The sequence below is a fragment of the Salvia hispanica genome, chromosome 4, assembly GCF_029641045.1.
Source record: "Salvia hispanica isolate PSC_SH4W2 chromosome 4, Shi_PSC_v1, whole genome shotgun sequence".
Lineage (NCBI taxonomy): Eukaryota > Viridiplantae > Streptophyta > Magnoliopsida > Lamiales > Lamiaceae > Salvia > Salvia hispanica.
In genome coordinates, this window is record NC_142695.1 from 13726402 (window position 1) to 13797500 (window position 71099).

Consider the following 71099-nt stretch of genomic DNA (forward strand, 5'->3'; position numbering starts at 1 on the left):
AATTATCAAATTTATCATAATTAAATGTTTTACATTTTATAAATATAACTAATTTTGACCATTACTTATTGGATTGATCGCATTTTTATTTTATCGGTAGCAACCCGATTAACCCGTTGGACTAGCACGAAACCCGAGCTTTCAGGATTAGCGTTGAACTTTTATAACCCGGAAAAATACAACCCGATTGACCCAAAACCCGATAAAATTAGTCTGAAACTCGTTGGGTTGTCCCGATTTACATTCCTAATCACACCCATCTCGACGAAGACGCACTATATATCTAAAAACATCTTGATACAACTCACTTGTGTGTAAAATTACACTTTGTACATTTTCTAATGATTATTATCTATATAAGAGTTGACAATATTTTGCTTGTGAGATCCAAGCTTATTATTAATGGCCTTTTAATGCTCTAGGAAATAATTTTTTATAAATAAAACATCAAACAAAACAATTTAATAACTAGCACAAAAGATCTTCTAAGGTCATAAATAAAACAGGCGTTATTTTGTTATAACGGTAGAAAAGTAAATTTAATTATTATTGAACCGAAAATTAAAAATAAATTAATATTTTTTATTAAATCAATTTTTGGCTGTACATACTTTTGTCACGGAAAATTACTGTAAAAAACAAGAATTGGCACTTTCAATCATAGTGATTGTAAATGGAAAATTGAGATTTGTATATAGAAGTGTATAACAGAATTCACAATTTAGCCATCTAGTAGGTTGGCTTGAACCCATTTACATCAGACAAAAGAAGAAGAAAAAAGTTATAAATGAAATGAATGTGGATGGAACAAATAATTTCTAAAGGTACAAATGTTTATGCAGGCAGTACAATCCTCGTTGAGATATCCAGAGATGTCGCGGAATGCTGCGTGCTAAAATGCTCCCCAATTAGCCCCGCCGCCCATCTCCTCAAAATTCTCAACAATGTCGCCGCCTTCCTCCGCGCTCTCCCCGTCCCCGTCCCCATTATCTCCCACACCACCCTCTCAATCCCGCTTATCGCCGCCAGCTCCGCCACCATCTCCGATCCCCCTTTCCGGCACATGTTCACCAGCGTCGCCGCCGCGCTCTCCCTCGCCCTATCCGATCCGTCTCTCAGCACCGCCGTGAGCTTCTTCATCATCTCCCCGTGATACGCCGCCGAGATCGCCATCACTCCGCCGCGCTTCACCACCAATTCGAGCACCGCCACCGCCTCCTCCACCATCGTCTCCATAACCTCCCCAACCATTTCCACCACCCCTCCCTCCACCAGCTTCGCCACCGCCTCCCTGTCCCCCGCCAGATTCAAAATCGCCACCATGGCATCCCTCCTGGGCCCCGTGGGCCCCTCCTTCGCCAAATCGAGCAACGCCTTCACGACACGTGTTTTTTTCCCCAGCTTCTTCCGGAACCCTTGCACCCCCGTGAGGCTGAACACGGTTGCCGCGGCATTCCCCTTCGCCTCCCACGTGGCGCCGGATCTCAGCACCTCGATTACGCCGTTAAGTACGCCGTCCGTCTCCATTATCCTCGCCTTGTTCGCTTCCAGAATCGACATGTTTAGAATCGTCGTAACGGCGTTTATCTGTAGGCTAGGGTTGTCGGAGCTTAAAAATTTGACCAGCAGCGGCAGAGCTCCGGCGTCGGCGATGCAATTCCGGCAGTCGGAGTCCGTCTTCGCCAGCACGCGAAGCTCGTGGACTAATCGGTCGATGACGATCACATCCGCCGTTTGCGATGACGCCGTCAGTTTGTTGACGAGGAAGGAAACGGTCATCTTAATCGCTTCCAACGCCGTCTTGTTCTTCAAACCCGCGCCGTTAGCCTTGACGTTGACCTCCGTTGACTCGAAGGGGATCCTCTGCTCGCGGCACCACATTGATATCAAGCTCTTCAGCGCCAGATTGGGGATGAGCTGCGTGTGGGTCAGGGTCTGACCTGTCTTCGGACACGTGGCGTGACCCGATTCGATCCACAGGATTATCGACGTGCGGTCGTATGTCTGTCCCGTGGAGACCACCACAGGATCGCGCATCAAATCGAGGGTGATAGGGCACCGGAAGTCCGCCGGGATATTCCCCTCCGCCGCCGATTTCTGCCGCCTCGTTTCGATTCGCGGCGTCGAGGCGCCGTGGAGCACGCATTTCGCGTAGCGCACGAGTCCGATCAGCGCGATTACCTCCGCCTTCGATTTCTCGTCGTCTTGATTCTGGACTTCGTCTTCCAGATTCTCGATTTCGTTGCTGCAGCTAGCCGAGTCGCGCAAATTCAACCGCTCGAAAATCTGCCGTAGCTCGGAGTGGTCAGGAGCGATTTCTCGTTTGATATTCTCCATTATTTTCAGAACCTCCGCTCTTAGGTTTTCATCGACGGGATCTGCGGCGGTTTCCGAACACTGCTTCTTAATCAAATCGAGCAATTCACAAACATCTTCACTCAAATTGAGATCTCGCGCGGGGAAGATATCAAGCAGCGTCGATAATTCAACGATCAAATGATGGAACGAGCTCGAAATCGACGGAATTTGCATCAAAAGCCACATCCTGCTACAGGTGGAACAGTCTTCCAATAGCATCTTAATTCTCTGCAAAACTATGTGCAATTCTTCATAGCACATAGCCGCGGAAGGCGGAGAAACAGTCATCGGATTCCGCACAAGCTCCTCAAAAAGCACCGAAATCAGCCTCGATTTTCTGATAACAGAAGCAGAAATTCTCCTGAGAAGAATCCCCAGCGGCCGCAGCGAAGAAACATCTTGCGATAGAACGAGCAGCGACTCCAGAAGCTTTTGATCGGACAAATTGGGCGACACAAACGCTCCTAGCGACGGCCGCCGTTTCCTCACCGGAAAAGCATCGTCCGACACCGCCATAAATCAATTAAATAGTAAAAAAAATCTAGGATGGAATAATCGTTTTATTGAAGATGAGAATTGCAGAAACGGAATATGGTGAAGACTTGTGGTGGAATCAAAAGAAGAATGGAAGAAATGAGCTGTGAAATGTGAAAGTGGACCAAACTAAGATGCTTCTGCTAAAGTTTATTTTCAAAGGAAAAAGAAACGTAAAAAACGGCACCAACTAATTAATGGTTTATAATAATAATCAAATTAGGTAGTCAGCTGAATAATTATCTCTGTGGATTCGGTATTAATTAACTCATGAAAAGAATTAGTGTTATTATAATTGAGACGAAACGTTTGGCACGACTGTAATTAACCACATCACAGCAAGGCTTACAGCTTACTTATGATAAAACGCGCAAGTTTGAAGAAATCAAAATGATCTGCCCACATAGATTGATAGATAAATTTTAAAAACAATATCCCCTTAGTCATTTTATTTTTTGTCATTATTTTGGAAAAATCGAACTAGTATTAAATAGTTAAAATAAGAAGAGAGTAAAATAAAAAAAATAATAATATAGATAAAAGTTTTATCTACTGTACTTTTTTACTTACTTACTTTTTTCTTCAAGTTAATTATTTATAATTATTTTTTCAAAACAAGTGTAGAAAATGAAATGAAATGACTTTCCTACTATAGAACAGAGCCTCCTATAGAACGGAGGGAGTACTAATTAAGTGTATTTGATACTCCCTTCATCTCATTTTAGAAGTCTCAGTTGAGTTCGGCACGAGTTTTAAGAAATATAAAGAAAAGTTGGTGAAAAAAGATAGTGGAATGTGGGTCTTACTTTTTTATATTAGTTTTATAATAAAATGTGAGTGAAAAAAGGTTAGTGGATTGTGGGGCCTAATACCATTTATGGAATATTTCAACCGGGACTCCTAAAATGGGACATCCAAAAATGGTAAACCGGGACTCCTAAAGTGGGACGGAGGGAGTAGATTACATATGCTTGTCTTATAAAAGCATTCCCTCTGTCCCATAATAGATGTCACATTTTTCTTTTTAGTTTGTCTCACAAAAGATATCACATTTCCTTTTTTGGAAAAAGTTTCTTCTCACAGTAATATAAATACATTATTTTCTCTTTCCACTTAACACACAAAACAAGATCTCCTAAAATCTCTTGCTAATCCCCAAGTGTGACATCTACTATGAGACGGAGGGAGTAATAAGAAGTACTCCCTCTGTCCGCGGATAGGAATCCCGTTTTATTTCATTTTGGTCCGTCCGCGAATAAGAGTCCCGGTTCGTAATTGCTATAAATGGTAAAGAGGCTCACATTCCACTAACCCACTCCACTCAGATATCATTTAAAACCAATATATTCAAGTGAGACTCATATTCCACTAACTTTCTTCCATCCACTTTTCTTAAAATTTCTTAAAAACCATGCCGGATAAGAATGAGACTCATATTCGCAGACGGAGGAAGTATTACTACATATAACAAAACTTTTGAAAATAACATAAAAAACAGAAAAATTGATAACGCAAAAAATATGCTTCAACATAATAGTATATTAGGAGTATTTTATTATGTTTTTCAAATTTTAATAAGAAAATTGTTACTCACTCCGTCTATAAAAAATAGACTCATTTTGCCATTTTGGGACGTCCACAAAGAATAGTCCCATTTTTAAAAATGGAAAATTTATCTCTCATATTTTTCCCACTTTTTCTTCCCTCTCTCATACTTTACTCACTTTTTCTTCCCTCTCTCATACTTTACTCACTTTTTCTTCATATCTCTCTTATTTTACCTACTTTTTCTCCTCCTCTCTCTTACTTTACCAATTCTAAATTAAAACTCGTGTCATACACAAAGTGATCTATTTTTTGTGGACGGAGAGAGTATAATTTTTTATATTTTTTTATATACTTTCTCCGTCCATCCCACTATAATTGGGTCGTCCAACTATAAGTGAGACATCTCCATTTATTTCAAAAAAAACAACATTCTATCTCTCTCTTACTTTATCTTATCTCCTATTTTTTCTCATAACTTTTTTTCTCACTCATACTTTATTCTCTCTTCATACCACTACCTAAAAATCTTTGTCCAAAGAAAATGTGTCATAAATGATTTCATTGTTTTATATTTTAAAATATTTAATAGAAAAACATGAAAGAATAATACAAAAGAAAAAGAAAAAACTAAAACTAAAACTTAAAATATCAATTAAGTAAAAAAAATTATTTGAAAAAACACATTAGTACTATATCAACCTATCAAATTATTTTATAATTAGATAATATCAATTAAGTAAAAACAATTATTTGAAAAAACACATTAGTACTATATCAACCTATCAAATTATTTTATAATTAGATATAATAATTTAGTTATACAGTGTGTTAATTAATGCTACTAAAATAATAAATTTATAATCTAAATTAATGATTTTTTTAAATAAGTGTTAAACTACATAGAAATTTTTTTGATTTTCCTTTATGAGTTTGATGCGTGATTCAAATTTATCACTGACTAATAAACGGGAGTGGATCCCCTGCTGTGGTGGGAAACACAGCAGGGGATGCTGTGGAGAAAACGACGACGTACTTCACATTTTCAACAGCCGCTTTGTTTTATCAATTAAGCCTACATTACATTTGCTTAATGTTGGTTTAAACGATGACGTTTTGTCTCAATTTGCTAAATCCATAGTAATCCAAATTTAAGTGATTTATGTTGAACAATGAATTTATTTAATAACGAGTAATAAGTATTCTACATTTTGTGGATTATTTATTTTACTAATTAAAATTTCGTAATTTTTAAATCATTTGCATGCTCATTTAAGTTTCACGTATTTACTACTCCATCTGTCCCAACTCAAATGATTGATTGTTTTTTTTGTCATTATTTTGTGAAGATGATGATAAAATAGTTAAAGTAAGAGAGAGAATAGAAGAGAGTCGTATTTACATTATTCTCTTATACTTTACATTCTCTTCTTTTTAAATATTTATTATCATTTTTTCTGAATATGTGCTCAATCACTTAAGATGAGACAGAGGGAGTATAATATTATGATAAATGTAATATTAATAAATTATTATTTAAAATTATTCTTGAAACTATTTTTTAGTGCAAGTATTAGTTAAGAATTTAAGATATAATTGTCATTTAGAATCATAACTTTCAATGTTGTTCTTTTAAAATATAAAATTATAGTAACTTTTTTTTTCAATTGTCACAAAATATCCAAAACAAAATTAATACTCCTTTGGTTTTATCATAAGCGAGTCACATTCCTTTTTGGGATGTCCACTATAAGTGAACCATTTCGATTCTACGTAAAAGAAAGTCATCTCCCTTATTTTATTTCTCCTTGCGTTCCATCATAAACGAGTCAATTCCTTTTGGTATGTCCAACAATAACGGAGTCATCTCCATTTTAAATAAAAAAAATCATCTGTATTATTTTATTTCCTATCTACTGGATTCTTTTCCCACCTACTTTATTGTAGTATTCGAGTTTCAAGGCTATGAAATCGGCCAAAATTCAATAAAAAAAAAGTTAAATGATTATTCCTAAATTTAAATATAAAATGAATTTTCAAATTTGATAAAGTTTTAGTAGAAAAATAATTTTACAATTGAAATTAATAAACTCCCTATTGCAATCAATAAATGCTAATAATGATTTCAAATAATAATCTATTGATATACAATTATACATTAAGTAAAATCACTATTCAACCAACAAAATATTACTAAAATCGTTGATCAAATAAATAATGGGTATGGGATACTACCACCACGCTACCAAATACCAATCTACCGTGACAAATGTAAACTAAATTTATAAAACAAGCAAATGTAGGCTTAATTGATAAAACAAAGCTGTTGTTGAAAATGTGAAATACGTCGTCGTTTTCTCCAAAGCACCCCCCGCTGTGTTTCCCACCACGGGATCCACTCCCCTAATAAACATGCATTTAGATAAAGATATTTAATTTGATTTAATTTCATAACTAGATATATATCCATTTGATATGCTATTAGGGTAAATTAGTTACAATAAAAGTGTATTATAGCACAAAATATTATGTCTCAAAATCTCTATCCATTTTAATTTATATCTCTACCCATTTTAATTTATTTCAGCTAATTTACAATTATCTGTCATTATTATGTCACAACATTATGGAAGTATGTATTTGACCCATCTCTAATAAATGTGTTTGTACGGTGGATATGATAAATATTGGAGATGAGTTGTACGTAGGTGGATAACATCAATTCTGGTTGGCAAATGGCATCGACTAGTTCGCGGAATTAATATTATCAAATCAGTAAAATATGAGAGAATAAATTATTATAAAAGTTTGGTATCTAGTTGTTTCTTTATTTACTGAATTATTACAAACTGGTCCTTGTTCTTATCCTGGTTGGTGGTTTATTGTAATCCTTTATTTTAAAATACTACTTATGTGTATTATTTACTAAAGTATGCGTATGACAAGGTCTACTTTTCGGCGGCTGAATTTGAAAGAATATTGGGCTATTTATTTAATTTTATAATTGTTTGTGATACAACCAACAGAAAAGTATAAAATTATTTCAGAGTTGTATAGGGTGATATGTAAATTACATAGAAAACAAACTATACTAAATACTACTACTATGTAGCATGTGGAATTAATTCGATTTTTTTTATATATTGGGACTTGTTATTTTCTCGAGTATATCGTAGGAGTATGAATCTAGCATTTTAGTCCGAACATTTGAATTTGTTTTCCTCATTTGGTTAGCAACGAAGGACTAGTGAAAGTTAATCATTAATTGAAAACATATAAATTTATATTAAATGAGTTGTATTATTGTTGGTTGGATTCAACAATGTTCTAAACAACATGTTTGCTCGCATACAATCAAGTACTGCAAAGTATTGATTTAATTTTTTTTTAAAACTATGCCTTTTTGTTCCACTTATGACTCCATCAACAGACATCTGGTGCCTAAATTCTTTGAATTGGTCCAAAATGTTATTTGCTAGGAGTATCATATAAATTTTAATTTTGATAATTCGTTCTCCTTACCATTTCAAATTTTGATGGCATATGCACAATCGATGTTCCATGAAAATGAAACAGTCTATTCATCATATTCTATTATTCACCATCTTCATGTGCTTTTATGATGTTATCAACAGAGTAAATGAAAGTTAAAAATAAACTTGAATTTATATTTTATCAATGTAAATAGGATCGATATAAAAAATACTTCCTCCTCCGTACCGCTTTAGCAGTCCCATTGACTTTTCTGCACTCATTTTGTAAAAATGATAATAAATAATTAAAATGGAGAAATAATAAAGTAAAAAAGAGCATAATATAGAGAAGAGTCTTATCTACATTATTCTCTTATTTATATTATTTCTCCACTTTAACTATTTATTATCATTTTTACAAAACAAGTGCAGAAAAGTAAATGGAACTGCTAAAGCGGGACGGAGGGAGTACTATACTAATTAAGAAGCATACTCAATCTCGAATATAATATAGTGATTGAATTCCCAATTGACAAACTCTGAACTAGTCACATGAAGTCGACGGAAGTGATCTAGTCCAATGAAGGAGTAGTTGATTTTTCCATCAAGAAAAAGAACTTTATATTCAATGGACTTCATATAATTTTTCCTTTGCCACATTTTATCCTTGTGCTATAATTTTTCTTTATTTCTAGGCCTCACTTATTGTTTTGAGCCTAAACTCCTCAATTAGATTGTAAAAATGGACAGCCCGTTGCAGAGTTTATTCTTCAGAAAATAGTCATATTACTATTAATTAGAAGCCAAATTCTTAGCAAAGACTTTGACTTTAAAATTTTGGGGTTATTTACCTTACTAACAACCACTGAATACGGGACATGAAGTAATAGTGGGTTGCTTCTCTTCCATTTAATACAACTAAATTAGTACAACGCTTCTCTTACAAGTTATAGAGAGGATATATAAAGATTCATAATTAATCATATTCACTTTTATACCGGGGTGGCAAATCATGTGGATTGGGTTGAATTGGGTCAACCTGATAACGACCCAACCCAATAAGACCTAATACGAACACGACCTGCAAAGGAAACTGCAAATCCGAACACGAACCCAACCTGCTACCCTCAAACCTGAACCCGACCCGAACCTGACCCATTAACAACACGATATAATATGGGTTGACACGACACGATAATGACCTGAACTCAATATTACACGATTAAACATAATTTTAAACTTGATTTACATGATAAAAATCAATTTTCCATGATTTAACCAAATCTGTGGCAGTAGCTTGAAAACAGATTTAGAAAGTAAACATTAATTTTGTGTTTAAATTTGGAAGAAATTAAGCAGATTTTCATTTTTCGTCTATTTAATTTAATGAATCTTAATCCTTCCTTGCAAGAGGAATTAAGCCTAAGGGATGAATTGCGGCAAGAACTACAGCAACTTGCACATCAAAAGAAAGCTCGTGAGCCGAGGCATTGGTGCGACGATGCAGTGCCCTATGAGTAAGGCTTCAGCATCCCAACACGCATTGTTTGCATATGATATATTTGGCTTTGCAGATTGGAGTTGAGTATGTTACTATATTCAGAGCATTCGCAATGGTGCTTAGGCCAGCCATAGGCCAGCAATAGGCCAGTCATTCTCTCCCCTGCCACGTCAGCAACACTAAAAAATTCACCTGCCACATCAGATTTAGGCCAGCCATAGGCCAGCCGCATTAAAAATAATTCAAAATATACTACATTTACGGAATTAAAATTACGATTAAATTGCGGAATTAAATTTACGACACATATACGGGAAAATTCATTAATTGCTTTTAAAAAAGTTACATAGATAAAAAAAAAATTCGGACTTCCACACACGAGCCACCGCCCCACTCTACTCCTCACTAATTTATTAAAAAAATACATAAAAAATGTTAGTATGCCTTGAATTTGTGTTAGTTTGCCGCTAGCCGAACGGGGGATGTTGCTCTTGTACAGAAATTTAGAGATAGAGAAAATCGCGTTCATATAGTTTTTCAAAAATTAAAAAAAAGAATTAAATTTTTTTAAAAAAAAGAATTAAAAAAAATTTTTAAAAAAGAATTAAAAAAAAAAACAAAATTTGGCGCTGGCCGATCGCTGGCCGATCGGGCCGCCACAATGGCGGCCAGCGCATCGGCCAGCGCCGAGCGATCGGCCAGCCCACGTCGATCGGCTCGCCGATTTCGCTCTCGCCGACTGCAATGGTTCGGCTAGCCGATCGGCCAGCGCGACGAATCGGCTAGCCGGTCGCTAGCCGACCATTGCGGATGCTCTCATAGTGATGTCTTTAAATACTTGCTTTTTGCGATGTGGGAAATGGAAAGAATATGACAAATGGCAATCCATATTTGAGAAGAAGTTGTTGTCTTCATTAGGCCTTTGGATAAACACTTATTAGGACACTAAAGAAGGTATCCAATCCATGGTACAATACTTCACAAATACAATCATCAATTTTCGAAACTCCTTTCTAGGATCTCATGTCTGATCCTTCCCTTTGAAGGTTCGCTTTTGCTTATGTGAAATCGATTAATCATTTGACGCGATCTAGTTTTTCCTATTTATTCAATTATATTGGATCAATTTTGTTTCAGAATTATCATTTTGTGAATTTTTACCCAAAATAAGATCATCCGTACAGTTTATTTTTTGTTAGCTTATTGTGATTTTTTATAATTGTGCTAAACACCTACATGCCACCTACTCGGTTAGGGCATCCACAATGGGACGCCCTAAGCAACGCCCTATGCACCGCCACGTCAGCATTTTATCCTCCTCCTATTCCACCTGCAGTGGGGCGGACTATAGCCCGCCCTAAGCGACGCCCTAAGCATTTTTCTATTATTTGAATATTTAAATACTTCAAATTTTGGAAAACTAACTTCATTTCATTAAAATTCAAACATTACAATACGAAATAAAAAAACTACAATTTCTCAACGGCGGCGGTTGCGGGTCCAAACTTCTTCAATCATGTCGGTCATGAGCTGAGTATGGTCTTGTTGGTTGCGCATTGAGGCCTGTCGCTGTAGAACCGCACCGAAGCCAGTCGGTGATCCTCGAGTGACCGGCGAGGTTGTCGTGCTGGAGCTAAATCCGGCTTCATCATCCACCCAATTGGTGACATGGCCACATTCTTGTTCGACTATCATGTTATGCATGATGATGCACGCATATATGACGTCGGCGATGACGTCCTTGTACCAGAAACGCGCCGGACCTTTCACGATTGCCCACCGCGATTGGAGCACCCCAAAAGCCCGCTCCACATCCTTCCGCGCGGACTCCTGCTTTGCCGCAAACAAGACTCTCCTCTCACTAATTGGGCAGCTGATCGTCTTCAAAAAAACAGGCCACCTAGGGTATATGTCATCGGCCAAGTAGTACCCCATATGATGTGTAAGGCCGTTGGCAGTGAACTGAATGGCCGGACCGCGACCCCTGCACTGATCGGTGAATAGGGTGGACGTGTTGAGGACGTTGATGTCGTTGTTCAACCCGACTACACCAAAGTAGGCATGCCAGATCCAGAGGCGGTGGTCAGCGACGGCTTCTAGGATCATCGTCGGGTGGCTGCCCTTGTAGCCGCTAGTAAATTGGCCTCTCCAGGCCGTCGGGCAGTTCTTCCACTGCCAGTGCATACAGTCGATGCTCCCTAGCATCCCAGGGAAGCCGTGCACCGTCTCGTGCATCCGCATCAGGCTCTGGCAATCGTCAGCAGTCGGGCGTCGCAAATATGTGTCGCCAAAAGCCTCCACAACTAACTTACAAAAAGTCTTGAGACATTCGCGGCCAGTTGTATCCCCGACCTGAAGGTACTCGTCGAACATATCCGTTGTTGTACCGTAGGCCAACTGGCGGATCGAAACCGTGCACTTCTGCAACGGCGTAAGTCCGGGTCTGCCGATCTCGTCTTCCCGATACTGGAAGTACTCATCACGGCCCTCCAACGTGTGCACAATGCGAAGAAAAAGATCTCGGCTCATTCTAAAACGGCGGTGAAAAACATTCGGGCCCCACCTTGGATTCTCGGCAAAATAATCTGCGAACAGACGTTCGTGCGCTACGTCGTGCTCGCGGGGGACAAACGTCCGACGTCGTATTGGGCGAGGGACTCGCGCCTCCGCCTCCGCCTGCTCCCGCTGCATTTGTGCCAAGCATTCCGCCTTGGCTTCATTTACGGCATCGAACAAGGCTCGAGTCAAGGCCCGTCTACAGCCATCCGATGTACTCAAATCGTAGTCATCGGGATTCATTTTTGAGTCGATGAGAGAGAATAATTGAAGAGAAATTGAAGAGATGTGAAATTGAAGTGTGTGAAATGGTAGTGAATAGTAGAGTTTAAATAAGAAAATTTTTTTGAAAAAATTCAAAAAAAAATCGGAAACGCGTGCCCATCATCCGCGACCCATCGTCCGCGTCGTCCACAGTGGCGGACGATGCGACGGACGATGGGTATCCTCCGCGCATCGTCCACGGACGATCTATCGGGCGCGGACGATGGTTAACGCATCGTCCGCCCCATTGCGGATGCCCTTAGTTATTTCCTCCTCTACCCCTCCCATTAAGAAATACGGAGTACATATTTTTTGCACATGGAGTCATGGTCTGGGTGGCAAAATGGGTAACAGGTAACGAGTAATTCCCATTCGACCCGATACCCCACGATAACGGGAAATGAAGCAGGATTGGGTAGTGTGTTTTAGAGTTTTGCGACGGGTATATCCATTAAAACCCCGTTAATACCCGATATTATTAGCATTAGCCATATGCCATTTTTTTATACTTTATATTAAAGTTAAATTATTGTTGTGAGACTCATTGAGAATAAATATATATGGCTAATGCAAAATAAGTCACTAAAATTAATAGAGTAAATTAGTAAACATTGTTGGCTATAAGGTTTTCAAATTTTTTATTTTAGTTAATTAACATATATTTATTTCCCTATAAATCATTTAATACTCCTCTAACCCTCTCTTCAATTTAATTCCATCCCTTCAACGATCTTCTATCCGCCGCCACAGGCCTACGCCTCCAGCCGCCAGAGTTTAGGTAAGTCAGTAAGTGTATAATTTCTTTTCTTTTCTCCATTCTATGTACAACACACATAACACACACATATATATTAATCTATCTCATGCATGATGATGTGCATCAATAGATAGATTTTCTCCATCAACACGTTACACAATTATGAATATTACGTAGTTATTATTTCAAAGCTTATGATGTGGATTCACGGTTGTATGTAAATTTTATTTTATAAGAGTATATTATATATGTCCAGCACACACACATATTTTATAATTCAGGTTGTATGTAATTTTATGTACAACACACGCACATATATTGGGTATAGGTGCCCACAATATCGGGTACGGGATATCCGACACGGTATCGGATAATTCTGATATATTTTGGAACGGATTTTGGAACAACGAATTTGGCTGAAATCGAATACGGATATCCTATTTGTCGGGGCGGATAACTGCGGGTAACCAATTTCACCACCCCTAAGCTTAATGCTAGTCTTAAAAATAAATTAATAGTATTATTTTGTGTAAATAAACTATTTTATTTTAAAAGATTATAATAAAAATAATAATATAAAATAAATGTGAAAAGCCTAACTCAGACCCAAGTCACCCAACTACCCACCCCCTTATTTTGTGAAATCTAACCACCCCACCCTATCGCTTATGGACCTCCATGCTGACGCCTTTGGCTCTCCACAGACTTGCCAGCAAATACTACATGGTGAGAGATATGCTATAACAAACACTAGGGGAGTGTTATATTGCTAACTCAATGCTTAATTGCTAACTACAACTCAATAATAGCCATTAGATATTCAAATTAAAGGCCTAGATCATTAACCACAAAATGTCAATACGATCGATAAAAAACGTCAATAAGGCTATAGGATTAATTCCAATAAAAATCAATAGGGGTATTAATGTCAAGTTAGTTATAACTAACTTTTAAAAGAAATCCCAAAACTTTAAATTCATATAACATATATCAAATTAAAGATAATTTTATAAGGATTCCAACGATATACTACATGCATATGTTCCGACGTCAAAATTTGAAAAAAAAAATTAGAATTTTCGTATTTTTCGTACACAAGCTAATGTCAATACAGCTAAGATAATATGTCAATATAAAGCATATACAATGTCAATCCTAAATTTGTGTTGACATTCTCAAAGCATTGTGTTGATATTTTCGAAACACTATATTGACATTTTCATCCAAAATCCTAATTTGACGTTTTTTTTTAAATTTTTTTCGATTTAATTAATAAAAACGAAAATTACACGTGGCAAATTGTAGACCACACGTATTTTAAAATCATGTGGCCTTAAATTAATTGTAGTTAGCAATTAAATGATAAGTTAGCAATTGATCACTCCCCACACTATATATTACTTGTGTATGTAATTAAGACATGAGATATAATTCAAAATAAATCAATATGTAAATGATGATTAGGTTGTGAACTCTTAAATTACTAATCCCACATCTCCTATTTTCAAATAGTGTTCTCCTTCAACATCATCATTTACCTATTGATTTAGTTTTAGTTATATCCCATATTTTAACTAAATTTAGATATGAACAAATAACAATAATGTTGAAGAAGAACACTATATGGAAATAGAACACTATATGGAAATAGGAGATGTGAGATATTAGTAGTAATTTAAGAGTCACATCCTAATCATCATTTACATGTTAATTTATTTTGAATTATATTCCATATTTTAACGGTTAGATATATTGTTTTAATCACGATGGAAATCATAATCTAATGAGAGGCTCACAATTTAATTACGATGGTAGTATAACATTGGATAAACCTGAATATCAAATAATTTATTTCAAAAAATGCTTTATGACAATTAATTTATAATCAATTTTTATATTTGAAGATAGAAACTGCCGGATAAATTTAAAATTGTGCTTACCGAAATTTAATGAGTTCAAGTGAAAGATAATTTAATAGTTTTTCTTATTGCAAATACCTCCCTCATCCAAAATTATTATTCAAAATTTTCCAAAACTCGTCTTTTATATATGTATAGATAGATAGATGTTCTCCTCCCAGGAGTGTCGAAACGGGTACCCGCGGGTACCCAAATCCGATTTTGCGGGTACCCGTATCTGAAAACTTCAATTTTATACTACCCAATCCCGACCCGTATAGTTAAACGGGTAACCCATACCCGCATCGGGTATCCCAAACCCGCAGTTGCGGGTATCCAAACTCGTAGGCATAATTTGAATTGTGTATTATGGAGTATTATTCAATGGTATTATGCTTTTTAGTTTTCGCTTATCATTAATGCTAGTCATCTAATACAATAATTTTATGTATATGGTTTGAAATTCTGGAATGAATTTTGGGATCGTTGCTAGTTGCTACACTATGATTTTAGATTTGTAGTTTTTTTACTTTGTTGTATTTGCATAATTTTTAACTATGCACAAATATGGTAATTTCTCATCTCTTAAATATAATATGATTACGTATGAAATATAATGCAAATCCAAATTTCAAATAAGCAAATATGATAGAAACATCAAGCATGTCCAAAATTAGATCACCATTCAAAAGTTTAATATAAAATAAAAAATAATTCACTTTTATAAAAAGTCCAATATAAATAACTTCAACTAAAAGTGTAAATATTTTAAATCTCTAATCTAAAGATACTAAACTAATAAAAATGTTACTTTCACCAAATAATTGAAAATAAAGTGTATTGAAACTAATTAACTAAAACAAAATATTTGAAAACCTTAATCTTAAAAATAACGGGTATTATCGGGTCTAGCGGGTATACCCGCGCGGGTAGCGGGTATACCCATATCCGCAAAAATTTAAAACAAACTATCCGATCCCGCCCCGTTTCCCATTGTCGTCGGGTAGTGGATACCCGCTACCCGGCGGATAGCGGGTCGGGTTGAGGGTTTCCCGATACCTGCTACCCGTTTCGACACCCCTAGTCCCTCCATCCCCCTCAAAATGTCCACATTCTTGAATGATATACAATTTTACGAGGAATTGTTGGATAGAGAGAAAAAAATAGTTGAATATTTTAATGATAAGAGAGGAATTTATTCTCAAACAAATAAAAAATGGGTATCTTGAGTGAGCCAAAAAAAAAAGATAAACATTTTGAATGGGACGGAGGAAATAATAAATAGGAATATGTACATAGTAAACATCCAAATTTCATATTTATAGGCCCAAAAAATAACCATGAGACTCTTCAAAATCTTCCACATTCTCCACTTGGAATAAAATTAAAATTATGATTAACGGCGGATTGCCTTTTTTCATATTACCGATTACTCTCCTCCATCTCTAAAGAGTATCAATATTTGGTTTGTCACATGTTTTAGCATTATTGTCCCGTATCCTATCGTAATGTCCTATTGTAAGTGAATTATTTTATTTTTGGCGCGAGATTTTATGTAATACTCTCTCTGTCATATTAAAAGTTAAATATTTTTCTTTTTGGATTATCCCATTAAAGATGAAACGTTTGTTAAAATAGAAAGAACACTTCGTGTACTTTTTCATCTTTTTTACTTTATTTTCTAATCAGTAACTTACAAAACAATAATACATAAAAGTTCGTGGCGAAAAAATGTGTCTTTTGGGATGCGACTATCTCAAAAAGAAAAATAGTACTATATGCTTAAAGATGGAAAGGAGGAAATAATTTTTAACTTAAAATGCCAATTTTATAAATATTCTCAAAACTTTTCTTTTATGTATGTGTATAATTCTAAACATCAGCTTAATTTCTGCTCTTTCAGAGACGCGCACTCAGCTCCTTCCACCCTGGTTTTCCAATTGAAAAAGGTATCTGAATTTGTAGATTGATTCGTTTTCTGCTATTTTTGTTGGGCTGTGTGAAAGATTCTTTTTTTCAGGTACTGTTTATCAGATCCATTCACGGTTTATGATTCTGGGATTTTCCCTTTTTATATGTGTGGCGTATGGGAATTTAGGCTTCTTGAATTGAATAATTGTATGTATGTGTTGGATATGTAGAATAAACGCACACCAAAGATTATATTTTTAAGCTTTGATCTTGTTGAATCTCTAATAGCCTGGTGGAAAATCGTTATATAATTCTACAAAATTGTTTTCATGTTGTAGAATTCTCAACTTTCCTGAAGAGGCCATATATTTTATGAATTCTGATCATAAACTTTGTGATTATTTCAAGTTAGAGCTACCACATTCATTCCTATCTAAGGTTAATTATACTTGAATTTAGGGTTCTTGGGGAATGCTGAAAGATGTGTTTTTCGGCGAGACAGTCTTTCTCCGGCTTTAATGAGGTGCAAGCTCTATCCGAGCTGCCCTTCTTTGTCTTCGATGAGATCGGCCAGTTAAGTCCTCTTTCCATCTATATCTTATATGAGAAGACAAAGCTAGTTAGGCATTGTTATGAACTTATGATGATGTTTGTGAAGACGAAGACGAAGACGGTTGAGTTGATGCTTTCTTGAAGTTTAGTTTGTAAAGTAGGTCTTGAGTCGAATGGATAGTAAAGGAGGTGTCTTGATGCAAAGGTATGAGTTTGGAAGTTGCTCGGGCAAGGTACCTTTGCGAAGGTCTACCACGCGAGAGATATCAACAACAGTGAAAGTGTGGCCATTAAAGTGATTGACAAAGAGAAGATTGTCAAGGTTGGGATGGTTGAACAGATCAAGAGAGAGATTTCTGTGATGAAACTTGTTAGGCATCCGAATGTTGTGCAGCTTTAAGAGGTTATGGCCACCAAGGGGAAGATCTATTTCGTAATGGAGTATGTAAGAGGAGGCGAGCTTTTCAACAAGGTGACAAAGGGGAAGATGAAAGAGGACGCTGCGAGGAAACTTTTTCAACAGCTGATCAATGCTGTTGATTTCTGCCATAGTAGGGGTGTTTATCACCGGGATCTGAAACCTGAGAACTTACTGCTGGATGAAAATGGGAACTTGAAAATCTCTGACTTTGGATTGAGGGCTCTAGTGGAAACAAGGCAACAAGACGGACTGCTTCACACAATGTGTGGAACACCTGCCTACGTTGCACCTGAGGTCATCAGCAGACGAGGATATGATGGTGCAAAGGCCGACATCTGGTCTTGTGGTGTGATCTTGTTTGTGTTGCTTCCGGTCATCTTCCATTCCAGGATTCAAACTTGATGGAGATGTACAGGAAAATTGGCAAGGCAGAGTTCAAGTCTCCGAACTGGATCCCACCTGATGCGCGTAGGCTGATTTCCAAGATTTTGTGTCCAAATCCGAACACAAGGATCTCCACATCCAAGATCATGGAGAATTCTTGGTTTCGTAAAGGTCTGAAATCAAGATCCTCGAAAAACGCCAACACGAAAGAAGCAATTCTTGATATAGACATGAAGAAGTCTGAACCCGTGAATCTGAATGCCTTTGAAATAATCTCCCTCTCAGCTGGCTTCGACCTCTCTGGCTTGTTCGAGGACGGTGAGCCGAAGAAAGAGATCAAGTTCACGTCCAACAAAACCGCCAAGATCATCACCTCGAAGCTAGAGGAAGTAGCCACGCGTCTGAAACTGAAGATGATGAAGAAGGATGGAGATCGAGGGAAGGGAGCAAAGGGGTGTTGTCCATTGATGCAGAGATCTATGAGGTTGCCCCGAACTTTCATTTAGTCGAGATGAAGAAGTCGAACGGAGATACATTGGAGTTTGAGAAGCTGGTGAAGAAAGAGATGAGACCATCTCTGAAGGATATTGTTTGGACATGGCAAGGGGAGGAGCCTCCACCACCACACCAAACTGGGGAAATAGAGGAGTTTCAGACATGTCAAGTTTCAGAAGCCTAGGTTTTATTTTTGATGCTTGTATTTTGAATTCCATCTGATTGTTACACATTTGTATCTTTATTCTAATTTTCGGATCTCACATTGTTATATCTAGGGATGTCAATTCAACTCGAAACCCGTGGGCCGGCCCGAAAACCCGGTAATATGAGCGGGTTAGGGCTATAATTTTATTACCTGAATACAAAACGGGCTAAATGGGTTGGCCCGAATGGTTTGGCGGGTTAAACGGGTTGGCCCGAACGGGTTGCGGGTCGACCTGATGGGTTGTGAGTTTTAATTATAAAATACTATTAAGTTTTAGGGGGTTTTATATTTTTGAATCCTCAATCTCATTCTATACAATCATTAGTCTTATTCAATCTTCATTCTACACTTTTTTCACTCGATCCCACAATATCAGCTTTCAAGTTCCATCTCAACTCATTATTGCACCGTCCCATCATCCGCCACTAGTGTCTTACCACTACCAAAGCCAAGATAAAATTAAGAACTAACCCATCAAAATCTTATATATTTATCATTTTAATAATGATTCATGTAAGATATGATTTTTAAATTTCATAAAGAATTAGTTACGAACAATGCCATAATAATGACACGAACACAAGCTTTAATTTATATTGTAGTTGATCAAGATGAAAGACTTCTTTTCAAGTATTATTGAAGAAAACTATGAAAATTTGAAAATTTTATATGATTTTAAACTAAAAAGAAAAAAGTATCTAAAATTAAAATCATTTTATAGAAGAAAATTTTGATACAAGAGATTATTTTCGAAAGCTTTTAGGCCCGAATAGCCCGATGGGTTAGCCCAAAATGCGACGGGTTAGGATTGAAAATTTATGACCCGAAAAATCTATAACCCGAATGGCCCGCACCCAAATAGCCCGGCGACCATAGTGGGCTGGCCCTAACCCGAACGGGTTAGCCCGATTGACATCCCTAGTTATATCTTATGGAGTTCATCTAGATTGAGATGGTTCATTTAATTTAGATATTTTTGCAATGTAAATCTCGTCAAGATCGAGCCAAAATTGGAAAAAAGAGTAACATAGGATCTTCTCAAGTAGAACTATAACCTTTGGTGATATATTTCACAACTAGACAATCAAAATTCAAACACCACCACGATCCCAATCCAAATATATTTCAAAATTCTATTACTAAGTATATACTGAAATTTTCTCACGATCCATATACATATGAATCAAGGTGATCAAGCTTATCCCTCTCTCTAAAAAAAAAAAACATGCACTGAATTATTATAGGGATTACTCCCTCCGTATAACGAAACAGGTCATATTTTTTTTTCATCCGTTCCACAGAAATAGAAATAGTTCATATCCATTTAGAATCTTTTATTCTCATCCTCTTTTACTTTATCACATAGACCCCACAATCTACTATACAATTTCAACTATTTTTTCTCCTTCTCTCTTACTTTACCAATTACACATTAAAACTCGTGTCAACCCCTAAATGAACTATTTCTATGGTACGGAGAAAGTATATAACAAGAAAAGCATATAAATGGAATTAATTATACCTGGAAACGCGGCATGCATATATGATCACAAGTAATTTTCTAAAATTAAAATCTCCCTTGTATAGAAAAGAAGGAAGATACAATTGGAATCCTGTATTATATAGATCTCCAGAAAAGAGGCTATTTGCCTCTTCACAACAGGAGGAAATCGAGTCCACAAGAGGCTATTTGTCTTTCATTGTTTCCTTCTTTTTCTTTTTTTCCTTTCCTATCTACTCATATGACCAAAGAGACTGTACATCCGGTGGTGAGTAGAGGCCTCCGATGTGAGGCCTATTCATAGGAGAGCTTCCAACATTTTCTCGTGAACCCGCCACTGTCCATTCTTTTCTGCAAACACAAACACCACAGCAAAATGAGACATTGCTCATTCAAACCATTTTACAAACACCGTCCAATTTATACAAATGAATTTGACAAGAACGATTTTACAGCCCTAATCAGTTTCTGTTAGGAACTAGAATAGGTGGCTATGGCACACGAGACTGCAATATCCAATCTTAAATCATATTCAAAATGAGAATTCTTAACAAGACCAATCATAGCTGGGGATTTTTTTGTAGCCCATAGTACATCATGGACATGTCGAGTTCTCATGCACTCGACAACTACAATCGAGAGCACCAGTAGAGAAGTATCAACTCAATTCCAATCCTACTCCAACTTCCATCATGACTCTGACCTATGAAAGACATCCCTAAAAGAAAAGAGGCATAATTAGGAGGGCCAAATTCTCCAAATGAGCAGGCAAAAGAAGAATGTAGTCTTTGGCCAAATATACTTTTGTTCACTAAAGAAGTACCCACTGTATAAAGTATTCCTAGAATAAGCTATTAACATTCCGACGAGTGTCTGATGCCGTAGTGTGGGCTAAAGAACAATTCCAAGCTAATGATCCAATTCAAATATACGAATAAACACACATTACTCCCAATATTAGACATGTGAAGTAAGAGACACATAGCAATATCTATTCAGATAATGTGTGGCACACATCCAGTAAATTTCTCTATAATTGACTATGCCATACCAGGAAACTGAAACCAAGAGAAAGGTATGCAATATAATTCAGCATATTATGCTTACCTAGTCCAACAACTAGAAGTAGACATGTCAAATTGATGGTTAGCAGGAGGTCCGCTAGTATTTCCATAAATTAGGCCATTCTGAACAATTTCCCCCATAGGCTTCATTGCCGCTTGATTATCAGAAGTTTGTCCAAATAAAGTTCTTGGCAACCACGGTCCATCAGAAATTCCAGGCCCAGATGTATTAATTGTTCCACCATTTTGAGAATTCCCAAATAGAACATGCTGGGGAGGATGAGGTCCGGAAGAGGCTTGTTCATCCTTCTTGAACAGTGAAGCCATTGTTTTATGTGGTACATGACGCATATTATCTTCCTTGTTCAACAAGTTCATCTCTGGATGCAAAAGCCAGTTGACAGGCCCACCAACCAAACCAAGACCATCCTGAACAAGAGGAGAGCTATTCCACATCTGCCAGGTGCCATTGCCATTTAAGCCATTAGAGCTATCCTCTGAAACACGTGACCGCGATAATGGAGACTCTATTGGCGATGGCTTGGTAACTTTGGAAGGTGCAGATTTAGTCTTCACCGCAGATGGTTTTTCCATTCCAGTATCGACAAAACCCAGATCCAGCTGAAAGCTATCGAGTGATTCAGAAACTGGTCCAAGCAAGGATATTGGATCTGGAACATAACAGGGGTCTTCAAAAACCTCTGTCTCCTCTAGCAGAAATTGATGTTGTTTATCTGCCCTTTTAGGTTGAATAGATTCGGAAGATAACGGAAGAACTGTACTGCTACTACTCGATTCAAAGGGAAATGATGGTAGACTAAATGGAGACTGCAGCCCAAAATCGATAGGATTGTCAACTGATTGTGTTGTGGAAGGGTTACCAGGAAAAGGGGTGTTCTGAACTTCTGCTTTATGATTCCCAGTTGGTCTGCTTATAACATTTGTGTTGGAGGGGGCACTAACAGGCGGTGAACGTGCAAATAGTTGCTGCCACGACTTTTTAGGGGCTGTACTTGGTTGGTGTTCAATGAGCACCTGTAGAAGAACCAATTGCATAAATGAGAATTTCATCTCAAACAATATGTCAACTAAATGATTAGACGCTGATAATGACTGCCTAACAATCTCTCTACAAGCTCACAATTTCAGTTTCCCATGTTGCATTTCAAACTACTCCCCCCGTCCCATAAAAATAGACATATCTATCTTTGGTAACCTTTTTTCTCTGTAGTGAGGTGGACCCCATTCTCCACTCGCGTTTTCTTACTATCTCTCACCTACTTTAACAGTTTCGCATTAAAACCCGTGTCATTTCAAGATGTGCTATTTTTATATGAGGGATAAGTATTAGACTAGGAACTGCAAATGAAATATCCCAGAACATCAAATAACTGATTAGTAGTAAAACTTTTGACAGATCATATATACTTTACAGAATGCAATTAGCGTTCAACAGCAGATCCCACCCATCAACTGAGCCCCCACCCCCCAAAAAAACACAGCAAACAAAAGAAAGAAAACATAACACGTGAAGCAACTTACCGGGCGGTTAGAACCCTTGTCATCTACATTTACAGTTGGTCTACCAGAAGCCTGGTCAGGCTGTGCCACTTCTTTTCTATATGCAACAGTTTGAGCATTTTCTAGCAATGGGCTTGGTTTCTGTTCTCTTGAAACAATTGGCATGTTCGTGTTCTTTCCAAAAAAACCACCCCCAGTAAATGCTCTAGAAGAAGATAAAAATGTGCCCCTCATGCGATCAAAATATCTTGTTCCAGCATTCCCTCGGTTATGATTGCCTGCAGCAGCACCCTTAAATCCATGCCCCAGTTCTGTACCATGAGCTTTCATACTTTCAGGTGTACTTCTCTGTTGGTCCCGTCTATCACTGTCACTCCTCTTGTTATTGTCACTTTCTTTGCCGACTCGCTTTTCCAACTCCTCAACATCTGAGTTGCTTTTACTTGATCCTCTGTCTTTCTCCTTCCTTCTTTCCTGGCGCTTTCTTTCAGATTCTTTTCTACTATCTCTTTCCTTAGCTCGGGGAGACCCCTTACTGCGATCTTTTTCAGCTTCCAGTTTCTCATCTCGTAATCTCCTCTGTTCTTCAACTAGCCTTGCGACCTCTTCGCGCTGCTTTCTTTCCTCCTCTTCCAGTAGTTCCCTCTCTAATCTAGCCTGCCTCTTCTCCTCAGCTTTTCTTCGAGCTTTCTCTCCTCTACTCTCCTGACCGTTCCCCCCATTTTCGCTTTGATTGTCCAGCATTCCTCTGCGTTCTGAATCAGATGATGTATCATCACCGGACGAACTAATCCTAAAAACCTTTCTCCAAATCCACATGATGCTCAGTAAAAAAGCAGTTAATATTTTGCAAGCAAAAAGAAAAACACGAGAATAAGATTTTTCTGCAAGACAATGATCATCATCCCCTCCAAATAAGCCACCACCAATGCCATTCCTCTTCCGATTGGACTTTCCGGCAAAAGGCCCAACAACCCAATTACTGTTCTCCAGCCAATCCTGCCCACATATCCACCCATTGTCTGACCAATTCTTCCCATTCAATATCTTCCCACCTTTGCCAACGAGATCCTTCAATATCCCTGAATTACCCATCCCTGGAGAGACAGGCAAATCCAGAACTGGCCTCTTAGAAATATGGCCACAATAAGAGCACATGAACTTGCTCCCACCAGGATTCTGATCCCGATACGCTGTCAAGCAATTCCTACACCTCCGGGTGGCAGTCTTCCTCAACTTCTGCCTTTCAATAGCCTCAAACCTTTTCCTTTCCCTAAGCCTATCATTCCTCCTGACCCTCCACGCTGACAACTGAGGCATGAGAACCTCATACCAGAAAAGTGTTACCAACAGCACTAACAAGCAAGCAAGCCTTGGCGACGTGATTTCAAATCGGAACGCAGGGGGCAAGAGCTGCGACAGAGCCCATAGCCCAATCAGTGGTATTACTAGCCATGGCAACATGGTAGCAATCCTCCGCGACCACTTCTGAATCACGCAAAGTATACACATTATCCTCCTCAACCCACGCCTCTCTTCCTTTCCCCAGTCTTCAACGCAATTAAAGAATATCAATCAATCAATCGCAACTTGAAATAATCCCCCAACTTCCCCAACCACTAACACAAAACCCTAGAAACTCAGAAATGCTTCAAATGCAACCGATTTCAGCAATTCCTCCAAACGCTAGCGACGCAATTTACGTGTAACCACCTAATTAAAAAATTAGCAGATAAACAATCATGTTTTCCAGAATTTCTATACCCTAAATGACACGAAACGAATAACAATCAATCAAAATTAAAAAAATCGAGAGAAAATCAACACAGCACGAGAAACGAACTACGGCGCGTACCAATGTTCCGGCCATCAGCAAAAAAAAAAGAGGTTGGCGGCGAACTTCTCAGGCGATGATTTGATGATTTTGGATGAGAGAGAAAATATTTGTCATAGAGATAAGAGAGAGAAACATTTTAGGGAAGGGAAAATACTCATCGTTTATATGCATGAGTCAGACCGGACATATTGAACCGGGTTATGAGAGGAGTGATTCTCTGCGCCCGAGTTTTTGCTTAACAAATTAAACATTGACTCACTTGCCTACTTAATTAGGAGTAAAATATTTCAAACTTAGGTTTTTATGAGTCTTCATTATTACCTCCAAATCTACAATCATTAATTATCACAAAATATAAATTCAGATTGGGTGAGTAAAATGCAAAATATGGTATATAATTTATAGAATAGGATGAGATTACCTTCGACTCTATAAATAATATACTGAATTCAGTCCATCTTAATTTCACCGGTAATAACATTTATTTAAGATTTAATGCACTAAATTAACAATTTTTATACATATATTGGACATTTTAGATATTTTATATTTAAAACAAATTTATAGTAATTAATTAAGTTAATACATTACAAATTTATCCTTTATTACTTATAATTTAAGAAAATTCAAATATATATAATGTAGGCATTTCAAACAATATTAAATGTAACGCCCCGCTTTTTTGAACCCTATTTTTTCGGATTATAAAATTTTGCATTAAATGCTTTTAATGCTATGGAGCATGTGGATTAATTGATGAGTGTTTTAATTGCATGATTTCTTTGTGACCTAATTGCGATTTGGAGTTAAGATTTATTTGAATAGTAAAAAATGTGGAAAATGTGACGTGGCTGTTGAATAGTCAAAGATGTGGAAAATATGACGTGGCCGTAGAAAGGTCAATGTGTTGAGAATATGAGGTGGAAGTAAAAATGGCGGATATTTGTGAAATGATTGTGTGAATTTTCAATGCGGGGTAATATATATATATCGGCGAATTATTTCCCAAGGGACGAGTGAGACTAAATAGGATTTTCATAAATATCCTACACATACTATTGGAATTTTCGACCCCTATTATTATTGGAGAAGGAATCCTATTTTTCTTGGATTTAATTATTTGCTTGGGATAATTATCCAAATTAAATCCAAAGTCCAATTATTCTCTAATTCCTCTATGGAATTTTCGAAACCACCTTATTGCATGGAGATTTTCGAAAATCTCCTATATATGGGAGAAGGAATTATCTTAATATATTATTTGATCCCTTATTTATTCTCTTCCATCAATAAATATAAATATTCTAGCATATCTTACCATATCTAAGAAGATCTTGTCATATCCTATTTAAATTAGGATTTTAATTTGATTCCTTGTGGAGGGATTCAAAAATCACACCACTTTCCACTATTATTGGGAGATTTATTATTTTATTCTGCTCCGTGATATTTTATTCTACTCCGTGAAATATCAAATTAAATCATAGGCTAATTAAATAGCCTAAGATTTCGAAAATCCCCTTATTTCTCCCATAATTCACGCCAACTCCTCCCACATATCTTCCCAAATCTTTAATTTATTTAATTAAAGATATTATTATATCTTGCACTCTATAAATACGTGAGAACCTCTATACCTAAAACCATAAATCACGTCTCTCTCTCTCTCAAATCACGTCTCCCACTTCTTCCACTCCTTCTTCAACTTGTTTTCTATTTTATTCAAGATCTCTTCATTCTCTACAAAGAATTGAAGTTGAAACTCAAGAATTGTTGATGAATCAAGGCTATTACTTTGTTCTATCGTTCGTTCTATCAAGAAAAGGTATTTTTACATCAATCTTTTCTCATCTAACCGATTAATCGGTGTTCTTGAACCCTCATGCATATAGATCGAGTGAAAAGGGGAAACCAATTGATGAATGGGATGCATATGTGTGTATGTGAATCGTGTGTGTGTGTGTGTGCATGCCTCGGTGTGCGTGCATGTGTGTTGTGTGTGCGCGTGTGATGTGTGTTGTAAAACACTCACGCGTGACATATTTTGATGATAGATCTGGAGTTGTAGTGCGAATAAAGAGTGATGTGATAATCATGTCTTGATTTTGAATGGTGATATTAAAACGAATTGATGGGAAAAGGGAAACGTTGAGAACATGCATGATTTTCGAATCAATGTTTGAAACTGATTTGTGATACACATAATTTAAAGGTGATAACTCGCGTTCTCGGCGTGATACTAAGGGGAAGAGAATACTTGCGATCTAAGCCGCCGAGGTGGGCTTTTCTTTTAAAATAAGGACATCGTCCTAAATCTGTATTGATGAGAATGAGATTTGTGTTATCATGCTATGATTTGTTTTGTCGTGCCTATCCCTTGTGGCTATGCCACTATTGATTTAATCGAATTCGGATCCTTGTAGAGCCGCAAACTCTACTTGCGTTAGTGTACACCAATGTTAGACCGTGTGCCAGCGTACGGGTTGGCCGGTCTAGTGACCTGGATTGCGGCCGCATTCCTCGTCATGTAGAATGAGGATATGGTAAATGTCGATGTGAAATATGGTTGCGCGGCCGTGATATTTGAATAAAGGAAATATTTTGGTGTCTCGGGCCTTTCTAAAGATAAAACCCCGATGGACACTTGAAATAGCATGATAACTATTATTTTGATAAAACTGTTTTCGCCATAAGTCCACTGAGTATGTTTATAGTACTCAGCCCTGCATGTGTTTTCCCTATGTGCAGGTTGAGCGGCGACGAGCGGTTGGCGGTGTTGAGCAAGTAAATTGAATAATATGATCGTTTTGAAACTCCGAGTGTAGTTGTGTCTTCATACATAGCTTCACCCTTCTCTTGGTTGCTTCCGCTGAAACATGAAACTTATTATTATTTGGTTGAGTATGAACTTATCCCTTTTGGTTTAGAATATTGAGACATGATGTGTTTTGGATTATATTAAACCCTTGTCTTTTGGAGCATAAATTATGATATCTATTCATCATTGGTTTTCTTGATTAAGCCGTTGTTTTGTTGCTTAAATAGTTCATTAAAACCCTAGCCTATGATCTTTGTTGCATTTAAGTCCGCCTAGTTAACGATCGCCGTATTTATTATACCCTAGAAGGGCGGATCGTTACATTAAACTTCTTCCTCCATTGCATCAAAACTAAAATTTCTTCCATTACAAAAAAGGTCTATGGCTAATGGGATTTGCATATTTTTGGTATCTGTTAAAAAATATATTACCAGTGGTATTTGTAAAAAGACTTAATTTTATTTGAGGTGCTTTTGCACTATTTTTAAAAAATTTAACCTTTTTAGTTTATGAGATATTAGGCTTTATATTTATTATTCTCTCTAATCACTTATTTCTCTTTTCACATTTTCTTCTCTTTCTCTTTATTTAATTTTTTGTTTCTCTCTCCCATTCTCCATTAATTTTAAACTAAATCAAGTTTGACAATAAATATTCAATACACACATCAAACTAAAAATAATAACAAAAGTTTTAACTATATAAATATAAAAAAATGAATTAAAATAAAACTTAAAAATATTTTGACATAATCGTTTTGGCAAGATTTATTAGTATTTACATAAAAATATATTTTTTCAAAAATTTAATAGCAAGAATAATTACGAACATTAATGCATCTTAGATATTAGGTACCATAAATGTGCAAACTACATTGTCCATGGATATACACCCCTTTAGTGTTATACACAAAACAAATCACAGTCATATGATAGATGGATTGGGTGGATATGATTTAAATCAACCGAGCTACGTTATTCGGCCATTTTTGCATATTATCAGGCAAAATCGGTATCACACAATAATGTGTAGCAGTTTCAAAACTGCAGTTCCGAGATTTCAGCGGGATTAATTTGAGCGGCGATTTCACAAACCACTCTTTCACTATCAACTCACTCTCTCTTCTCTCTCAGTTCTCTATGTGAAGCAAACCCTAACCTCCAAGCCATGAATCAAAACATATTAGATTCCATCGTAGAGAAATGAGAGAGAAGAGAGAGTGAGTTGATAGTGAAAGAGTGGTTTGTGAAATCGCCGCTCAAATTAATCCCGCTGAAATCTCGGAACTGCAGTTTTGAAACTGCTACACATTATTGTGTGATACCGATTTTGCCTGATAATATGCAAAAATGGCCGAATAACGTAGCTCGGTTGATTTAAATCATATCCATCCAATCCATCTATCATATGACTTTGATTTGTTTTGTGTATAACACTAAAGGGGTGTATATCCATGGACAATGTAGTTTGCACATTTATGGTACCTAATATCTAAGATGCATTAATGTTCGTAATTATTCTTGCTATTAAATTTTTGAAAAAATATATTTTTATGTAAATACTAATAAATCTTGCCAAAACGATTATGTCAAAATATTTTTAAGTTTTATTTTAATTCATTTTTTTATATTTATATAGTTAAAACTTTTGTTATTATTTTTAGTTTGATGTGTGTATTGAATATTTATTGTCAAACTTGATTTAGTTTAAAATTAATGGAGAATGGGAGAGAGAAACAAAAAGTTAAATAAAGAGAAAGAGAAGAAAATGTGAAAAGAGAAATAAGTGATTAGAGAGAATAATAAATATAAAGCCTAATATCTCATAAACTAAAAAGGTTAAATTTTTTAAAAATAGTGCAAAAGCACCTCAAATAAAATTAAGACTTTTTACAAATACCACTGGTAATATATTTTTTAACAGATACCAAAAATATGCAAATCCCATTAGCCATAGACCTTTTTTGTAATGGAAGAAATTTTAGTTTTGATGCAATGGAGGAAGAAATTTAATGTAACGATCTGCCCTTCTAGGGTATAATAAATACGGCGATCGTTAACTAGGCGGACTTAAATGCAACAAAGATCATAGGCTAGGGTTTTAATGAACTATTTAAGCAACAAAACAACGGCTTAATCAAGAAAACCAATGATGAATAGATATCATAATTTATGCTCCAAAAGACAAGGGTTTAATATAATCCAAAACACATCATGTCTCAATATTCTAAACCAAAAGGGATAAGTTCATACTCAACCAAATAATAATAAGTTTCATGTTTCAGCGGAAGCAACCAAGAGAAGGGTGAAGCTATGTATGAAGACACAACTACACTCGGAGTTTCAAAACGATCATATTATTCAATTTACTTGCTCAACACCGCCAACCGCTCGTCGCCGCTCAACCTGCACAAAGGGAAAACACATGCAGGGCTGAGTACTATAAACATACTCAGTGGACTTATGGCGAAAACAGTTTTATCAAAATAATAGTTATCATGCTATTTCAAGTGTCCATCGGGGTTTTATCTTTAGAAAGGCCCGAGACACCAAAATATTTCCTTTATTCAAATATCACGGCCGCGCAACCATATTTCACATCGACATTTACCATATCCTCATTCTACATGACGAGGAATGCGGCCGCAATCCAGGTCACTAGACCGGCCAACCCGTACGCTGGCACACGGTCTAACATTGGTGTACACTAACCCAAGTAGAGTTTGCGGCTCTACAAGGATCCGAATTCGATTAAATCAATAGTGGCATAGCCACAAGGGATAGGCACGACAAAACAAATCATAGCATGATAACACAAATCTCATTCTCATCAATACAGATTTAGGACGATGTCCTTATTTTAAAAGAAAAGCCCACCTCGGCGGCTTAGATCGCAAGTATTCTCTTCCCCTTAGTATCACGCCGAGAACGCGAGTTATCACCTTTAAATTATGTGTATCACAAATCAGTTTCAAACATTGATTCGAAAATCATGCATGTTCTCAACGTTTCCCTTTTCCCATCAATTCGTTTTAATATCACCATTCAAAATCAAGACATGATTATCACATCACTCTTTATTCGCACTACAACTCCAGATCTATCATCAAAATATGTCACGCGTGAGTGTTTTACAACACACATCACACGCGCACACACAACACACATGCACGCACACCGAGGCATGCACACACACACACACATGATTCACATACACACATATGCATCCCATTCATCAATTGGTTTCCCCTTTTCACTCGATCTATATGCATGAGGGTTCAAGAACACCGATTAATCGGTTAGATGAGAAAAGATTGATGTAAAAATACCTTTTCTTGATAGAACGAACGATAGAACAAAGTAATAGCCTTGATTCATCAACAATTCTTGAGTTTCAACTTCAATTCTTTGTAGAGAATGAAGAGATCTTGAATAAAATAGAAAACAAGTTGAAGAAGGAGTGGAAGAAGTGGGAGACGTGATTTGAGAGAGAGAGAGACGTGATTTATGGTTTTAGGTATAGAGGTTCTCACGTATTTATAGAGTGCAAGATATAATAATATCTTTAATTAAATAAATTAAAGATTTGGGAAGATATGTGGGAGGAGTTGGCGTGAATTATGGGAGAAATAAGGGGATTTTCGAAATCTTAGGCTATTTAATTAGCCTATGATTTAATTTGATATTTCACGGAGTAGAATAAAATATCACGGAGCAGAATAAAATAATAAATCTCCCAATAATAGTGGAAAGTGGTGTGATTTTTGAATCCCTCCACAAGGAATCAAATTAAAATCCTAATTTAAATAGGATATGACAAGATCTTCTTAGATATGGTAAGATATGCTAGAATATTTATATTTATTGATGGAAGAGAATAAATAAGGGATCAAATAATATATTAAGATAATTCCTTCTCCCATATATAGGAGATTTTCGAAAATCTCCATGCAATAAGGTGGTTTCGAAAATTCCATAGAGGAATTAGAGAATAATTGGACTTTGGATTTAATTTGGATAATTATCCCAAGCAAATAATTAAATCCAAGAAAAATAGGATTCCTTCTCCAATAATAATAGGGGTCGAAAATTCCAATAGTATGTGTAGGATATTTATGAAAATCCTATTTAGTCTCACTCGTCCCTTGGGAAATAATTCGCCGATATATATATATTACCCCGCATTGAAAATTCACACAATCATTTCACAAATATCCGCCATTTTTACTTCCACCTCATATTCTCAACACATTGACCTTTCTACGGCCACGTCATATTTTCCACATCTTTGACTATTCAACAGCCACGTCACATTTTCCACATTTTTTACTATTCAAATAAATCTTAACTCCAAATCGCAATTAGGTCACAAAGAAATCATGCAATTAAAACACTCATCAATTAATCCACATGCTCCATAGCATTAAAAGCATTTAATGCAAAATTTTATAATCCGAAAAAATAGGGTTCAAAAAAGCGGGGCGTTACATTTAATATTGTTTGAAATGCCTACATTATATATATTTGAATTTTCTTAAATTATAAGTAATAAAGGATAAATTTGTAATGTATTAACTTAATTAATTACTATAAATTTGTTTTAAATATAAAATATCTAAAATGTCCAATATATGTATAAAAATTGTTAATTTAGTGCATTAAATCTTAAATAAATGTTATTACCGGTGAAATTAAGATGGACTGAATTCAGTATATTATTTATAGAGTCGAAGGTAATCTCATCCTATTCTATAAATTATATACCATATTTTGCATTTTACTCACCCAATCTGAATTTATATTTTGTGATAATTAATGATTGTAGATTTGGAGGTAATAATGAAGACTCATAAAAACCTAAGTTTGAAATATTTTACTCCTAATTAAGTAGGCAAGTGAGTCAATGTTTAATTTGTTAAGCAAAAACTCGGGCGCAGAGAATCACTCCTCTCATAACCCGGTTCAATATGTCCGGTCTGACTCATGCATATAAACGATGAGTATTTTCCCTTCCCTAAAATGTTTCTCTCTCTTATCTCTATGACAAATATTTTCTCTCTCATCCAAAATCATCAAATCATCGCCTGAGAAGTTCGCCGCCAACCTCTTTTTTTTTTGCTGATGGCCGGAACATTGGTACGCGCCGTAGTTCGTTTCTCGTGCTGTGTTGATTTTCTCTCGATTTTTTTAATTTTGATTGATTGTTATTCGTTTCGTGTCATTTAGGGTATAGAAATTCTGGAAAACATGATTGTTTATCTGCTAATTTTTTAATTAGGTGGTTACACGTAAATTGCGTCGCTAGCGTTTGGAGGAATTGCTGAAATCGGTTGCATTTGAAGCATTTCTGAGTTTCTAGGGTTTTGTGTTAGTGGTTGGGGAAGTTGGGGGATTATTTCAAGTTGCGATTGATTGATTGATATTCTTTAATTGCGTTGAAGACTGGGGAAAGGAAGAGAGGCGTGGGTTGAGGAGGATAATGTGTATACTTTGCGTGATTCAGAAGTGGTCGCGGAGGATTGCTACCATGTTGCCATGGCTAGTAATACCACTGATTGGGCTATGGGCTCTGTCGCAGCTCTTGCCCCCTGCGTTCCGATTTGAAATCACGTCGCCAAGGCTTGCTTGCTTGTTAGTGCTGTTGGTAACACTTTTCTGGTATGAGGTTCTCATGCCTCAGTTGTCAGCGTGGAGGGTCAGGAGGAATGATAGGCTTAGGGAAAGGAAAAGGTTTGAGGCTATTGAAAGGCAGAAGTTGAGGAAGACTGCCACCCGGAGGTGTAGGAATTGCTTGACAGCGTATCGGGATCAGAATCCTGGTGGGAGCAAGTTCATGTGCTCTTATTGTGGCCATATTTCTAAGAGGCCAGTTCTGGATTTGCCTGTCTCTCCAGGGATGGGTAATTCAGGGATATTGAAGGATCTCGTTGGCAAAGGTGGGAAGATATTGAATGGGAAGAATTGGTCAGACAATGGGTGGATATGTGGGCAGGATTGGCTGGAGAACGGTAATTGGGTTGTTGGGCCTTTTGCCGGAAAGTCCAATCGGAAGAGGAATGGCATTGGTGGTGGCTTATTTGGAGGGGATGATGATCATTGTCTTGCAGAAAAATCTTATTCTCGTGTTTTTCTTTTTGCTTGCAAAATATTAACTGCTTTTTTACTGAGCATCATGTGGATTTGGAGAAAGGTTTTTAGGATTAGTTCGTCCGGTGATGATACATCATCTGATTCAGAACGCAGAGGAATGCTGGACAATCAAAGCGAAAATGGGGGGAACGGTCAGGAGAGTAGAGGAGAGAAAGCTCGAAGAAAAGCTGAGGAGAAGAGGCAGGCTAGATTAGAGAGGGAACTACTGGAAGAGGAGGAAAGAAAGCAGCGCGAAGAGGTCGCAAGGCTAGTTGAAGAACAGAGGAGATTACGAGATGAGAAACTGGAAGCTGAAAAAGATCGCAGTAAGGGGTCTCCCCGAGCTAAGGAAAGAGATAGTAGAAAAGAATCTGAAAGAAAGCGCCAGGAAAGAAGGAAGGAGAAAGACAGAGGATCAAGTAAAAGCAACTCAGATGTTGAGGAGTTGGAAAAGCGAGTCGGCAAAGAAAGTGACAATAACAAGAGGAGTGACAGTGATAGACGGGACCAACAGAGAAGTACACCTGAAAGTATGAAAGCTCATGGTACAGAACTGGGGCATGGATTTAAGGGTGCTGCTGCAGGCAATCATAACCGAGGGAATGCTGGAACAAGATATTTTGATCGCATGAGGGGCACATTTTTATCTTCTTCTAGAGCATTTACTGGGGGTGGTTTTTTTGGAAAGAACACGAACATGCCAATTGTTTCAAGAGAACAGAAACCAAGCCCATTGCTAGAAAATGCTCAAACTGTTGCATATAGAAAAGAAGTGGCACAGCCTGACCAGGCTTCTGGTAGACCAACTGTAAATGTAGATGACAAGGGTTCTAACCGCCCGGTAAGTTGCTTCACGTGTTATGTTTTCTTTCTTTTGTTTGCTGTGTTTTTTTGGGGGGTGGGGGCTCAGTTGATGGGTGGGATCTGCTGTTGAACGCTAATTGCATTCTGTAAAGTATATATGATCTGTCAAAAGTTTTACTACTAATCAGTTATTTGATGTTCTGGGATATTTCATTTGCAGTTCCTAGTCTAATACTTATCCCTCATATAAAAATAGCACATCTTGAAATGACACGGGTTTTAATGCGAAACTGTTAAAGTAGGTGAGAGATAGTAAGAAAACGCGAGTGGAGAATGGGGTCCACCTCACTACAGAGAAAAAAGGTTACCAAAGATAGATATGTCTATTTTTATGGGACGGGGGGAGTAGTTTGAAATGCAACATGGGAAACTGAAATTGTGAGCTTGTAGAGAGATTGTTAGGCAGTCATTATCAGCGTCTAATCATTTAGTTGACATATTGTTTGAGATGAAATTCTCATTTATGCAATTGGTTCTTCTACAGGTGCTCATTGAACACCAACCAAGTACAGCCCCTAAAAAGTCGTGGCAGCAACTATTTGCACGTTCACCGCCTGTTAGTGCCCCCTCCAACACAAATGTTATAAGCAGACCAACTGGGAATCATAAAGCAGAAGTTCAGAACACCCCTTTTCCTGGTAACCCTTCCACAACACAATCAGTTGACAATCCTATCGATTTTGGGCTGCAGTCTCCATTTAGTCTACCATCATTTCCCTTTGAATCGAGTAGTAGCAGTACAGTTCTTCCGTTATCTTCCGAATCTATTCAACCTAAAAGGGCAGATAAACAACATCAATTTCTGCTAGAGGAGACAGAGGTTTTTGAAGACCCCTGTTATGTTCCAGATCCAATATCCTTGCTTGGACCAGTTTCTGAATCACTCGATAGCTTTCAGCTGGATCTGGGTTTTGTCGATACTGGAATGGAAAAACCATCTGCGGTGAAGACTAAATCTGCACCTTCCAAAGTTACCAAGCCATCGCCAATAGAGTCTCCATTATCGCGGTCACGTGTTTCAGAGGATAGCTCTAATGGCTTAAATGGCAATGGCACCTGGCAGATGTGGAATAGCTCTCCTCTTGTTCAGGATGGTCTTGGTTTGGTTGGTGGGCCTGTCAATTGGCTTTTGCATCCAGAGATGAACTTGTTGAACAAGGAAGATAATATGCGTCATGTACCACATAAAACAATGGCTTCACTGTTCAAGAAGGATGAACAAGCCTCTTCCGGACCTCATCCTCCCCAGCATGTTCTATTTGGGAATTCTCAAAATGGTGGAACAATTAATACATCTGGGCCTGGAATTTCTGATGGACCGTGGTTGCCAAGAACTTTATTTGGACAAACTTCTGATAATCAAGCGGCAATGAAGCCTATGGGGGAAATTGTTCAGAATGGCCTAATTTATGGAAATACTAGCGGACCTCCTGCTAACCATCAATTTGACATGTCTACTTCTAGTTGTTGGACTAGGTAAGCATAATATGCTGAATTATATTGCATACCTTTCTCTTGGTTTCAGTTTCCTGGTATGGCATAGTCAATTATAGAGAAATTTACTGGATGTGTGCCACACATTATCTGAATAGATATTGCTATGTGTCTCTTACTTCACATGTCTAATATTGGGAGTAATGTGTGTTTATTCGTATATTTGAATTGGATCATTAGCTTGGAATTGTTCTTTAGCCCACACTACGGCATCAGACACTCGTCGGAATGTTAATAGCTTATTCTAGGAATACTTTATACAGTGGGTACTTCTTTAGTGAACAAAAGTATATTTGGCCAAAGACTACATTCTTCTTTTGCCTGCTCATTTGGAGAATTTGGCCCTCCTAATTATGCCTCTTTTCTTTTAGGGATGTCTTTCATAGGTCAGAGTCATGATGGAAGTTGGAGTAGGATTGGAATTGAGTTGATACTTCTCTACTGGTGCTCTCGATTGTAGTTGTCGAGTGCATGAGAACTCGACATGTCCATGATGTACTATGGGCTACAAAAAAATCCCCAGCTATGATTGGTCTTGTTAAGAATTCTCATTTTGAATATGATTTAAGATTGGATATTGCAGTCTCGTGTGCCATAGCCACCTATTCTAGTTCCTAACAGAAACTGATTAGGGCTGTAAATTGGTTCTTGTCAAATTCATTTGTATAAATTGGACGGTGTTTGTAAAATGGTTTGAATGAGCAATGTCTCATTTTGCTGTGGTGTTTGTGTTTGCAGAAAAGAATGGACAGTGGCGGGTTCACGAGAAAATGTTGGAAGCTCTCCTATGAATAGGCCTCACATCGGAGGCCTCTACTCACCACCGGATGTACAGTCTCTTTGGTCATATGAGTAGATAGGAAAGGAAAAAAAGAAAAAGAAGGAAACAATGAAAGACAAATAGCCTCTTGTGGACTCGATTTCCTCCTGTTGTGAAGAGGCAAATAGCCTCTTTTCTGGAGATCTATATAATACAGGATTCCAATTGTATCTTCCTTCTTTTCTATACAAGGGAGATTTTAATTTTAGAAAATTACTTGTGATCATATATGCATGCCGCGTTTCCAGGTATAATTAATTCCATTTATATGCTTTTCTTGTTATGCCTGTTATATGGAGTACTTTCTTCGTCCCATAGAAATAGTTCATTTAGGGGTTGACACGAGTTTTAATGTGTAATTGGTAAAGTATAAGAAGAAGAAAAAGTAGTTGTAATTTTGGAGTGCATTGTAGGGCCTATAAATGATGAAATAAAAATATGACCTATTTCTATGTAGGGACGGAGTAATCCTAATAAATCAGTGCATGTTCTGTTTTTTTTAAGAGAGGGGGATAAGCTTGATCACCTTGATTCAAATATAAGTGTTCGTGAGAAAATTTCAGAATATACTTAGTAATAGAATTTTAAAATATATTTAGATTGGGATCGTGTTATTGTTTGAATTTTGATTGTCTAGTTGTGAAATGTATCACCAAAGGTTATAATTGTACTTGAGCAGATCCTAATAATCAAGTGTTGCTCTTTTTTACATTGCCAAAATATCTAAAATAAAATAAGTGATCCATCTCAATTTAGATCAACTCCATAGGATATAACAATGTGAGATCCGAAAATTAGCATAAAGATAAAAATGCGTAACAAATAACAATCAGATGGAATTCAAATCACAATCATCAAAAACAAAACCTAGGCTTCTGAAACTTGACATGTCTGAAACTCCTCTGTTTCCCCAGTTTGGTGTGGTGGTGGAGGCTCCTCCCCTTGCCATGTCCAAACAATATCCTTCAGAGATGGCCTCATCTCTTTCTTCACCAGCTTCTCAAACTCCAATGTGTCTCCGTTCGCCTTCTTCATCTCGACTAAATGAAAGTTCGGGGCAACCTCAAAGATCTCTGCATCAATGGACAACACCCCTTTTCTCCCTTCCCTCGATCCATTGAATTTAATATGTCCTCCATCCTTCTTCATCATCTTCAGCTTCAGACGCGTGGCTACTTCCTCTAGCTTCGAGGTGATGATCTTGGCGTTCTTGTTGGACGTGAACTTGATCTCTTTCTTCAGCTCACCGCCCTCGAACAAGCCAGAGAGGTCGAAGCCAGCTGAGAGGGAGATTATTTCAAAGGCATTCAGATTCACAGGTTCAGACTTCTTCATGTCCATATCAAGAATTGCTTCTTTCGTGTTGGCGTTTTTCGAGGATCTTGATTTCAGACCTTTACGAAACCAAGAATTCTCCATGATCTTGGATGTGGAGATCCTTGTGTTCGGATTTGGACACAAAATCTTGGAAATCAGCCTACGCGCATCAGGTGGGATCCAGTTCGGATACTTGAACTCCGCCTTGCCAATTTTCCTGTACATCTCCATCAAGTTCGAATCCTGGAATGGAAGATGACCGGATAGCAACACAAACAAGATCACACCACAAGACCAGATGTCGGCCTTTGCACCATCATATCCTCGTCTGCTGATGACCTCAGGTGCAACATAGGCAGGTGTTCCGCACATTGTGTGAAGCAATCCATCTTGTTGCCTTGTTTCCACTAGAGCACTCAATCCAAAGTCAGAGATTTTCAAGTTCCCGTGTTCATCCAGCAGTAAGTTCTCAGGTTTCAGATCCCGGTGATAAACACCCCTACTATGGCAGAAATCAACAGCATTGATCAGCTGTTGAAAAAGTTTCCTCGCAGCGTCCTCTTTCATCATCCCCTTCATCACCTTGTTGAAAAGCTCACCTCCTCTTACATACTCCATTACGAAATAGATCTTCCCTTTGGTGGCCATAACCTCGTAAAGCTGCACAACATTCGGATGCCTAACAAGTTTCATCACAGAAATCTCTCTCTTGATCTGTTCCACCATCCCAACCTTGACAATCTTCTCTTTGTCAATCACTTTAATGGCCACACTTTCACCGTTGTTCATATCCCTCGCGTGGTAGACCTTCGCAAAAGTACCTTGCCCGAGTAACTTCCCAAACTCATACCTTTGCATCAAGACACCTCCTTTACTATCCATTCTGACTCAAGACCTACTTTACAAACTAAACTTCAAGAAAGCATCAACTCAACCGTCTTCGTCTTCACAAACATCATCACAACAATGCCTAACTAGATTTGTCTTCTCACATAAGATATAGATGGAAAGAGGACTAAACTGGCCGATCTCATCGAAGACAAAGAAGGGCGGCTCGGATAGAGCTTCCACCTCATCAAAGCCGGAGAAAGACTGTCTCACCGGTAAACACATCTTTCAGCATTCCCTGGTATTTGTCTTCAACAAGAGAATACTGAGTGATCAAAATGTTTCAACTAGATAGGAACAGCTCTAAGCTGAAATAATCACAAAGTTTATGATCAGAATTCATCAAGAGCATGAAAACAATTTTGTACAACTATTTTTTTTCCTCAAGCTATTAGATTCAACAAGATCAAAGCTTAAAAATACAATCTTATGATCAGAATTCATATATGGCATCTTCATGAAAATTGAGAATTCTACAACATACTCTTCCTGATTAAGGTTTATGATTGGTGAAGAACATGAAAACAATTTTGTAGAATTATATAACTATTTTCCACCAAGCTATTAAAGATTCAACAAGATCAAAGCTTAAAAAATACAATCTTTGGTGTGCGTTTGTTCTACATATCAAAAACATACATACAATAATTCAAGAAGCCTAAATTCCCATACGTCGCACATATAAAAAGGGGAATCCCAGAATCATAAACCGTGAATGGATCTGATAAACAGTACCTAAAAAAAAAAAAGAATCTTTCACACAACCCACCACAAATAGCAAGAAAATAGCAGAGAAAATGAATCAATCTGCAAATTCAGATAGTACCTTTTTCAATTGGAAACCCAGGGTGGAAAGAGACGTAGGGAAATTGAATCAAGAAAGAGGTGAGTGGTTTGGTTTTTGAGTGTGAGAAGAAATTAGGATGCGACAAGCTAGCTACTGTTAAATATACCAACTCCAGGTCTACAGCTAATCATTATTGGACTATTAACTAAATAAATTAGTACTCCATCCGTCTCTTATAATTTGTCACCATTTGATTTGACACAGATTTTAAGAAATATACTTCCTCTATTCCATAGTAATGGAGACGTTTCTTTTCGCCACGAAGATTAAGAAAAATTGTGTTAGGTGAGTTAAGTAAAGGGAGAGAAAAGTAGAAAATGAAAAAGATAAAGAGATGAAGAGAAAATAAAGTAAGAGAGAGTAAAGTATGTGTGGAAAAATGTATTGACTTTTACTAAAAAGGGAAATGACTCTATTACTATGGAACGTACCAAAATGACAAAATGACTCTATTACTATGGAACGGAGGGAGTAGTAGAAAGTGGGTTGAAAAAGTTAGTGGCTTGTGGATCCTACTTTTATATAGTATTAGTTTTATCTAATAAAATGTGAGTGAGAATGAGTTAGTGGAATGTATGGTCCACTACAAAAAATGGTAAAAGTGAAAGGTGGCAAATTTTTAGGGACGAACGAAAATGGAAATAAGTGACAAATTTTCAGGGACGGAGGGAGTAATAATTTGTCACTTATTTCCTATTTCATCCGTCCCTAAAAATTTGTCACATTTTACTTTTACCATTTTTGGTAATGGATCTCATATTCCACTAACTTTTTCTCACTCATATTTTATTTTAAAACTAATATATAAAAATGGGACCCACATGCCACTAACTTTTTCTAACACACTTTCTATTATATTTCTTAAAACCCGTGCCGAGTTAAATGGTGACGAATTTTGATAGACGGAGGGAGTATTATTATTTGAAAGTTGATACGAAATTAGAGAATAGTCATCGGTCTTCAGTTACCACTAAATTTTTTTAGTACTTCCACCCCCCTATGTAATAGGAATTCTATTTAATTATGATATGAATTTTAAGAAATACTCCCTCTGTCCCATTAAAAATGCAACGTTTTCCTTTTTTGGTTGTCCCATTAAAAATAAAACGTTTCCTAAAATGGAAACAACTCTATCTCTACTTTTTCATCTCTCTTACTTTACTCTCTCATCATTAACTCACAAAACAACACTACATAAAATCCCGTGCCGATTTCCAAATGTTGCATTTTAAGTGGGACGGAGGGAGTATAAAGAAAAGTGATATTGAATAAGATAGTGGAATATGAGTTCTATTTATATATATTAGTTTTATAATAAAATGTGAATAGAATAAATTGGTCGAATATGGAATCAATTTATCAATTATGGTAAAAATGAAATATGACTCTTATTATGAGACGAACCTAAATGACATAACATAACTCTTATTATGAGACAAAGAGACCAATTAATTTTCTTAAACAGGAGTATATTCTTTATGCTCTGTTTTGTGGTATGCCAGAGCAGTTTTAATAGTAACACCGAAGACCTTCTACCCTATTTTACAAATTGCCCTTTCGATCAACTATTTGCTCGTTATAGTGAGAGAAAAAATATTTATGTTATCTTTGTTTTACACCTTTTTTTTTATTCAAATCAGATCCATATTTCCTCTAAATTGAGGATCTATTGATTAGAGATGAAACATTTTACAACTAATCTTTAGATATATTTTGAATTCATATGAATGTAATTTTTAATAAAAATAAATCACAAAATCTATAAAAACTGGTCATACTAGTATACAACTAAAAGAAAAAATTAACTTTGTATAAATATAAGCCTATAAGAATATTTGAATTTAAGTTGTTTTATTGGAAAAAAAAAATCTAAAAGTGACGTGAGTTAAGAATGAAGAGTTGGGAACTGGATTAATCAAAGTAAAATATTCATTGTGAAATTTGATGGGCATAATTACCATAAAAAGTTGCTTAATGGAAAAGCAGTGACAATTTTTCATTAATTAGCTCCACCAAATTATAATAATTGATAAGTCAGCATTTGAATTTTCGACTAAGGATGCCCTTCACCATATTAGTATGAATTTCAATTCAAATTCCAATCTTCGACCTCTAAAAATATCTATACATATTTATGTTTTATGTTTATGGAAAGTGAAATTTATGAGAGAGAAAAAAATATTCCACAAAAAATAGTCTCAGAAATGGATGACACGGGGTGAAATTGGTAAAGCAAAAGAGATATAGAAAAAAAGGGATAAAGTATAGGAGAGAGGAGAAAGAGTCTATTTTAAAAAATGAAACTACTCTCTCCGTCCCATTGAAGATGTCTCACTTTCCTTTTTGGTTTGTCTCATTTAAGATGACTCATTACTAAATATAGAAACATCTTTCTCTCTACTCTATTCCATCTCTCTTACTTTACTCTCTACATTTCACACTCAAAAAAAAAAATTGCATAAATTCTCGTGCCGCCTAAGGAAGGGATCATCTTCCCTGAAACAGAGGGAGTATTTTTTTTTGAACATTTAAAATAGCAAAATGAAACTATTTTTTCGGAGATAGAATACTATTATCTATTATGACATAATGAATTATGTGTCCAAATTCATGGATCATGAAGTGTGTGTTGTTGTTTTATCTGTCCAAAGTCATATATAGTGGGGGGCCGTGACTAACGCGTGTGAAACATGATTTTATACCAATTTAATTGTTAGAAGTATACAATTTGTAAATTTCGTTTCATATTAGTCAAGCTTGAGTTGAATATATTGCTTTCCGCAAGCCATGTCTTTTGTTGTACCCTAATTTTGTCATATCATCATTTTCCTTGTATCAGACCACAACTACTACAACCTCGTACTTCTACTTATACCACAACTTGTTATAAAAATGACAATAACAAGCTGCCACGCGGCAATCATAAAAAATGCTCAAGGGTAAATTTTCAAGACCTGCAATATCCAATACGCTAGACTGTAATTTTTCCCGTCTGCAATATCCTAGACTGCAATCTATAAATTGCAGTGTAGCGTTCATACTATTGCAGTCTAACGTTTATAATATTGCAGTCTAACGTTTATAATATTGCAGTCTAGCATGATGTCACAGTGTCACTTTAAGAGGTGTTGTCATTTTAACGCACCCCTATATATATATCATTTTTCATTATTACATAATTAAAATTAAAATAACTAATAAATGACATTAATTAAAATATGAAAATTACGTAAATTCAAATTTCTAAAAAGTTACGATGCAATATGAACTATAATGCTTAAATCTTTTGGAGCGTGACCAAATTTTTCAACGAAAATGGCTTGGAGGTGTACGTAGGTATGTTCTTCACGCATAAAAGCTCGTCGACTTGAAATTTCCTGAAATTCTGCAGGAGCATCTTAAGTTGTGGGTCGATTGTGAGCCCCAAGCTAGAACAACCTTGTTCATCACCATAACTATAATACATGCATATGTGACACTGAAGATGCATGATCGATATTCCAAACATGTCAGACCTTTGACTATCACCTAACATGCTTGTAGTACACCGAAAAAGTGCCTTAATCTCAGAGTCATGCAAATTAAAAACATGTAGAGTTTGCGCAACTTGATCAAGATGAATGATCAATGGATTAAGCAAGCTACTATCTACTGGTCGTTGGATATGCAAACGGAGAGACTTAGGACTGTCAAGACCTTAACCCACAATACTATGATTTAGTAAAGGGAAGTAAGGGTCGAAGCTTGTAGAATTGTGTTTGAGACATTGGGAGGTTTTTGGCTGCGGCCACATTTTCCAGGGGGTTAAGTTTGGACTAAGTGACTGAACTGAATTACTTACTATGCTAAATGGATCAACTAACCTAGACAAACTCAAAACTGAGAAACATGTTGGATTGATCAACTAAACTAAGGATGGGAAGGTAAAAGTACTCGGGATCACTGACACAAATGAACGCACTACTAAAAAGCTGTAAACTACGAAAAGGTGACATGGACTGCTACTCTAACTAACTACGACCTTCTTCTTCGCTAAGCAACTTAATAAAACAACTACGACATATGAAAACAGAGCAACTAACATGAAAGTAGGAAACATACAAATTAAACATAGATCTATGTAAATCGAACAGAAATAAAACAGATCTATAATATCTATCCTAATCTCATGCAAGTTGACGAACTAAACTCAAATCTAACTACTAGAAATAAAAAATAGAACAACAAGCAATCATCAGAACAAAACATAACTCAGAGATTATCAACTCAAAACCAACATGCATCGCAAACTACATCTCAGGCTCAGATCTAAACTTAAACAACTAAAATTATGCAGATCTAACTTCGACTCAGAACAAAACTAAAACTAAACAAAAGAAACGAAATCAGAGAACATCTGATCCAAAAAAATTTGTATTAAAAACTCCATTTCATAAACGATCTTCAGTAAACATAACTAAAACAGAATTCCAAACACAGATTTAAGCATCGATCAACAAACGGAAAGTAACTAGAGTAGTAACTAAGAGAAAAACATCAAAACAACCATGCTTCGAAAAAGATAAACTAAAAACAGAGTAGCAATTGTTTTGACCCCTCGGGGTTTAAGGAAAACACAAACGATGAAGACTTCTTGCAGATCTAGGTCCCTCCTTCCTTGATGAGGAAGAAGAGAAGGATTTGGTGGTAGAACGTCAACTCCAGTGGCTCCTAGCTTCCTTGTTCCATGCTACGAACTTAAGTGCGAAGTGTGAAGTGTGGTGGCTGAAGATGATGATGCGCGTGTCTTCTTGTGTTCCTTCTCTCCACTATTTATAGGATGGCATTAGCTACAAATCCCTAGGGTAGACTCATCCTGTCTTGACATTAATGCCCTTTGAGATGGCATCTTCTTTTCTCTCTCCTATGACTCAGCATCTCGTGTGGTGAACTTCAATTGATCAACCTGCTGGCTAGTCAGGCTCCATTGTTTGTCTCCAACTGATCAACTTGACTTCGGCTTTGACCATTTTTCGCTTCTTTTCCAAGTTAATCAAGTTGTTCTTGCACTCTGTCACTTTAACACTTTTTAGCTCCTGCACACTTAAATTCACCACTTTTTCGCACATTATCAACCCGGTTAGTGTAATAAACCCCTACAAAACCATGCTTGTAACGAGCCCTATCAAACTGCTCACACTTAAAATATGCTTGTCCTCAAGTATGAAATAACAACTAGAAAAGGGAAAGTTACATGCATGCAGGGGTGGAGGGAGGGTGGGGCCAGGGAGGCCCATGGTCCCCCCACTAATTTTAAAAAAACCTAAGGGTATTTTAGTAATTTCACATTAATTATAATTTATAATATATATAAAATATTAAATATAGATTTCAGCAAAATTATACTCCATAAATCGTTTCCTCTTAATTAGTTTTCTCCTTCTGCCGCAGTTGTACCCCTTCTGCAGCGTAATCTGAAATTTGGTTATCTAAAACTAGGTACTATATTTTAAAACTCAAATATAATTCAATTGATTTTTCTATATATGTTGTTTTTTTGTTTGGCTGCAATAGTTCTGTAAATCGAGACCTAAATAATCATATTCAAGCTCTAAATTGGTACACATAAAATTCAAATGGGGAGAAAGAAGATAGCTTATGTAATTCAATGGCTACGACGGTTCTGTGTTGGAATTCTTTAACCCCTATTCTTAATTTGATGTGTATGTATTAATAGCTTTACACTATTTGATTTGTGGCAGCAACATTTTAGGTTGATCATATTGTATATATTGTTTACTCTTTATTCTTTTAGTTGTGAAGCATAAGATGAACTTTATCCTTTTTTGTCTATGATTTATATTTTGCAAACTTAATCAGTGTGACTATTTTTATAGGTGTATGGATCGTTATTTCAAGAAACTTTCTTCCGTTGATTCTTCATCAGTTCAATGATTGCTTAGTTCCTTATATGGAAAAGGATGTGTTTGTTAAAGTTACCAATGAAACTATTATGCAGCGATTTTAGAAGATGAAGAATAGAAGACAAATGTTATGATGTGATTGTATTTAACTTTTATATTTTGAACCTTATAATTTAATTTATGTAATTTTTTTTAAGTTTAAATTTGGACCCCCGTAATAAAAATTCTGGCTCCGCCACTGCATGCATGGGTCCCTGAACGACTCCTAAAAGAAATTAAAAACAAACTTATACTGACTCAACAAATATCAACATAGACTGACACACACAAGAAACACCGAGGCAAATATTTACATCTCCATGTTTGAAACTAGCTCAACTTCTGGCAATATAAAATTTATTAAATGATGAAATTACAAATACATAATACTTATTCAAATTATAAAATTTATTAAAAAATTTTGGCAATTAAAATCACAAAATTTCAGTTTTTCTCAGTTATCATATCTGATTATAAAATATTGTATTTTGGTAATGTTTAAAACTATAATGTTTTATTTAAATAAAAAAAAATATGTATTCTGACAAATTTAAAATTCTAAATTAATTAAAATTTGACAATTTTTTATATTTAAATGACTACTACTCCTTCCGTCCCACTTTAGGAGTCCTAGTTAAGTTCGTTACAAGTTTTAAGAAATGTAAGGAAAGTTGGTGAAAAAAATAGTGGAATGTCGGTCTTACTTTTTTGTATTAGTTTTATAATAAAATGTGAGTGGAAAAATGTTAGTGGAATGTGGGGCCTAATATCATTTATGGAATATTTCAACCGAGACTCCTAAAGTGGGACCCCAAAAATAGTAAATCGGGACTCCTACAATGAGACGGAGGGAGTAATATTTTACTATATTGAAATAGAGATACAAATAGAGATACATAAATTGAGCTATTATGATGATACGCAAAATATTTTGCTAAACAAACTCAAGTATTAAACATTAATGCAAAAATATTAGCATTAGGTATTAATATTATTCCACAAATCAAAATAGTGCGAATTGGATTATACTATATATTTTCAAATCTCTTGAAACACACAAAGAATTAATTACTCTCTAATTAAAAATGGACCCCAACGCAACTGTAAATTTAATGATAATTTACTTTCTAATTTCTCTTTTACCCTATCGTCTCCTTCCCCCCTTCCCCCTTTCCTCCAATCAATGACGAACCCATGATATATAACTTGTAGCGTCGGACATACTGAATACTTAAATAATATGGAGTATAATAATTAAATAATAATTATTTAAAAATTATTTAATGTATGGAGTATAATATTTAAATAATAATTACTTAAAAATATAGATAGTATTTAAGTGCTAGTAATATTTTTGAAAAAATGCATTACAATTCTTTTATCATCTACTAAAATAAGTAATTTACCTAATAAAGTCCCATTTCATTTTGAAGATCAAAATTTTAATTCATCACACAAAAATATTGCACAAACTATGATGCATCTTCATCCCCACATTTCTATGCAGAGCAGCAGAGACTCAGAGTTATCTTGTTGAACTTTTTTTCAAAAAATTTCATCTCCTCTCAATTTTAATCCATATTGATAATTTAATTGTATATCTCTTCTCTCTCTCTATTTCTCTAAATCCCAGTTTTCAACACTTTTTTCGTTTATCTTTCGTGGAGGCGTTGGCCGTGGGGTCGGAGGCGGGCTGTTGCGAGATCGGCCGACGAAATCTAGTATATTCCGGTGGCATTCATGGACCCACGGTGGGGTCGGCCGACCCCACCCGACTCCACCTGGGTCCGTCTCTGCCTCCAATCCTTTCTGTAAACAACGTAAAACAGACGTACGCAGAGGCAGCCTGATACAGACCCAAAACCGCGGCTGTCGGTGACGCCTACAGAGCAGCTATCTACGGGACCTGCAGAGCAGCCAGAGAGACGGAAGAAGACACCGGCTGCTGAACGAGAAGCAGCGAGGCAGACCTCAATTGCAGCTTCTAAGCCAAAGAGGAATGTTCGACCACCGAGCAAGCTCGGCGATTTTACTTCTAAGTAGTCGAATAGTTAGCCAGTAATTTTTATGTTTTTTTAGAGGAATATTGCCACTTTATTATTATTTATTTTATCGTTGGGTCGAGCGTAATTATAAGCTCCGTCGGATTTTCTTTGTTAGTTCTTTCCCGATGTATAGGATTAGGTCGAACCAACCCTAGGGTCATTAGATTATAAATAGGGCTAAATTGTTCATTAATTCTTCATGAATAAAATAATCAATTTGCCCAACTTCTCGTGCTTGAGTTCTGGAAATCTTGATATTGTGCTGCCCGACGAGAAGGCTCCCGCGCACAGCCGAATCACGCCTCCGCTGACCCACAGATCGGGCGCCGGAGAGGAATTACTCGTCGAGGCGAGACTATTGATCGACGTTAAGGGGAAAGACCTTAACACAGCCACAGTGTAGTTACCGGGACCGGCACCGGCTAAGCCCCGCTGGAGCGGCGGCTTCGCCATGGTATTTCCATCCCTGGGTTGGCCAACCCAGCCCAGCCCATTAATAAATTTAGGCGAGAGCTTGGACTAAGTTGCAAACTGTTTATTACAATTATGATTCATATACTATTTGGAAATACGGGGTGTTTGGATTTTGATTTATAAACTAATGTAGAAACAAATAAATAAGAAAATTTAAGCAATTAAATAGTGATGCGATTCACACAAACAAGAAAATTCTAAAGATATGATTTCACTACTTTTAGTCTATAACATAATAATTCAGATATCAATCTTTGACCATGGGATAATTAGGGCGAATCACGCTATTATTCCCAATTATTAGAGAAACTAGATTGCAAGCTATAGATGCTTTCGGACAAAAGCACAGAACTCAAAATAGTTCTTAGTTAAAAACTTTTAATCTTATATTTATCCTTTTAGGTATATTAATTGTAGAGTTATCAATTCCGATTTAATATGTGGATTCATTTTTGATTCATCCACATAACAGTTAATCAAGCATTTATTGGTTATCAAGCAATCAAAATATAGAATTGAACAAAGTAAATGAAGTCTTGGATATAAAAAATAGAATTTATATAAACATATAGAGCTAGGATTTTGATCAATACAAAAATCCATCCTAATACCAAACATAGGCTAATTATTGTCCATGAGATTTGCCGTTATTTTAATCTTAGGACAAGATCTGAAGGCTGTCCTATTTTCATTTCTTTCCCATTTTTAATTAAAAATAATCGTGTAAAGCTAGTATGGAACTTATACATTTGTGTTGTTATGGAATTTCCTTTAATCATGCAGTATGATTACTCCATGATCATCTCTTTCTCTCACTTCATATCTGCGTGAAATTTCTAACCACGATTCACGTCCTTCGCTTTTATTTCTCCAGGTGATTCCATATTCTCGAATCAATTTGTCAATTTATTCATCCTCTTCTTTAGGGATTTTTTCACCTTCTTCCATTTTAACTCCCGATTTCAGAATGTGTGTTCATCATCAACCATTGTTTCATAATCATTTTTAATTTCTCTACTAGATTTCCATTTTACATCTCCTCCTTCATCACTCCATTGGCAAGATTTGTATTTACCTAAAATCTTAATTTTAGGAATTATCATCCAGAGATTGAAATATTTTTACATATCCCGTTTCATAGCATCTCTCTCTCTTTTTTTTTTTTTTTTTTAATCATTTGATATATGATTGTGTCACGATTGAACTTTGCTAAGGATAGCAAAGATCGAAAATCATGACAATAAAGGGAAAATAAGAGGGAAATAAAAAGGGAAAACCAATCGTGAACCAAACAACCATTTTATTGCGAAAGATATTAGGATTTCAAAAGGGATTTACATGGTCATACAAACTAAAAAAAAGAGTTCATCAACTTGTACTTCACATTCCTATCATAGTAGTTCCTATTGATAAGTTTATCACAAGACAAGAATAAAATGCACTGCGGAAGAAGGTTTGAACGCGACAATATGTATGGAGACATATGTCTTCGAGGGTCCTATAAAGATACTGAAATCACCAATCTCACTTAACACCACTTCACCCACGGCTCAACCTGCACATTTAGAAATACATACAGGGCTGAGTACGAGAGTACTCAGTGGACACTTTGCCAAAAGATACACATATACATAAAAGATTTGTTGCCATGCCATCACAGTAACACTCAGGGGTTTTATCTTAAAAGGCCCGAGCTTACTAAGTTATTTGTGAGCTTAAAGTTCGACCGCAGTCTAAGTTCTTTCCATCAATCTGCCATATCTGTACATTCCTTGAGTGACGGGAAGGATGTCACCTTCCACAACACATTGACCGGCCAACCCTCTCGATGACTCACGGTCCATTCCTTTTGTGCACACTACTCGAATAGGAATTTCAGTCCTATTGGAGTTCGTAATCATTCCATTCATTCATTCATTTTGGCATAGCCAAACAGATAGGCATCTCGACAAAACAAAAACATTTACGGCATTGACAATCTTTTGAAAGAAAAGAAAGTGCGATTTTAAATAAACATCATTTCATAAATCCTTCATAGCTTTTGACAAATTCATCCGCATAAAAAAAATGTAGGATAGTAAAGCTCACACATAACATCATTATCACTATAAAATAGACTTGAAACATAATTCACAAAGCCACATTAATACATAGGTTAGAAAGCCCACCTCGATGCTTCCAAAATAAATAGCTCTAAGCAAAGATCCAGTTCAATAAATTAAACTCCTCGCAAAAATCCTTTTTGAAAGATTATTACGAGCTAATTAGTTAAAGAACATTTATAAAGAATGATATGCAATGATCCTAAGGGGGGATGTGCATCCTACGTTCTTATCTTGTTCAAACGACTTCAATTCTTTGCGATAATTACATCGGGAGATTTAAATTTCTCGATCAAGTACTTTAGTGAGTAGTTGAAGGTTCAGTTACTTGAAGCAATTAATCGCTGAACCCAAATTAAAACATTTTGTCTATACTTAGAATAATTGAAAGCTTCAGTTACTTGAATCAATTTAGTTGGATCCCAACAAGAGTAAACCGTGTCTCACACTTCATACTCCCTCCGTCGCACCTTCTCCCTCTCTCTTGCTCTCGGCCGTGAAGGGCTCGGCAGCGTTCCATGTACATCTTCTTCTCCTTCTCTTTTTTTTGCACACGCATAACACATCACACATGTATATGTTATACACACACTCACATTTCTTTCTAAGGTCAAATTTCAGTCACCGAGCTCGTCGAGCAAGTGGAGAAGAGGGCAACGGTGTTTGCTCGAGCCAGGGGCAGCAATGGCTGCCACCGGGTGACAGCAGCGGCAGTGGGGTCTGCCGAGCATGTGTGCGCGTGTGGCAGCAGCTGCGCGTTTGTGACAGTAGCGACGACTTCCCGGCAGATGCGGCAGCGGCGGGGGTTCTGCGCTAGGGGCTGCCGCCGAGTGACAGCAGCGGCAACGTGTGATGCTGCTGAACGAAGCAGCAGCGGTGGACTGCTCCGAGCGAGGCAGCAGCAGAGCCCCTTCGGTAGGTGCTCAACGATGCACTCGTACAAGCTAAGTTCTCAATTGTGCTTCATGCCCGATTATTATTATTGCTTTTATGGTTATCGCAAAGGTCATGATCTACTTAATTGAGTTTTGAGGATATGAACTTGAACTTGGTTTTCTTTAAATTATCAGATGCTTGGTTATTTCGCTAGAATATGAACTTGTTGATATTGAGAATGTGGTAGAGATACCTAAATTCGTGGTACTATGTTGAGCATGCTATTTCTTCTATCATGCTTGGCAAAAATAAATGAAAGAGCTAGGAATAACACTTGGTTTTAAGAGCATTTACCTTCCATGAAGAGTGGAGTAAAGGGTGATGGGTGAGAGAGCTTGATCCTCTTGTTCCTTGAACTCACTATGCGGATCTCACTTGCTCTCTTCTTTAATGATGTTGGAGATTTTATTTTGAGAAACAAAAGAAAGATGAATGAAGGTGGTGAAGTATTTATAGTCAAAGAGGGTGCATATTTTTACATGGATAATTCCATAATTCATGAGAGTAAAGTATTGTCCAAGAGTTAAGGACTTTTTGCCAAAAGGGGCAAGTTGTCACATCCATCATTCATACTACCGTAATAGGAAAGAATCTTACATCTTGTCACTCAAAATGACGGCTAGCAAGTACGGCCGTCGTTTGGGAATCGTGTGCCGTCGTTTGAGGAGGACTACCGTTTGCGTGCAGTCCCGTTTGCCCTTAAGGGGGAGGCTAATACTTGGCTGCTGAGGCTTCCACCAGACTCGATCAACACATGGAAAGATTTCAAGCTGGAATTGCTGGATTATTTCTTCCCGTCCAACAAAACAAATGCCCTAAAGAAGGAGATTCAGGAATGCAAGCAGGATTACGATGAGTCTTTGAGTCAGTACTGGTCTCGATTTAAGGGGCTGCTCGACGCCTGTCCCAACCATAGGATGATGGAGGCTGAGACTTTTTACTTGTTCTATGAAGGAGCTAATCCTGAGTCGAAGGACTTAATGAATTCTTCGAGCGGGGGGAATTTTACAAAGAACAAGGCAAGTGAAGCACGAGAGATTTTGGGAAGGCTGATTGACGCAAAGAAGGCATATGACCACCCGCGTATCATGAGGAGAGGTACAACAAACGCAATCAAGGAACAAGAAGGAGAAGGAGTTGGGGACATGATAGATCGGTTGGAGAATGCACTTCTTAGTGCGATTGAGAAAAAGAATTCCCCGACCTCGCAGGAGAAAGAGAAACCGTCATGTTCAGAGGAAAATCAACTCCAGCTCTATTACGGTCCACCGCTCGATGGAGAGTTCCAAGCCCAGGTAAATGCAGTAGGGAATTGGAATCAAAATAATCAGAATACAAGCTGGAATTAGTGAAAGATCAAGGAGGCACCATGGAGAGACAACCCTTGTTGTAGATGGGCAGACAGAAACCAACAGCTCCAGCTATAGTACTCAGGTCCAGCAGAGGCCCAGCAGAACTGGCCTAGCCGTGGTCAGGACGGACCCGAGCATAATTCAAACTAGTCAGGGAAAAACCAGGAAGGACCGAATAACTGGAGTTATCGCAATCAAGGGGACCAGTCCAATTGGAACAACAGGAACCAGAGCAATCAAGGGAGTTCTTATGTGCCACCACATCAGAGGAACGCCACCGGAAACAATCAGAATTTCCAGCATACACACCAGGGAAATCAAGGGTCAGGGAGCCAGTTCGGCAACAATCAAGGAGGCCAGGGTAATTATTGCCCAAATCAGGGAGCGGACCGAGCCACAATCAGGGGTCAAGTTCAAATCAATCGAACTACAAGCCTCCGAGGAATCTGGATGAGATGGTACATGACCTAGTCAGCTCAACAACACATGCAGAACAATATGCAGGCAAACAATGATGTGGTACACAAAATCCAAGATGCTCAACAAGAGCATAAGTCTGCTGTGGATATGTTGGCCAAGCAAATGTCACAATTGGCCACTTCGTTGAATGAGATGAGGGGACACGAAGGAAGGATACCAGCTTCAGTGAAACCACCTGACCGGGCAAATATTAGTCAGATAACTTTGAGGTCAGGACGGGGCTATGAAGGTCCGGTGATGAGAAAAGATGAGAATACACCTCTATTGACGAGCAAGGAAGGCAAGACCCCTGACCTGGAGGATACTGAGGTAAGGAATATCAGAGTAGAAGACGGTCTTCAAAAAAGGGGATCTGGAGAAACCAATACCTTGGATGGCCGATCCATTTTTCTTAGACCCAGAGCCTGAAGTGGAGATTGAGGAAGGAAGGAAAGAAGTCGGTGAATCATCCGTTCCAGGTCCAACAGGGACGTTGAAGCGCATGAAGCCATTTCCTCATCGGGGGGAAGCCAAAAAGAAGAAGGACGACACCGAAGACTTAATGGAGATTTTTGGCAAACTGGAGATCAACCTGCCCTTCCTACAAGCTTTGAAGCTGCCTACATTCAGTAAATTCATCAAGGAGTTCATAGCAGGGAAAACCAAGCCCGACGGGAAAATAGTAATTGGAGAAAATGTGTCGGCTGTGAAACAAAAGAGGAGGATGCCATCAAAATGCACAGACCCAGGTATGTTCACTTTGCCCATTTCTCTGGGTGACATAAAAATTGACATGCTATGTGTGATCTAGGAGCTTCGATAAATGTGTTACCACTTTCGATATATAAGAAGTTGATAGGAGTGAGTCTGGTGGATACGAAAGTGGTAATTTAGTTAGCCGATAGAACATGTATTTCACCCGAAGGTGTGCTGGAGAACGTGATAGTAAAAGTGCATGATTTCCTGTACCCAGCTGATTTTCATGTGATAAAAATGAGTGATAATGAATCTGCTGAGTCTAGCGGAGTGCTATTAGGAAGACCATAATAGATGTGTTTGATGGAACAATATGTCTGGATTATCATGGCGAAAAATACACATTTAACATCGATGAAGCCATGAAAAAACCATTGGATGTTGAGAATTTGCATTCTGTCGATGTCATTAACCCCCTGGTCCAGGAATATCTTGAGACTGAATTAATGCAGGAACAGTTTAACAATTCGGAGCTGAGCCAGTCTGTTGATAAGGAGGTGGCAGGATGGTATGAAACCCTATTAACTCGGAACCTGACAGATGAACAGATCAATGAAGCGATCATGACATTCTGCCAACAACCACTGTCATTCGAGTCTACGGGGTCTGTTCAGGTAAAAGGTCCAGACGAGGGAACCACTTTGGATGAAATAGCAACAAGAAGTCTGGAGAAAAACCCCCTGCCCCAGGAAGCCATCACACCAAAGAAGGAGTTGAAGAAACTACCCGAGACCCTGAAGTATGCATACCTTGGGGAGATGAAACGTTCCCAGTAATAATCAACAGCCATTTGACAGTGAAAGAGGAGAATGATCTACTGGAAGTGATTCGGAGGAACAAGAAGGCCATAGGATGGACGCTCTCCGACCTGGTGGGAATCAGCCCTGATCTTTGCATGCATCACATCCGACTGGAAGAGGGGGCGAAGGCGCGTAGAGACTCACATCGCAAGCTAAACCCAAACATGAGGGAAGAAGTTCTGAAGGAAGTGTTGAAGTTGCTATCCTTGGGGATTATTTACTCCATACCAGACAGCGAATGGGTCAGCCCAGTTCACATGGTACCAAAGAAATCGGGAATACAAGTTGTGGAAAATGATAAGAATGAGTTGGTGCCTACTAGATTGGTGACTGGATGGAGAATGTGCATCAATTACCGGAAGCTTAATGAAGCCACTAAAAAGGATCATTTTCCTTTGCCCTTCATTAACCAGACGTTGGAAAGGTTGGCTGGAAAGCAATATTTTTGCTTCCTAGATGGATACAGTGGATACTTCCAGATATATGTGGATCCGGAAGATCAGGAGAAGACAACCTTTACCTGCCCGTTTGGTACTTATGCGTATAGAAGAATGCCTTTTGGATTATGCAATGCACAGGGTACATTCCAGCGTTGTATGATGAGCATCTTCTCGGACTTGTTGGAAGTGTGCATTGAAATTTTTATGGATGATTTCACGGTGTATGGGAATTCCTTCGATGCATGCTTAACTAATTTGGATCTGGTATTGAGAAGGTGTCAGGAGAAGAATTTAGTCCTAAACTTCGAGAAATGCCATTTCATGGTACCTGAAGGAATAGTCCTCGGCCATGTAGTCTCCGAGAGAGGGATTCAAGTGGATAAAGCCAAGGTGGATGTAATCTCGAAACTGCCCTACCCCACGAATCAGAAGGAGGTTAGAGGATTCCTGGGTCACGCAGGTTTTTATAGGAGGTTTATCAAGGATTTTGCAAAAATTGCCCAACCACTAACGCATCTCTTGCACAATGATGTGGTGTTTGATTTCGATGAAGGATGCAAGAAGGCGTTCCAAATGCTGAAGGATAGACTTATCTCCGCACCGATAATCCGCGCACCAGACTGGAATTACCCCTTCGAAGTAATGTGCGATGCAAGTGATTTTGCAGTGGGAACGGTCCTAGGTCAGAGGATTGACGGGAAATGCTATGTCATTTTTTATGCCTCGAAGACCCTCAACCAGGCTCAGAAGAACTATGATACCACAGAAAAAGAGATGCTGGCAGTGGTGTACTCATTCGAGAAATTTCGACCATATCTGCTAGGGTTGAAAGTAATAGTCTACACTGATCATGCTGCGATTAAGTATCTCCTGGCCAAGAGGGAGTCTAAGCCAAGGTTGATTAGATGGGTGCTGTTGCTGCAAGAATTTGATTGGGAGGTAAAAGATAAGAAAGGGACAAAGAACAAAGTTGCAGATCATTTGAGCCGAATATTCCAAGGGGATAGGGATGAAGCTATACCTGATGTCTTCCCCGAGGAACATCTTTATTATATATAGAAGTCCGCTAGGTCTATTGACTGGGAAGCAGTGTTCACAGTAACAGGTCTAGGAACATCAGACAAGGGGAAGCGCCCGATGAATGCAGAGTCATGGTTCGCTGACCTGGCTAATTACTTAGTCACTGGAGAACTACCAGGGTCCCACGAAATTTCTCAGGAATGAAGCTGAAGAGTGAAGCCAAATACTACTTCTGGGATGATCCCTACCTCTGGAAGATGTGCTCAGATCAGGTTATCTGACGATGCATCCCGGATTGAGAACACAAAGATGTCTTGAACCACTACCAAGTCTTTGGACAGTGGATTTTATTGGCCGACTCTGAACAAGGACTCTTTTGAGTTTTGTCAAGTCTGTGAAAGATGTCAACTGACCGCGGGGATTTCTAGAAGATTTTCGATGTTTGGGGCATGAACTTTATGGGCCCTTTCCCATCTTCATATGGGAATACATACATTTTGGTTGCGGTGGATTATGTATCCAAATGGATAGAAGCAAAGGCTACGCCCACTTGCGAATCAAAGGAGGTAGCTAAATTTCTGCGGACCAATATTTTCAATAGGTATGGTGTGCCCAGAGCCGTCGTCTCGGATCAAGGTACGCACTTTTGCAACCGCACAATAGAAGCTTTGATGAGGAAATATGGTGTACATCATCGGTTATCTACACCCTATCATCTCCAGTCGAATGGTCAAGCAGAGATCTCGAACAGAGAAATCAAAAACATCTTGGAAAAGACGGTGAACACCACAAGGAAGGATTGGAGTAAGCACCTCGACGATTGATAAGACTAATTTCATGCATCGGTTATATGGTGAAAAGCGTTACATTTTGCTGGGTCTGACATGTTTTCTAAGCCAGGTGTGTGATAAAATCGCTAGATCGAGGGAATGCTGAAGGGAGCAGTCTCCCTCGAAATAATGAAGTGAAGTGAGCAGAATTCAAAGGAAAAGAAGGAGTGACGGAGGGAGTCAGTAGCTGAGGGCAACAAAGTCGATCTATACCTCGCTGGGCCCCACTCCAACGCCTATAAATAGAAGAACATGCAACGCACAAAAAATATCTATCTATCACTTTTTTTCGCTCACTCTTAGCTCACACACATAACACACACTTGGGAATGGGAGATCTGGGGTAGTTTGGGTCACGAAGGGGTTCATTTCTTTACAAAGTTTCAGTGCAACACCGTCCGCGTGTGGGCGAAGATACAATCTCTTTAAATTTCAGTTGTTTATTTTGCACTTTTGCGGTCGAACTTCACTTTTGGGAGTCGACTTGGCTGTTGATGTTACTTGTTATCTTTTCGCTTCTGTTGCTTTGCGTTTATTTGTGATATTTCAAGTTGATTTACGTAGATCTTGCTGCTGAGAGTTTATTTTAACAAGTTTTATGTCGATCTCTGTTTTATTTTGATGATGTGGTACTCGATCTGGGAATTTGGTGATAGATCTGTGGTTTGTTGACTGATTGGAGGTTGTTGTTTAAATCTGAAGTGATGAAGTGTTTCTGTTGGTTGGAGTTTGTGTCGGACGCTTGGATCCGGAGTGGATTTTGCGTCTGAGGTTGGATCCAAAGTGAGAAAGGGGAGTTGTTGGATGGATTTGAGTTTTCCGCTTGTTTCCTGGTCTACTTTGTCTAGCATCTGTAGATCTGTTTAGTTCTTCGTTATTATGCATCAAATTGATTTAGATTTAGTTTGCTCTGCTCTGATTTCATTTTTCTTATGAGTTTTTACGCAATTCGGTTGAAGAAGATGATGTCGCTGTTAGTTAGTACCCGAGTTAGTTATTCTGCCAGCTTTTCGTCCGTACTCTACTTTTTTTGGTCCCCACAGTCAGTTTGTTTCCCAGGTCTAGGTAATTAGAGTAGTTTATCTTTTAGATCTAGTGATTGTGCGGTTAATTTTCCTTGCATAATTTTCTTTGTTGCTTCGCCTAGGTCTAGTTGTTAGCGTAGCCGTTTTAAAATTCCCAAGTCAAGTTTATTTTGTTTTCCTCAACCCAAGAAAAATGCGTGGCAGCAGCCAACACCAAAAACAAGTCCAAATCCTTGAACATGATTATTACGCATCCTTCTCTGTGGGATCGATCCCTACTTCCCTATACTAGGTTTAGTAAAGTGGTTGAGGGTTTTTGAAAGAGTGCTCTGTGTGTCCGACGACCAGAATTTCCTCCGACCAACGAGTTCCTAGACCGCGTGATCTAGTGGATTTGCTGGACCAAGGGAACCTGTTTATTTCCTTCTGTGCGCACCGAGAAGCAAACCAATCGTACTTTCAACGATGCTCTCTGGGCGTATAGGTCTGCTTACAAAACACCAATAGGGATGTCACCGAACAGATTGGTGTTCGCGAAAATGTGCCATTTGCCCGTGGAAGTGGAGCATAGGGCTTACTGGGCTGTGAAAGAGATGAATATGAAGGCACAGGCCTGTGAAGAGGAACGAAAACTGCAGCTACATGAATTAGAGGAACTAAGACTGGAGGCATTCGACTCGGCCATGTGTTATAAAGAAAGAACCAAGCTCTGGCATGATAAGAATCTCCGAGTCAAGGAACTTCGAGTAGGGCAGAAAGTATTCCTTTTTCAATCCCGGCTGAAGCTAATGCCTGGTAAGTTGAAATCCAAGTGGATAGGGCCATACACGATCATTAGCCTTCGAGCAAATGGAGCTGTAGAGATTCAAGGAAGCGCCCCAAACTCAGTTCCTTTCCTGGTAAATGGGCACAGAGTGAAGGTATACAGAGATAATACAGATATGCATGTGTTGAAAGAGACGCCACTAAATGCATCTGCTATTATTTCTTAAGATGGTCAGGCAAGTGGATATCCTCAATGAATTCCTAGGTCAGGTAGAGTGGGAAACAAAAATTTATTTTTGCACTGACCTAGGAAATCTTGAGGATACTCATTTGCTATGTAAATAGTTCAGTTGTTTTCTAAAAACAAGAAAATCCAAACAAATTAAAATTTTAATCTTCCAAAAATATTTTTCGAAGCACCAAACTCCTTGGAGAAATTGCTTTGTCACTCATGATCTCCGACCCAGGAATTTGGTGTTTCATTTCTTTTGTTTTGAATTGCTAGGAGGAGGAAGAGCCTTGCAGATTGGAGGGAAGGCGGTTGCCTTTTGAATTTCGAATTCCGCTTTTCGAGGAACGTACAGTTGCTTACATCATATTGCAATCGTTCGCCTGCCACTCTAAAAAGGCCGAAGATATTTGATTTTCAATCAAAATCAATCATTCACTTCTCTCTCTACTCTCATAATTCTCTCTCTAAATAATTTTTCCCAAATTCGTTTCAAACTCTAACCAAATCTACCCAGAAAATTGTGAGTTTGCAGGTAACCATGAAGAAAACACAGGAAACCACCGTGAAGAAGGGAGACCCAGCCGCCAAATAACTGCCGGCTCAGCCGACTTTCTCGGCACTCGATATAGCTCAGAATGGAACCCGACTTCTGTGCCAGATTCCTCTACCGTCAAAAGTCTTGATGAGGAGGCATTCTTGAAGGAACTGGAGGAGAAGTTCCGGAGTAAGGAAGAGGCCGAGAGGCTTTTCTCCCGTTTCTCGATGTTTCGTCAACAACCACAGAGTTCAAACCTAGGGGATTCCAAAACCCTAGATCAGACGCATGCAGAAACTGGGCCGAGCCCAGACATTGCAGAACAGGGAAAAGGCGGCAGCGGACTCGAGGAGGAAAGCGTTAGCGAATTTGCAGACGAAATTGACAGGATGGCGGTGGATCACTCTTTAGATGGAGTCGCAAGGGAAGGTAACGCATCTGATTTACAATTGGTGGAGGGGGAAACCCCTCTGGTTGAAATTGTGGGGGGGGGGGGAGACCCCTGTTTCTAAGAATGTGGAGGGGGAAACCCCGAATTTGTATGTAGAGGGGGGAACCCCGTTTGATCTTGAGGGGGCAACCCCGACTTTGCTCGTTGAGGGGGAAAGCCCATTTGTGTCTGAGAGAGAAATCCCTAACAAACCTGAGGAGGAGACTCCGATTAAATCTACGGGGGAAACCCCAGTTACGTGTGCTGAGGGAGAAATCCCTAAGAATTCTGGAGATGTCGAGGTCCCCGTTGATGTTGCAGGATGGAAACCCGAAGAGGGCGGGCCGTTGGAAGTAGTGGATCTAGAGTAGGTACCAGAGGACTCACCCGCTGATCTGCAAGCGTCAAGGAGGATGGCACGGCGAAGCTTGCTGGACGAAGTGGATCAGGATGACCAGACGAAGGGATCGGGATTCCTGGCCCCGGGGGCGACTAGCATGCAGGGAGGAGAGACTCCTGACTCTGAAGATGAGGTGGACGCCACGGAAGAGCGTCGAGTGGCCAGGGAGCACAAAAGGAAAGGAAAGACAACTGTCGTCCCTCGGCCCAGGAAATCTCAGAGACTCATCTCGGTCGGGAAATCTCCCCGCCCGCTCCCCAAGGCCTCTGGACCTGGTGATGAAAGTAGCGAGACTGAGGAAGAGCTCGAGGAAGAGGAGGAGACCCCAAACTTCGAGCGAGAGGAGATCTGGATCACGAAGAAGCTCTTGGGAGCTATGTCTAAGTTCAACGACTCGAAGAGGACACAGACGTACAAGGATCGAAGTGCAGTCGGGAAACTGGCTAAATCGGGGAAGAGATACGACAGGGACTCGCTGAGGGAGATAGAGTGCGAGGAAGAATTCCTTGGTCACATCAAGGGAATAGGCTTTCAGTGGCTTCTGAACCATAGTGAACAGGAGGTACCAGTGGAAGCGGCCCGGGAATTTTTCTCCACCTTCAGATTTAAGGCAACTACCGATCCAGATGCGAACTCTATCTCTTTCCGTCTTTTCACCATCGAGCATACCATGAGTGTGAGGGAGTGGTCTTTGAGGATGGGGCTATTTACTAATGCAGAGGATGACGAAGGAATTATGTGTGCTGAGGGAGAAATCCCTAAGAATTCTGGAGGGGACGAGGTCCCCATTGATGTTACAGAACAGAGGCCCGAAGAGGGCGGGTCGTTGGAGGTAGTGGATCTAGACGAGGTACCAGAGGACTCACCCGCTGATCTGGGGGCGTCAAGGAGGATGGAACGGCGAAGCTTGCTGGACGAAGTGGATTAGGATGACCAGACGAAGGGATCAGGATTCCTGGCCCCGGGGGCGACTAGCATGCAGGGAGGAGAGACTCCTGACTCTGAAGATGAGGTGGACGTCGCGGAAGAGCGTCGAGTGTCTAGGGAGCACAAAAGGAAAGGAAAGACAACTATCGTCCCTCGGCCCAGAAAATCTCAGAGACTCATCTCGGTCGGGAAATCTCCCCGCCCGCTCCCCAAGGCCTCTGGCCTCTGGACCTGGTAATGAGAGCTCGAGGAAGAAGAGGAGGCCCCAAACTTTGAGCGAGAGGAAGTCTGGATCACGAAGAAGCTCTTGGGAGCTATGTCTAAGTTCAACGACTCGAAGAGGACACAAACGTACAAGGATCGAAGTGCAGTCGGGAAACTGGCCAAATCTGGGAAGAGATACGACAGGGACTCGCTGAGGGAGGTAGAGTGCGAGGAAGAATTCCTTGGTCACATCAAGGGAATAGGCTTTGAGTGGCTCCTAAACCATAGTGAACAGGAGGTACCAGTGGAAGCGGCCCGAGAATTTTTCTCCACTTTCAGATTCAAGGCAACTACCGACCCGGATATGAACTCCATCTCTTTCCGTCTTTTCACCATCGAGCATACCATGAGTGTAAGGGAGTGGTCTTTGAGGATGGGGCTATTTACAAATGCAGAGGATGGCGAGGGTATTTGGGATGATAGAGTATACGGCCCACCGAGAGACACCCCTGAATTCTCATCACAAGATGCCTGGGAATATGTGACACACGCTAGGAGTGGGATTTTCAAAACAAGCATATCAAAAGGGATCCACATCACCGACCATCTTCTCCGTTTCGCCCAGGAATTTATCGGGTACAATCTGATGGGCACGACCAGCTCCAACATCACCACCACCGAGCTCTACTTTACATGGTGCATGTCTAAACGCATCAAGGTTCACCTTAGATATTGGTTAGCCTAGGCCTGCCATCAGATGACTGCCAACCCTTCCCGCCACATGTACACCTGCCACCTTCTAGGCGCTTACATAGAGCGCAACTTCGTCATGAAGATTGGGAAGGCAGAGCCGAGTGTTACAATGTGTGAGCCCCCGGAGCTATTAAGCATGGAGTACTTTTTCAACAAAGGGCTCTTACACATGGAAGGGAAGGAGTTGTGTTTTTACAACATAGGGGCCAACGTGGACAAGGTGAAGCGTGAACCGGAGCTGGTGGAAGAAGTGATGAATGTGGTTGTGACCGAACTACGGAAGGAGGTGGCTGAGGTGAGAGGAGATATTGGGGAAGTCAAGAAGGTGCTACAGGAGATCAAGGGGAGTTTGGATACCCTATCCGGACGATCATCTGCCCAGAATGAGAGGATGACCGAGGCGGTCAAGCTTATGCAGAGAATGGCAGTATGGTTGGGAGAGATGTTTCCCCACATCAAGGAGAAGCGGCAGCCCGATCCGGGAAGTTCCTCCCAGTAGCAGCCTCCACCCCCCTCCAAGCCTTCGGTAGCCCCGCTTGTGTCTCCAGCCCTGGCGTCTGTTTCTGTGAGAAAACCCCTGTCGAGAACCCCCGTTATTACTGAAAAGGAAGGGCCGGCGTCGCTGGCAAAGAAGAAAGTGAAAGTGAACCGCCCCAGCGTACCACCAAAGTCTGGCTCCCAAGGGAGCCGGACCCAGAATTGGATCCCCCAGTTGACCAAGTAAATTTTATGTTTCAGTCATTTAATTTTATTTTGATTTTATATGTGTATCCATGTTGTTTGTGTTGAGCATGTTTAACTGTTTTCTTGTGTGTTCTCCCACTTAGCCCAATCTTTGGTCTAAGTGTGAGAAGTTTATATGTTTCTTCAGCACGTTTTTCTTGTGATTAGGTGTTCATCTCCCACTTAGCACAATTCTTGGTCTAAGTGTGAGAAGTTTTTGTATATATTCAGCATGCCTTTTCCTGTTTTATGTCTTTGTTTTTTTTTTTTCTCCCACTTAGCCCGTTGTTCGGTCTAAGTGAGAGAAGTTTTATGTGTTTTATTTTGATTGTGTGCACCAACTCCCTCATTTCCCCCTTCACTAGGATAGCTTGGGAACAAGCTGGAGTGAAGTGGGAGGGGATGGGAGAGTTAGTGCAGTGTGTGCTCAGCATGTGTTAGAGTCTTTTAAGTCTAGAAATTAGTTTTTTTTAAGGATCTATTTGTTTTAGCATGAACTAGAGATAATAATAAGGCAAGATTCCCTTAGTAAAAGTAATTGAGAATAGGATGCACGCAACTTTGAGGCCTCTTTCCTTTATAAGACTGAAATCGGTTTGGAGGAGGCAAGAACGATAGAAGGTGCCTTAGCTGACCTAATTGTGAAGCCCCACTATTAATGTGAGTTAGAAGCCTTAACATTGAGTGCTATCATAATAAAAGGGGTTGCTACCTGATGCTTAGGGAGAAGAATTTAGAGAGGAGATATTAAGAAAATAAAAAAAGAGAAAGAGAAGGAATTTCAAACCTGGAGGTATAAGCTGGACAAAGTCCAGAGGAGGAAAATAAAAAAAATAAAAAAATCTGGAGGAATAAGCTGGATGAAGTCTAGGAAAAGAGGAGGTATAAGCTGGACGAAGTCCAGAAAAAAGAGGAGGTATAAGCTGGACGAAGTCCAGAGGAAAAGAGAGAAAATCATTAGGAAATGAGGATAGAAGGAGAAATTCTCATACCCCGAAGCATCAGTAGCAGGAACTAACTATGAGCGATCGGTCCTAACATCCCTGGTGAGGAATGAGTGATTGAGCGAATCTAACAATTAACAAGCTATAGGCCATCTGGACAAGCTGACAAATCGATTAGGTAGATAAAGAAAAGGGGATGAATTGGAGTGTGTAGACTATTTGATCGACCTTAAGCTTGTGGGGTCGACTGCTTAAAAATTTGAACCAGTTCATGCCTATGTGTTTTATTTTCCTTAAGTAGTATTGTCTTTTCTTTTTTCTTTCGCATGTTAGTGTCTAGGTCTAGGAGTTCTCTTTGGTCAGGGAATAACCATGCATTGAAATTCGCCTTATTTCTCTTTTCTTGTCTTTATACTTGAGGACAAGTATGTTTTAAGTGTGAGCAGTTTGATAAGGCTAATTCCGTGCATTGGTTAAGGGATAAGTTCTGTGATTTCCCGGGTGTAACAACCTTTTTGAGCCAGGTGTGTAGAGAAAATCGCCAACCCCAGGAAGAAGACAGAGATCGCCTGGTGGAGGAAGCCGGCAGGAAAAATAAGCTAAACAAGGAAGAGCGCTAGACAAAAGAGCATCGAATCAAAGGGTAAAATGGGCATTACAAGAACAGTCTAGAAGCTCTATCCATTATAAAAAGGAGCACGCAATCAACATGAAGGATCATCACTTTCAGTTCCCAGCTTAGTTTTCCAATTTTTCTCTACACACACACACACACTTGGGGGAAATCTCTAGGGGGGTTCTCATTTCATCGGAAGTTTGTGGTGCAACACCATCTCCACGGAGGCGAAGAAACAATCGTCTTTTACTTTTCTGTTTATTTCTCGTATTCGCCGAGTCCTTGCTGTTCGGGGCTCAGCCTTGTGTTGTTACTATCGTTGGATACTTCGTATTTTGCAATGGATATCGCTGCTTTTGTTTTGTTTATCTTATCGTGTTGTTTTGGGTTTGATTTGCTGATTATTGTTGGTTGATCTGAGTTTGGAGTTGTTTTGTAAGAAATTTGTTGTTGATCGGTTGAATCTACGTAGACTTGTGAGGATCAAAGGTGGAAATGATGTTGGTTGTTATGGATGGCTTGGATCCGGAGTGGATTAAGCGTCTCGTGGTTGGATCTGCTTGTCCTCGTTTCATTTAGTTGTTTAAGTTCTGCATTCTCGTTTTGCCTCGTCTAGTAGTCGTAGATCTGCTTTAGTTTTGATTGTTCTTTATTTCTATCGGTTTAATTTCGTTTACTTTGCTTCGATCTTCATTTTTGCTCTGTTTTAACTGGTTGTTTCGTGATAAATATTGGAGAAGATGATGTCGGTGTTAGTTAGTCCTTTAGTTAGTTATTTTGCAGCTTTTCAATCGTACTCTACCTTTTCAGAAAATGGTCCCCACGTCTAGTTTCTTTCCCAAGTCTAGGTTAATTTAGGAAACTGTTCGCTCGGTCTAGTAATTGTCTCGCTCTATTCCGGTTAATATGCATGCTTTTATGTCTCTGCCTAGATCTAGCTGTTAGAGTAGAATATTTTATTTACCCAGTCTAGGAATTAAAGATCAACCCCAAAAATTGCGTGGCAGCAGCCAAAAATAGTTCCCAAGTCTTTAAACATGTTTATTTACGCATTCATCTCTGTGGATTCGATCCCTACTTCTCTGTACTAGTATTTTCTTAGCTAAAGCGGGTTGAGGGTTTTTGAAGGGGGAGTTAAGGTAGTGATTGTGTGCCCAACGACAGGTAGCTCAAGGTTCTCTGAGTTCCTAGACCCAGTGTCTAGCGGATTTCCTAGACCGAGGGTTTTCTTTATTATTTTTTTTAACACTCTTTCGCTGACCATTAAACTCTAGAAACCAGCTCTTCATCACCATATGGTTTTATATGGCGTGTAGTAGAGAAGGTGAAAAAAGAGTGCAAGACAAGCAAGCTAAACACAGACGTAAATCCAAGAAATGCGGTTGTAATGCTAGGGTTGCCTTCAAGTTTGACTCCGACAGAGGCTACGTAATCAATAATTTGAATGAAGAACATAATCATCCTATGGTATTTCCAAACCACCAAAAATTTATAACCGATTGTGCCGGTGTCAATATTGGTCCATCACTAACGTTTAAATTGTTGACTAAATTGATGGGTGGATATGAGTCAGTCGGAAGTACTATATTGGACGTTCGCAATTACACTCGAGACATTAGGAGATATGCAAAAGGGCATGATGCTCAGATGATATTAGATAAGCTAAGGAAGAAGAAAGAAAGTTGTGATTCCTTCACGTATGAATATAAGGACGATTCTAGTGATATAATGTCACATTTATTCTGGTGCGATCCGCTATCATAGAAGAATTTTTTGCTTTTCGGTGACATTGTTTCATTTGACACTACTTACTCTGCCAACAAGTCATGTTGTAAGCTTATTTGTTTTCACATTTAGTTTTACATTTCATGGTATAACACTCATTGTTTTTGTACTGACCTATTGTTTGATATTCTATGTTGTCAAACTAATATAACATGCATGATTTTAGAAAGAATCATTTTTGTAGGTACTCTGACATTTGGTGCTATTCTACTTTGTAGTAAGAGTGCAGAGTCTTTCTCCTAGCTATTCCGGCAGTTTGTAAAGTGCATGGTGTAGCTCCGAAATTGATCATTACTGATCAAGACCTGGGAATGAAGGTTGTTGTCGAGGAGGTCCTTGTGAACACACGTTATAGATGGTGTATGTGGCACATCATGACAAAAGTTGCTGAGAAGGTCCCAAAATCATTGCTTGGTAATGCAGATTTTAAGGAGTTAAACTCATGTGTCTAGTCCGAGTTGATTGAACCCACCGAGTTTGAAGACACTTGGCATAAGATTATGGAGGAATATGAACTTGAAGACACCGATTGGTTTTTTTTAAATATTTCGATCATGACAGTATTGGGTTCCAGCATACTTTAGAGACTTTCCTGTTAGTTCTTTGATAAAGACAACCTCTGTTTCCACAAGAAGATCGTATGCCATTTTTCCAGGAATTTTAGTTATACCAAAATGTATTAGCTACCCAAAGCCCATTTCATCTACTGTTGCACGTTGTCGCTCGTTTAACGACTGCATCACCTTTTATAATGTAAGTAGGATTAATCTTGAACTTCATTGTTTCAAACTCCTTTTTCTTTTTACCCTTTTTGACTTCTGTTGCAACTACACTCTCACTTGTATCATTATGGACAATAACCTTTCTTTTTCCTCTTTTTTCATTGATCTTGCTCATTGGGCTAGCAATTTGATCTAGAACATCTTCACGTGGACGCTTTGTACCTTTTTAGAATACAATAGTCGTTGAATTTAGTTGTTGTCATAATATTGGAATATGTCAGAAGTAAATAATTTCTATATCATACCAGACATACCGGAGGACCCCTTCTCAGAAGCTTCACCGATAGCCTTACCTCCATCTATTTTATCACCAACATCTAAAAAAAAAAGTGGTCCAACAAAGAAACAACAACCATCAATTGAGACTAGTGAAGTACGTCAATTAGTATCAACATATAGGTCAAACTAGATTTATGTCGCCAAAATACCTTTTGTGACGGTCTATTCAAAGTATACAAAAATTTTGAATTAAGTCATAGATAGATCATTCTTATACCATACAAGACATACAATAGGACCCCTTGTTATTAGCTTTCTTGACAGTCATATCTTCAACAGTTTACATCTACAAATCAACATCAACCAACATGTATAAATTTAAATTATATGGCTACAAATGTATGCAAATTTAGTAAATTATTGTTCATGCTAATAACCTAAATACCTTCTTTGTTAGCACTCGTGTTTGTTCAGGGATGCTATCAGAACTATTCTTTTCGTGCTCAACACCACAACCTGTAGTTTTCTTGGCACTTGCTTCCTTGTCCACATCTGAAAAACACAGATTTTTAGACGTGCTTAAGGTGTTTTCAGGAACTAACTCATATAACTCCTCATATAGTACCTTTGCTTCCAACTGTACCACCGATTAGTTTTGATCTCTTTGTTGCTCCTGCCCGTTTACTTATTGAAATTGCATGCAACGCATTCAATGACAACAGATTCTTCACATTTTGTGTTGTACACTTGCTCCTAGTATCTGCACCTTCCAATGCTAGACCCTTTCAAGCCAACTCCTTCACAACTTGCCCTGACAGCACACAATCTTCATCAGATTCATTTTCGAGCATAATCAACACACTAAACTTGTAAATCATTTACAGTATAAGCATGTTTATAGCAACAAAATTATATTTGGAAATAAACATTCCATATAACATTGCAATTTATGTCAAGTACTGCATATATTGTCTTCGAGTAACGCCCATCATAAATTAAGGTTTCTTATTTCGCCATTTTTCCTAATCTGGTAGTTATAAAACTCAAATTAAAGGAATAATAGAACGCTAAACAAAGTAAATGCCACACATGTCATTCGATGGGAACTTTTATGTCAGCATAATTTAATCTGACTCAAACAAATTCCCAATATGTAAACCATCTTATTTTGATCGTATACTAGCATATTGGTTTTTTCTTGATGGACTACAGTTTAACTAAGATGCCATTTATGTCATTGCAGAGCACAGTATTGATTAAGAATTTTATTCTTTGTCCTTGTTCAAATTGTCAGCAGATGCATGACCGTCAGCTGTTGACGAGTTTGGTTTGATAACGTTGTGTCCCTCAGCATTGCTCTTTAAAGGTGGCTTTCGATGCATAACAGCTTTGAACAATAATCAGAATTTTAAAAAAAATTAGGGGATGCTCTATCTTATCACTACTCCACACTATAATTCAACATGATTTATGCAGAAAATATTTTTTCTCATTTGTATGTAATTTGGGTTGTTCTGTTTTATCAACACCCACTTCCTCCAAACAACTAATGACCCACAACTTCGAACAATTTCACACTTCCAACAATTCAATTACATCATGACTGGTTCGTATCTGCAATGGCTTAAAGCATGCAATTTGTAGACATAAGGGTTCAATAATATGAACCAAATAATACCTTTTGTGGGCTCCCTTTTTGCTTCAGTCTTCCTCTTCTCTGTAGATCTTTCATAAACTAGTATAAATCTTGGCAACCAGATTAGTTTTCAGCATTGTACCAATTTGGGAAAAGAAAACACCCAAGCAAATCCCTTACTCACCTCTCCCCTCTTTGCTTGATGTTGCAGACCCCCGAGTTTCAACCATTGTTACCGACGATGTCCAGATTCAAATCATCAGAAAGTAGTGTTGGCGAATCGTTGGAGAGTAGCGTTGGCAAAGTAGGATTTTGTGTCAAGGAGATTGTGATGAATCGTCCGTCAAAAGTTTCTATCTTGCATGTTTTTAGGTGGCACAAGAATATGGAGAGTCTGCTTTGGAAAGTGTGTATAATTGATCCCGTTAATTGAGCATAATGAATGCAATGCAGTTGGTCAAATGACTCTTTTATTGTTAGTAACCAAAATACCCTTATAATGACCGAATTGTTTCTAATTATGCCTCCAAATGGTCACAAATTAGAATCAATCATGTCCGTTTGTTTACTACTCCCTCCGTCCCATGTTACTCACACTTTTCATTTTAGGCCGTAAATTTAGGATTATTTTTTAGTATAATTAAATTAGAATTTTAAGTGTAATGAGACATCATTTAATAAATGAGCTCTTACTTCATCTAACATATTAATTAAATGCATTAATTCTAACTTTAACTATAAATAGTGTAAGGAGTTTGTGATGAGCCGAAAAACAACAGGGCAAGTAACATGGGACGGATGGAGTATATCCAATGGCAGGAAATTGTCCTATTTTTTGGTACTAAGAGGTGTTTTTGGATGGAATAAGACTCTATAGAGCTAATATCAAATCTCTATGACGAGTTGACGATGGCAAAGTTCTCTTCTTTGATAATATGTAAACTGAAAATAGATATGAAACTGGAAGCCACCAGATATTCGGACAATTATGGGGAGCATCAGAGATTAGGGCGAGTCCCCGCTAATACAGGGAGTCGTTGGAGATTTGGGCGGTGTGAATCTTCTAGTTAACTCCAGCACCATTTGGAATATATCTTGTAACTTGTCCCAAGGTAGTTGATGAGTTTTTTGGACACGAGATTTAACAAATTGATATTTTAAAAGTTAAAATGGGGTGGATATAAAGTAGGAGAGAGAGTAAATTATGAGAGAGAGAAAGAGTAAAATAAAATAGTGAAAAGGGTATACGGATCAACTATCTTGGGAGTATTTATATTATTTTGGAATATATCTTGTAACTCGTCCGAAGGTAGTTGATGATTTTTTTGGACACGAGATTTAACAAGTTGATATTTTAAAAGTTAAAATGGAGTGGATATAAAGTAGGAGAGAGAGTAAATTATGGGAGAGAAAGAAAGAGTAAAATAGTAGAGAGAAAAGGTATACGGATCAACTATCTTGGGATGGAGGGAGTATTTATATTATTTTGCAAATTATGTAAAACGATGTTGTTTTGACTCTTTATCTTTTATTTTTTGTAAATAATTGAAAATAAACTAATGACAATACGAAATGCCTAATCTATCATGAAGGAGCCAAATATTAAGACCTAGTGGTGGTTGATCCAAAGCATGCACCCCCTGAGCAAAGCTGTAGACATGGTCTGATAAAAAGTTATCGCAAAATTCCCCTCACGATGCACATGGCGCAACACTGCTCAAACTCTGAGATTAATTTACAAATTCTTCCCACTACAGCCTTGCAACTAACAAACACCTTAAACTTTACCAATATCATAGTAACCGCTACAGAGTTATCGCTCTCCGCCTCCAACACTCTTATTCAAGTGTCTTCGCAAGCTCTAACCCATGGAAATACACCAAATTTCAGCAAAAGAACATACACCGATATTTACGACAAATCCATGTCTACATTGCCCTATATCATCCAGAATCATGCCACTACCAAACGCTTGTTTCGATTCACTCTCCAATGATGCGTCAATATTTAG

General features: G+C 38.3%; 4 protein-coding genes, 1 long non-coding RNA gene and 1 pseudogene across 11 annotated transcripts; 2 read left to right on the forward strand and 4 right to left on the reverse strand.

The window, feature by feature from the left end:
* Nucleotides 1-645: 645 nt before the first annotated feature.
* Nucleotides 646-3055, reverse strand: SAUR21 (ARM repeat superfamily protein). Its single transcript, XM_048089912.2, has one exon. It carries the CDS (start codon nt 2872-2874, stop codon nt 835-837), a length of 2040 nt encoding a protein of 679 aa, XP_047945869.2. The 5' UTR covers nt 2875-3055; the 3' UTR covers nt 646-834.
* Nucleotides 3056-16715: 13660 nt separating this feature from the next.
* Nucleotides 16716-18948, forward strand: LOC125197350 (CBL-interacting protein kinase 2-like; annotated as a pseudogene). The gene is made up of 2 exons (XR_016128995.1): nt 16716-16835; nt 17257-18948. The product of XR_016128995.1 is annotated as a CBL-interacting protein kinase 2-like (transcript).
* A 1466-nt stretch (nt 18949-20414) lies between these two features.
* On the reverse strand, nt 20415-24920 carry LOC125193608 (uncharacterized). 2 transcript variants are annotated; one of them, XM_048091440.2, is made up of 4 exons: nt 24799-24920; nt 22965-24656; nt 21466-22457; nt 20415-20709 (listed from the first exon to the last, which is right to left on the reverse strand). In XM_048091440.2, exons 2-4 carry the CDS (start codon nt 24453-24455, stop codon nt 20592-20594), a joined length of 2601 nt encoding a protein of 866 aa, XP_047947397.2. In that variant the 5' UTR covers nt 24456-24656; nt 24799-24920; the 3' UTR covers nt 20415-20591. The 2 variants fall into 2 exon arrangements, with proteins under 2 accessions (XP_047947397.2, XP_047947398.2); XM_048091441.2 differs by lacking the exon at nt 20415-20709 and adding an exon at nt 20750-21076.
* Nucleotides 24921-32611: 7691 nt separating this feature from the next.
* LOC125193384 (uncharacterized) lies at nt 32612-37117 on the forward strand. 2 transcript variants are annotated; one of them, XM_048091162.2, is made up of 4 exons: nt 32612-32733; nt 32876-34567; nt 35075-36066; nt 36823-37117. In XM_048091162.2, the coding sequence occupies exons 2-4, from the start codon at nt 33077-33079 to the stop codon at nt 36938-36940; spliced, it is 2601 nt and encodes an 866-aa protein (XP_047947119.1). In that variant the 5' UTR covers nt 32612-32733; nt 32876-33076; the 3' UTR covers nt 36941-37117. The 2 variants fall into 2 exon arrangements, with proteins under 2 accessions (XP_047947119.1, XP_047947120.1); XM_048091163.2 differs by lacking the exon at nt 36823-37117 and adding an exon at nt 36456-36773.
* A 511-nt stretch (nt 37118-37628) lies between these two features.
* Nucleotides 37629-40054, reverse strand: LOC125194235 (CBL-interacting protein kinase 2-like). 4 transcript variants are annotated; one of them, XM_089056823.1, is made up of 3 exons: nt 39936-40019; nt 39753-39844; nt 37629-39358 (listed from the first exon to the last, which is right to left on the reverse strand). In XM_089056823.1, the coding sequence occupies exon 3, from the start codon at nt 39101-39103 to the stop codon at nt 37772-37774; it is 1332 nt and encodes a 443-aa protein (XP_088912949.1). In that variant the 5' UTR covers nt 39104-39358; nt 39753-39844; nt 39936-40019; the 3' UTR covers nt 37629-37771. The 4 variants fall into 4 exon arrangements, with proteins under 4 accessions (XP_088912949.1, XP_088912948.1, XP_047948304.2 ...); XM_089056822.1 differs by having other exon boundaries at nt 37629-39417; XM_048092347.2 differs by lacking the exon at nt 39753-39844 and having other exon boundaries at nt 39936-40054.
* A 27681-nt stretch (nt 40055-67735) lies between these two features.
* On the reverse strand, nt 67736-69458 carry LOC125191854 (uncharacterized). Its single transcript, XR_016137642.1, has 4 exons — nt 69273-69458; nt 69131-69187; nt 68078-68263; nt 67736-68004 (listed from the first exon to the last, which is right to left on the reverse strand). It is a non-coding gene; the product is annotated as an uncharacterized LOC125191854 (long non-coding RNA).
* Between the last annotated feature and the right edge of the window lie 1641 nt (nt 69459-71099).

What these genes read in the sequence shown, in the direction of transcription:
- SAUR21 (XM_048089912.2), bottom strand. Translation starts at nt 2,874, where the DNA reads ATGGCGGTGTCGGACGATGCTTTTCCGGTGAGGAAACGGCGGCCGTCG.
- LOC125193608 (XM_048091440.2), bottom strand. Translation starts at nt 24,455, where the DNA reads ATGTGTATACTTTGCGTGATTCAGAAGTGGTCGCGGAGGATTGCTACC. An exon ending in ACAAGGGTTCTAACCGCCCG is followed by an intron (nt 22,458 to 22,964) that starts GTAAGTTGCTTC and finishes GTTCTTCTACAG; the next exon opens with GTGCTCATTGAACACCAACC. An exon ending in ACTTCTAGTTGTTGGACTAG is followed by an intron (nt 20,710 to 21,465) that starts GTAAGCATAATA and finishes TTGTGTTTGCAG; the next exon opens with AAAAGAATGGACAGTGGCGG.
- LOC125193384 (XM_048091162.2), top strand. Translation starts at nt 33,077, where the DNA reads ATGTGTATACTTTGCGTGATTCAGAAGTGGTCGCGGAGGATTGCTACC. An exon ending in ACAAGGGTTCTAACCGCCCG is followed by an intron (nt 34,568 to 35,074) that starts GTAAGTTGCTTC and finishes GTTCTTCTACAG; the next exon opens with GTGCTCATTGAACACCAACC. An exon ending in ACTTCTAGTTGTTGGACTAG is followed by an intron (nt 36,067 to 36,822) that starts GTAAGCATAATA and finishes TTGTGTTTGCAG; the next exon opens with AAAAGAATGGACAGTGGCGG.
- LOC125194235 (XM_048092347.2), bottom strand. Translation starts at nt 39,103, where the DNA reads ATGGATAGTAAAGGAGGTGTCTTGATGCAAAGGTATGAGTTTGGGAAG.